This window comes from Dendrobates tinctorius, unplaced genomic scaffold, assembly GCF_039654945.1.
Source record: "Dendrobates tinctorius isolate UK_male_01 unplaced genomic scaffold, ASM3965494v1 ptg000324l, whole genome shotgun sequence".
NCBI lineage: Eukaryota > Metazoa > Chordata > Amphibia > Anura > Dendrobatidae > Dendrobates > Dendrobates tinctorius.
The window spans coordinates 25344-97432 of NW_027361991.1; the positions used below are offsets into that span (position 1 = coordinate 25344).

At 42.9% G+C, this 72089-nt stretch overlaps 1 protein-coding gene across 1 annotated transcript; it reads left to right on the forward strand.

Moving 5' to 3' along the window:
- The first annotated feature begins 20992 nt into the window (after positions 1–20992).
- On the forward strand, positions 20993–41545 carry LOC141074130 (uncharacterized). Its single transcript, XM_073561659.1, has 12 exons — positions 20993–21287; positions 23462–27346; positions 27690–27803; positions 28016–28128; positions 28597–28667; positions 28786–28910; positions 30021–30080; positions 31483–31651; positions 32920–33087; positions 37085–37173; positions 37332–37396; positions 40471–41545. Exons 1-12 carry the CDS (start codon positions 21230–21232, stop codon positions 40528–40530), a joined length of 4977 nt encoding a protein of 1658 aa, XP_073417760.1. The 5' UTR covers positions 20993–21229; the 3' UTR covers positions 40531–41545.
- The last annotated feature ends 30544 nt before the right edge of the window (positions 41546–72089 follow it).

The following is a 72089-nucleotide window of genomic DNA, read 5'->3' on the forward strand; positions in this document are numbered from 1 at the left end:
GCGCAGGCACCGGACCTCTCTGACCTTTCCCGACGCCTGCGCACTGCAGTATTCTGCTCTGCCCTCAACAGAGGGATACACCTAAATAAAATTGGAATGGTTGGTGATATCAACTTCCTGTTTGTGGCACATTAGTATATGGGAGGGGGGAAACTTTTCAAGATGGGTGGTGACCATGGCGGCCATTTTGAAGTCGGTCATTTTGGATCCAACTTTATTTTTTTCAATGGGAAGAAGGTCCTGTGACTCATCAACCATATTGAGAATTTCACAAGAAAAACAATGGTGTGCTTGGCTTTAACATAACTTTATTCTTTCATTAGTTATTTACAAGTTTATGACCACTTATAAAATGTGTTCAAAGCGCTGCCCATTGTGTTGGTTTGTCAATGCAACCCTCTTCTCCCACTCTTGACACACTGATAGCAACACCACAGAAGAAATGCTAGCACAGGCTTCCAGTATCTGTTGTTTCCGATGCTGCACATCTCATATCTTCACAGCATAGACAATTGCCTTCAGATTACCCCAAAGATAAAAGTCTAAGGGGGTCAGATCGGGAGACCTTGGTGACCATTCAACTTGCCCACGATGACCAATCCACTTTCCAGGAAACTGTTCATGTAGGAATGCTCGGACCTGACACCCATAATTCATGGTATGGTGTAGTATATGGGGTACAATGATAGTGGGGCCATTCTTCATCAATGGAAACCTCAATGCCACTGGATATCTGAAATTGCTACATGATGATGTGTTGCCCTCTTTACACCACCACATTATGGGTGTCATGTCCGAGCATACCATCAAGGAATCTGACCCCCTTAGACTAGCATTTTTTCTGCGGTTTGATGATAAGTTTGATGTGTCACATGACCCTCTTCCCATTGGAAAAAATAAAGTTGGATCCAAAATGGCCAAATTCAAAATGGCCGCCATGGTCACCACCCGTCTTGAAAAGTTTTCCCCCTCCCATATACTAATGTGCCACAAACAGGAAGTTGATATCACCAACTATTCCCATTTTATTTAGGTGTATCCATATAAAAGGCCCACACTGTATATGCTGGCTTTAATATGTATCTAGTCTGTGGCAATGACAAAACCATATGTAATCTACTTAAAAAAAAAGTGAACTTGATTTTTTTTTCGTTTCTGTAAAACCATTCAACATAGTTGAGGTCAAGGAAAAGACATTTAGTAAATATTTCCTTATGCTCCAGTAAATCTTCGTCATTTACAAGGCTACAGATAAGAAAGAGAGCAGATAAGATAGCGGCTGAGGACCGCCAATTACTGTGTGAGAGATTCAGTACGCGATTTTACAACTATTCTCTCTATGGTCCTTTTTGAGCAATATAATCCATGCAAACCTTCCAATGGTCTTCCTGAACTATACTCCACTAGGAACATTTTAGGTTGACCTTTTTCCATGCTATCAAGACTGCACCATTATTTGGTCGATTCTTACACTATACAGGAGAGAGAGTGGACCCTACTAACCATAAGAACTGACACTCTACAGGAGAGAGAGGACCCCACTGACCATAAGAGCTTACACTCTACAGGAGATATAGAGAGAGAGGATCCCGCTGACCATAAGAGCTTACACTCTACAGAAGAGAGAGAGGGCCCCACTGACCATAAGAGCTTACACTCTACAGGAGAGAGAAAAGGGCCCCACTGACCATAAGAGATTATACTCTACAGGAGAGAGGATTCTGCTGACCATAAGCGCTTACTCTACAGGAGAGAAGACCCCGCTGACCATAAGAGCTTACACTCTACAGGAGAGAGAGGATACTGCTGACCATAAGAGCTTACACTCTACAGGAGAGAGAGAGGACCCACTGAACAAAAGAGCTTACACTCTACAGGAGAGAGAGAGAGGACCCTGCTGACCATAAGAGCTTACACTGTACAGGAGATAGAGGACCCCACTGACCATAAGAGCTTACACTCTACAGGAGAGATAGAGGACCCCACTGACCATAAGAGCTTACACTCTACAGGAGAGATAGAGGACCCCACTGACCATAAGAGCTTACACTCTACAGGAGAGATAGAGAGAGAGGATCCAGCTGACCATAACAGCTTACACTCTACGAGAGAGAGGGCCCCACTGACCATGAGAGCTTACACTCTACAGGAGAGAGAGAACTCCACTGACCATAAGAGCTTACACTCTACAGGAGAGGACCCCGCTGACCATAAGAGTTTACACTCTACAGGAGAGTGAGGACCCCACTGACCATAAGAGCTTACACTCTACAGGAGAGATAGAGGACCCCACTGACCATAAGAGCTTACACTCTACAGGAGAGATAGAGAGAGAGGATCCAGCTGACCATAACAGCTTACACTCCCACTGACCATAAGAGCAAACACTCTACAGGAGAGGACCCCGCTGACTATAAGAGTTTACACTCTACAGGAGAGAGAGGACCCCACTGACCATAAGAGCTTACATTCTACAGGAGAGAGAGAGGACCCTGCTAACCACAAGAGCTTACACTCGATAGGAGAGAGAGGACCCACTGACCATAAGAGCTTACACTCTACAGGAGAGAGAGGACCCCACTGACCATAAGAGCTTACACTCTACAGGAGAGATAGAGGACCCCACTGACCATAAGAGCTTACACTCTACAGGAGAGATAGAGAGAGAGGATCCAGCTGACCATAACAGCTTACACTCTACAAGAGAGAGAGGGCCCCACTGACCATAAGAGCTTACACTCTACAGGAGAGGACCCCGCTGACCATAAGAGTTTACACTCTACAGGAGAGAGAGGACCCCACTGACCATAAGAGTTTACACTCTACAGGAGAGAGAGGACCCCACTGACCATAAGAGCTTACACTCTACAGGAGAGAGAGGACCCTACTGACCATAAGAGCTCACACTCTCCAGGAGAGAGAGCGTCCTGCTGACCACAAGAGCTTACACTCTACAGGAGATAGAGGACCCCACTGACCATAAGAGCTTAAACTCTACAGGAGAGAGAGGACCCTACTGACCATAAGAGCTTACACTCTACAGGAGAGAGAGAGAACCCACTGAACAAAAGAGCTTACACTCTACAGGAGAGAAAGGACCATGGTGACCATAAGAGCTTACACTCTACAGGAGAGAGAGATGACCTTGCTGACCATAAGAGCTTACACTCTACAGGAGAGAGAGGACCCCACTGACCATAAGAGCTTACATTCTACAGGAGAGAGAGAGGACCCTGCTAACCATAAGAGCTTACACTCGATAGGAGAGAGAGGACCCACTGACCATAAGAGCTTACACTCTACAGGAGAGAGAGGACCCCACTGACCATAAGAGCTTACACTCTACAGGAGAGATAGAGGACCCACTGAACAAAAGAGCTTACACTCTACAGGAGAGAGAGAGAGGACCCTGCTGACCATAAGAGCTTACACTCTACAGGAGATAGAGGACCCCACTGACCATAAGAGCTTACACTCTACAGGAGAGATAGAGGACCCCACTGACCATAAGAGCTTACACTCTACAGGAGAGATAGAGAGAGAGGATCCAGCTGACCATAACAGCTTACACTCTACGAGAGAGAGGGCCCCACTGACCATGAGAGCTTACACTCTACAGGAGAGAGAGAACTCCACTGACCATAAGAGCTTACACTCTACAGGAGAGGACCCCGCTGACCATAAGAGTTTACATTCTACAGGAGAGAGAGGACCCCACTGACCATAAGAGCTTACACTCTACAGGAGAGATAGAGGACCCCACTGACCATAAGAGCTTACACTCTACAGGAGAGATAGAGAGAGAGGATCCAGCTGACCATAACAGCTTACACTCTACAAGAGAGAGAGGGCCCCACTGACCATAAGAGCAAACACTCTACAGGAGAGGACCCCGCTGACCATAAGAGTTTACACTCTACAGGAGAGAGAGGACCCCACTGACCATAACAGCTTACACTCTACAGGAGAGATAGAGGACCCCACTGACCATAAGAGCTTACACTCTACAGGAGAGATAGAGAGAGAGGATCCAGCTGACCATAACAGCTTACACTCCCACTGACCATAAGAGCAAACACTCTACAGGAGAGGACCCCGCTGACTATAAGAGTTTACACTCTACAGGAGAGAGAGGACCCCACTGACCATAAGAGCTTACATTCTACAGGAGAGAGAGAGGACCCTGCTAACCATAAGAGCTTACACTCGATAGGAGAGAGAGGACCCACTGACCATAAGAGCTTACACTCTACAGGAGAGAGAGGACCCCACTGACCATAAGAGCTTACACTCTACAGGAGAGATAGAGGACCCCACTGACCATAAGAGCTTACACTCTACAGGAGAGATAGAGAGAGAGGATCCAGCTGACCATAACAGCTTACACTCTACAAGAGAGAGAGGGCCCCACTGACCATAAGAGCTTACACTCTACAGGAGAGGACCCCGCTGACCATAAGAGTTTACACTCTACAGGAGAGAGAGAGGACCCCACTGACCATAAGAGTTTACATTCTACAGGAGAGAGAGGACCCCACTGACCATAAGAGCTTACACTTTACAGGAGAGAGAGGACCCTACTGACCATAAGAGCTCACACTCTCCAGGAGAGAGAGCGTCCTGCTGACCACAAGAGCTTACACTCTACAGGAGATAGAGGACCCCACTGACCATAAGAGCTTAAACTCTACAGGAGAGAGAGGACCCTACTGACCATAAGAGCTTACACTCTACAGGAGAGAGAGAGGACCCACTGAACAAAAGAGCTTACACTCTACAGGAGAGAAAGGACCATGGTGACCATAAGAGCTTACACTCTACAGGAGAGAGAGATGACCTTGCTGACCATAAGAGCTTACACTCTACAGGAGAGAGAGGACCCCACTGACCATAAGAGCTTACATTCTACAGGAGAGAGAGAGGACCCTGCTAACCATAAGAGCTTACACTCGATAGGAGAGAGAGGACCCACTGACCATAAGAGCTTACACTCTACAGGAGAGAGAGGACCCCACTGACCATAAGAGCTTACACTCTACAGGAGAGATAGAGGACCCCACTGACCATAAGAGCTTACACTCTACAGGAGAGATAGAGAGAGAGGATCCAGCTGACCATAACAGCTTACACTCTACAAGAGAGAGAGGGCCCCACTGACCATAAGAGCTTACACTCTACAGGAGAGGACCCCGCTGACCATAAGAGTTTACACTCTACAGGAGAGAGAGGACCCCACTGACCATAAGAGTTTACACTCTACAGGAGAGAGAGGACCCCACTGACCATAAGAGCTTAAACTCTACAGGAGAGAGAGGACCCTACTGACCATAAGAGCTTACACTCTACAGGAGAGAGAGAGGACCCACTGACCAAAAGAGCTTACACTCTACAGGAGAGAAAGGACCATGGTGACCATAAGAGCTTACACTCTACAGGAGAGAGATATGACCCTGCTGATCATAAGAGCTTACATTCTACAGGAGAGAGAGGACCCCACTGACCATAAGAGCTTACATTCTACAGGAGAGAGGACCCTGCTAACCATAAGAGCTTACACTCGATAGGAGAGGATCCTGCTGACCATAAGAGCTTACACTCTACAGGAGAGAGAACCATGCTGACCATAAGAGCTTACACTCTACAGGAGAGAGAGAGGACTCCACTGACCATAAGAGCTTACATTCTACAGGAGAGAGAGGACCCTGCTAACCATAAGAGCTTACACTCTATAGGAGAGAGAGGATCCTGCTGACCATAAGAGCTTACACTCTACAGCGGAGAGAGGACCCCGCTGACTATAAGAGCTTACACTCTACTGGAGAGAGAGAGGACCCCGCTGACCATAAGAGCTTACACTCTACAGGTGAGCGATTGGACCCACTGACCATAAGAGCTTACACTCTACATGAGAGAAAGGATCCTGCTGACCATAAGAGCTTACACTCTACAGGAGAGAGGACCGCACTTACCATAAGAGCTTACATTCTACAGGAGAGAGAGGACCCCTCTGACCATAAGAGCTTACACTCTACAGGAGAGAGAGGACCCCTCTGACCATAAGAGCTTACACTCTACAGGAGAGAGAGGACCCCACTGACCATAAGAGCTTATACTCTACAGAACAGAAAGAGAGAGGACCCCACTGACCATAAAGTAAGAGCTTACACTCTACAGGAGAGATAGAGAGAAAGGATCAAGCTGACCATAACAGCTTACACTCTACAAGAGAGAGAGAGGGTCCCACTGACCGTGAGAGCTTACACTCTACAGGAGAGAGAGGACCTCGCTGACCATAAGAGCTTACACTCTACAGGAGATAGAGGACCTCGCTGACCATAAGAGTTTACACTCTAGAAGAGAGACTGGACCCCACTGACCATAAGAGCTTACACTCTACAGGAGAGAGAGGACCCAGCTGACCATAAGAGCTTAAACTCTACAGGAGAGAGAGAGGAACCTGCTGACCATAAGAGCTTAAACTCTACAGGAGAGAGATAACCCTGCTGACCATAAGAGCTTACGCTCAACAGGAGAGAGAGAGGACTGCACTGACCATAAGAGCTTACACTCTACAGGAGAGGCTCACCAAGTGACTCTGGAGTTGGAAAATGACTCTGCCGTACAAACTGTGACTGCGCTCCGCTGGGAACCACTAATCTGTGATGAAACCGCAAATTTCAGGAAATTTTACTCCAACTTGATCCTCCGCAGATTGATTCACAACAGATCAAATTCGGTACAAAAATTCCTCTAAAAGTTAGATAGCTTCAAATTCAAATTTTGGATAAATCTGATTTGCGCTAATCAAATAAAATATCATGATTGACTGTATGTGGCCTAGTCAGTGGCAGCGGCCAGTTGAAGACCCACAAGAAATAGAAAATGTAAGAGGAGCCAATCAGAGAGGATGTGGGAGCAGCTGTAGCTGGACATGGACCAGGAGGGCTGAGAGGAGATTTATGTAAATTTGCATCTCTCACCCAGAATTTAATGCACCTGCCAGAATTGAATTTCAGAAGCTTAGGTGAATTATACATATATGGCAGCTTAGGTATAAATGTCCTACTGTTTGGCAAATAAAATAATAGATTATCCATTAACATTCCGAGGAACTGAGTCGCGCAATCACATTTATGTGTCTTTTTTGGCATCTTTTCAGAAATAAATTATTCTCTTAGTACCATATGGTACTGTATATTTTTTTCCATAGATCTCCATTTTTTAGTTTAATTAGTTTTAAAAAATACATATCAGTGTGATGTTTTGTTACATTTTTTTCTTTAAAGCTTGTGGGATGTAATGGGTAATCTTGAGATGAATCAGTGAGTTAAATGAGAATAAAAATTCTGTAAGTACAAAAATATGAATTATAAACAAAAAATACAAAACCACAGAAGAAAAGTATTTCCCTTTACCTCACCCACCTTACAAATATATATATACTGTATATATATACAGTATATATACATATATATATATACAGTATATATATATATATACATATACATATATATATATATATAGCAAAAAGGTCATCATGGGGTCGTATCATAAATATGATATAAACTGACATAAATCAAAGTTGGGACTAAAAGCCCTAGAACACCAGAAAAAGAGAAAAGTGCAATAAACTCTTAGTTCGTCATTGTTTTTTACACTGATATGTAAAAGGTCCATGGCTGCAATAAAATTATAAATAGAAATATCTGTAAAAAACATGAACGTCAGAGTTACTTATAACCCGCAATAAAGAGTAAAGTAAGATCATAACATTGCCGTAGTATTATTCCTAGCTGAGCATATTTTCAGGCAAAACAAAGGACACTGACCGCTGTCCGGTAGCAATGAACACGGTGGGAGAAAAATGCCCCATGTGGTGCCAAACTACAGAACCTAAAAAAAAGATCATTATGTATAAAAAAAGATTATGTAATTAGTGATAACTAATTGAATTGGTCAGAGAGGTGATTATCCTTACTGTCTCCAATGATTAAAGGGAATGGTGTATTTTCATTGGTGGACGTGAGGATCATCTCAGTTAAGGAGTAAACCCTACCCGTCGCACATATTTGTCTGTCAATCTGCCCTACTAGTCAGATGCCCATTGGGCTGCCGGAACCATGTGCCGTCTGATATGTATAGACCAGGAACAGTCTGTCGCAGTCTACAGTGCTAGGTCTGCGTGTCCACCTCCAATAGGCGTATATGCTCGAAAATGATAAACAGCATAGCATATGTTCGTTCTGCTACCACCATTAGAGACTATGACCCCATCGGCTCATGCGCCCGAATCCTGTTTTGTTGAGGGGATTGACGTAAGCCCCAACGGGATCCACAAATAAGGGTGACGTGAAGGCACCTTAAGGTTGCAGACACTGTTAACTCTTGCAAAGACACAGAGCCATCAGCTCCATACTCTGCCACTGACTCAGGCAGGCTGCTTCCAACCTGTGGCCAAAGGTTGAGACCTCGCATGGGGCATCAGTAAGGGAAAGCAAGTTGAGGTATTAGTTTATTTTGTTCTTTGTCAGGCACATTAGGGGAATTATTACTATTTGGAGAATGACAGATGGAAGACGTGGTCATGGTAGTCTGGTTGGAATAAAAATGAAAAGAATAAGTGTAACAACGATCAGCAACGACACCAAGAAGTCATTGGAATTATCTGTACAATATGACATATATCACCTTCACAACTTCAGTGCATTAGTGTAAAACTGATAAGTACCATTATACTGTGACTCTGCGGTGATTATAGTGTTAGTTTAGTGGTTTTACTGAAAGATCAATATGGTAATATCATAGCGAGTGTATATACTGATAACATGAGGATATGGTCTGATGGTGTTTGCTTATTAGTCTTTGCATAGTTGTGCTTGGTAATGATCAGTATGGTGTCATTACTTGGTCACTATGTGGTGGTGTCGTGCTGATAGATTGGTGGCATAATGATTTACCTTTCGATAGTGATATTATTAGAGATATTTGTCTTGTAGTAAATTTTGACAATTTCTTGAGAAATGTGCTTGACTTTCAGTCAAGGTACATGCTTACTTCCAAGTCAGATCCTCTGGAGTTTTGAATGCTGTCTCACTGGGTCCTGCAAGCAGTAAGTAAATGTAAAGACCTGGTCTGGGGTCTGAATTGATTTTGGGTTCTTGTCTAGTTACCTAGATAGTTTTACGATCTGGTTTGAAGACAAAATTAATTTTCAAGACTTTTCATGGGATTTCGTTAACTGTGAGATCTGATCTAAGGTCTGAATTTATTAAACGGTCTGGTCAATGGATCAGATTGACTTTAATAGAGTATTCTGATGTTTGGAAGTTATCCCATGTCAATGGGATAGGCAATAACTTTCCAATCTCTGTGGGTCTGACTGCTGGGACTCAGACCACATCCTGAAGAGTCCCATGTAAATGGAGCGGTGATCATTCATGTGCACTGCCACGCCATTAATTCTTACGGGAATGCCAAAAAAGCCGAATCCTTTCCAGGCTGCAGTTATCCCGGTTGCTTTTGCTCCTTTTTCTACCACACTTTTTCCTTCCACTCCACTTTCCATTAATATGCTTGGATACAGCACTCTGTGATCAGCCAGAGTATGTCAATGACTGCCTTCTGGACATCTGTCAGGTCAGCAGTCTTCCCCGTGATTGTGGAGCCTACTTAAACAGACTAAAGGGGGTTTTACACATAGTGATATCGCTAGCAATATTGCTAAAGCGTCACCGATTTTGTGACGCAGCAGCGATATTGCTAGCGATATCGCTATGTGTGATACTTACCTCTGACCGCTCCCCCGCTGTCTGTCGCTGATCGCGCGAGATCGGCCGGGTCCATTTCTCGTCGGGCGCATCCTGCTGGTGCCGACGAGCGACGTGTGGATGCGGGCGGGAGGACATCAGCATCGCTGCATGTGAAAGGTAAGTAACGACCGCCGCTGCATCGCTACGTCGCTGTGAGATCTGCCTGATTGGCAGCTCACTAGCGACCATTTAGCGATGCACCAGCGATCCTCACCGGGTCGTATCGTGGTCGAACCGCTGGTGCATCGCTAAATGTAAAGGGGCCTTAAGGGACCTTTTTAAACGCTTAGGAAACCTTTGCAGGTGTTTTTTGTTAATACTTATTCTAATTTACTGAGATGACTTTTTGTGCTTCCATTAGCTGTAAGCCACAATCATCAACATTATCAGAAATAAACACGTGAAATAGATCACTCTGTGTGTAATGACTTTAGAGAATAAACGAGTTTCACTTTTTGTATTGAAGAACTGAAATAAATAAACTTTTTGATGATATTCAAATTTTGTGAGAAGCTCCTGTATTACCTATCCAGTGCATGAGTGATAACTCTCTTAGTCCAAAATACCCCTTTAATGATATATACTATATTTTAATAATAATAATAATAATATTTATTTTTATATAGTGCTAACATATTCCGCAGCGCTTTACAGTTTGCACACATTATCATCACTGTCCCCGATGGGGCTCACAATCTAAATTCCCTATCAGTACGTCTTTGGAATGAATGATTTTCATGTGATTTTTCGAAAATAAGCAGCTGCATTTCTCTAGTTCCATCATGAGGAAGCAGAGGTGGATAAGTTAGGAAGCTGATTCTAATAGTTAATGAAAGATGGTTTATTGCAGTACTGTTATATACCACAGATAACATATCAGTGGATAATCAGTAGTTTAATAGCACACTTAGCTCCGTAACGTCTTCCTTAATGAAATAATCCATAGAGTAATCAGTAGTGTCTGCTCAGTCTGATTGCTCAGACCCCTTGAGTGTCTTTCTCCTTCCTTGTTGGTTTAGACTTTCACCCCTAAAGCTGACACTCTCATTTACCGCATCGGAGCATGATCGTGCCATCACCTTGCGTCTTCATGTGTTGAAATCTTTACGTCAAAAAGTGATTGTCGAATTAATCATTCCTGACTCACGTTGTTTTCACATTTTTTTAGCTTTTTATTATGACTGTGACATTGGCAAGCAGAATAGCACATTTTCTCCACACTCATGTGGACCTTGAAGTAGCCTTCCACCCGGCCACTGAAAGATGACTATACATTTGTAATATAAAATTATCCTACTGCTTTACCTCTGTTTGCATCTTATTGCCTCCTGTCCTTGAAACCAATGTTCCAGTCTCCAGCATCCAAAATGGGGAGCCCAATGTGGAGATCCATGGGATTTCTAGACCATGGCTCCACTGCCTTTCCTGTGTTGTGGAGGCATGGCACAATGATACCGGTGCCCTCTATGCCACTGTAGGGCCATGTTGGATGCAGGAATGATGGAACTCCAATCTCAGTGGCATCAAACCATCTAGACAGAGAATACATGATAACTTTCTAGTCATTTTCAGTGCCAAGGCAAAGGTTTGCTTGATTCTTTAGAGGTTAGAATTCTACAGTCTCCTTGCTGTTAATGGATCCTGCTATTTTCAGTACAATTCAACTTGTTTCTGACAACTGCCATACATGTATGGTGCATGCCAGGTTCCTCTGTTTCATACATGGCAGATGCTGACTGTGTTACACAGACACCATCTGCATCTTACAGAAGCTTTTAGAGCTGAGCTTCATCCGGTGCTGTTGACCTCTTAAATTTCATTGTCAGTCTTTTAAAGAGGCATAGCCAAGGGCGAAAACCTTCTTGTACCCCCAGCTTCATGCCCCGCAAAACAAAATGGCATCTAGGAGCCGGCTGAAGACTTTTATGCATGCCAGGATGGTACGCTTGTGACTTAACTTCATGGGAGAGCATTATTTTCTCCACATACTGCTTCACATTTTTATTAACCTCTTTACTCCCAAGGGTGGTTTTCACGTTAATGACCGGGCCCATTTTTACAATTCTGACCACCGTCCCTTTAAAAGGTAATAACTCTGGAACGCTTTAACGGATCTTGGTGATTCTGAGAATGTTTTCTTGTAACATATTGTACTTCACTATAGTGGTAAAATTTCTTTGATATAACTTGCGTTTATTTGTGTAAAAAATGAAAATTTGGCAAAAATTTGGAATATGTTGTAATTTTCAAACTTTTAATTCTTATGCCCTTAAAACAGAGAAATATATCACACAAGATAGTTAAAAAATAACATTTCCCACATGTCTACTTTACACCAGCACAATTTTGGACACAACATTTTTTTTGTTAGGAAGTTATAAGGGTTAAACGTTGACCAGCGATTTCTCATTTTTACAACAAAATGTAAAAAAACATTTTTTTAGGGACCACCTCACATTTGAAGTCACTTTGAGGGGTCTATATGGCAGCAAATACCCAAAAGTGACACCATTCTAAAAACTGAACCCCTCAAGCTGGTCAAATTCACATTCAAGAAGTTTATAAATCCTTCAGGTGTTTCACAAGAGCAGAAGCAACGTAGAAGGAAAAAAAATGAAAATTTCACTTTTTAGTCACAAAAATGATCTTTTAGCAACAAGTTTTTTATTTTCCCAAGGGTAAAAGGAGAAAGTGGACCCCAAAAGTTGTTTTCAATTTGTCCTGAGTACATTGATACCCCATATGTGGGTGGACCACTGTTTGGGTGCACGGCAGAGCTTAGAAGGGAAGAAGCGCCGTTTGACTTTTTCAACCTAAAATTGGCTGGAATTAAGATCGGACGCCATGTCGCATTTGATGAGCCTCTGATGTGCCTAAACAGTGGAAACCCACACAAGTTACCCCATTTTGGAAACTAGACCCCCTAAGGAACTTATCTAGATGTGTGGTGAGCACTTTGAACCACCAAGGGCTTCACAGACGTTTATAACGAACGGGCGTGAAAATAAAAAATCATATTTTTTCAACAAACATGAAAGTTTAGTCCCCAATTTTTTATTTCCCCAAGGGTAACAGGAGAAATTGGACCCTAAACGTTGTTGTCCAATTTGTCCTGAGTATGTGGATACCCCATATGTGGGGGGACCACTGTTTGGGCCCACGGCAGGGCTCGGAAGGGAAGGAGCGCTGTTTGACTTTTTCAACATAAAATTGTCTGGAATTGAGATCGGACGCTATGTCACGTTTGACGAGCTAGTGATGTGCCTAATCAGTGGAAACTCCCACAACTGACCCCATTTTGGAAACTAGACCCCCTAAGAAACTTATCTAGATGTGTGATGAGCACTTTGAACCCCCAAGTGTTTCACTAAAGTTTATAACGCCCGGGCGTGAAAATAACAAATAATTTTTTTCCCACAAACATGATTTTTTAGTCCCCAATTTTTTATTTTTCCAAGGGTAACAGGAGAAATTGGACCCCAAAAGTTGTTGTAAAATTAGCCCTGAGTACGCTGATACCCCATATGTGGGAGAAAACTACTGTTTGGACACACATCGGGGCTCATAAGGGAATTAGTGACGTTTTGGAATGCAGACTTTGATGGAATGGTCTGCGGTTGTCATGTTCCGTTTGCAGAGCCCCTGATGTGCATTAAACAGTAAAAAAAAATCACAAGTGACATTATTTTGGAAACTAGACCCCCAAGGAACTTATCTAGATGTGCCCCCATTCTGGAACTAATCTACAGTTTCCTGTAAAGTAAATTAGTAGTGCATGGAGGTGTGAAACAATTTGAACTAATCCTTCAAACACAGGCCAGGTTTTTCAGGGCAGGTGTCGCATTGATAAATGGTGTCCTTGCATATTCCCCTTTTGCAATACACTTGGCACCTTTTTTGCGACTTACCTTTTTTTCCAGTTTGCGGGACCTCCCCCAGGAAATGCTGACCTGGTACGATACGAGCACCTTCAGTTCCAGAAGTAAAGGGGCCCTCTCTTTCCGGAGTGCCAAACCTCAGGGCCTTAACCACTACCTCCTGGAACTGAAGGTACGATATATTGGTGTTGGGTGCACATCGTGACAGCAGGAAAGCGTTGAGCATTGACATTTGTATGATGTGCACGGCCAGCTTTTTCTACCACACCTTGGCCTTTCTATACGGATGGAGGAGTTGATCTACAAATTGTCATCCATATCAGTCTCAAGCTAGAAGCACTGCAGAAGTGGCTCGTTGAAGCAGCAACAGGCTCTGCTGAAACTAATTTATTTAGGTGACAAACTGCACACCACCGCAGAGTTGATGATGGGTAAGCAGACCAAACAGAGCTGTGGCTGTCATCGCTAACCTACAATCAGGCATAGTTGTGTGATAATGGGCAAAACCTGGTGGCAGCTCTGAACATTGGCAAGCACACACATATACCATTCCTTGCCCCCTAGGCTCAACTTAGTGCTTCTGTGGTTTCTGAAAACAAACCCAGATTTGCCTGAGATACTTGAGAAGGTACAGTATGCTGTGCTGTGCCAACCCGTCTCCGAAAGTTGGCTACAACTGCTGCTGGCTTGTCTGGCAGTGTTGCAGCAGCTCTGACAAGTGCTAGCTTGATGACTGTGACCACCCTCTGGAACGTCACATTACATAGGTTGGCAAGGCTTTGTGAGCAGTATAATGTAGTAATTGAATACCAGCTATAACACTTGATTCGGCTGCCCCACTCACCCAGAGCAAAACTCGAACAATCAACAGGCAGCCCTGGCTGACCAGCCTGACCAAAGAATGGAGACAGGTTTCCAGGGCCGCTGAACAGAGATGGAAGAGAACCCATTCTACTGAGCACTTCAGCACATACAAGCAGTCCCTTGCCAGCTTTAAGTCCACGCTCTCTGCTGCAAAACAAAACTTACTTCGCATCTCTCATATCCTCCCTGTCTCACAACCCTAAACAGCTCTTCAACACTTTAAATTCTCTACTCTGTCCCACAGCACCTCCTCCCCCTCCTCTCATTTCTGCTGACGACTTTGCCTCCTTCTTTAAGCAGAAGATTGACATGATCAGACAAAACTTTGGCCAGCAGCCCCCAATGCCCTCTTAGCCGCTCAGCCCTGTTCTGCAAAAGCCAGCTTCTCCATCATGACAGAAGATCAGCTCTCCACCCTTCTGTCAAGATCACACCTCACCACTTGTGCCCTCGACCCACTCCTGTCTCACCTCATCACTAACTTGGCAACAGTCTTCATCCCATCTCTAACACACCTTTTCAACCTTTCACTTACAAATGGTGTCTTTCCCTCATCCTTCAAACATGCCTCAATCACACCCATCCTCAAAAAGCCCTCCCTTGACCCATCCTCTGTGTCTAACTATCACCCGATATCTCTTCTCCCTTATGCCTCAAAACTACTGGAACTGCATGTATATCTTGAACTGTCCTCCCACTTCTCCTCCTGTTCCCTCGTTGACCGGTTACAATCTGGCTTCCAACTGCATCACTCAAAAGAAACTGCCCTAACTAACGTCATTAATGACTTACTAACCGCCAAGAGCAAGCGACACTACTCTGTCCTCCTTCTCCTGGACCTGTCCTCTGCCTTCGACACCATAGACCATTCCCTCCTGCTACAGACTCTCTCATCTCTTGGCATCACAGACTTGGCCCTATCCTGGATCTCATCATACCTAACAGACCGAACATTTAGTGTCTCCCTCTCACACACCACCTTCTCACCTCGCCCCCTGTCGGTGTTCCTCAAGGCTCTGTCCTAGGACCCCTACTATTCTCCATCTATACCTTTGGCTTGGGACAGCTCATAGAATCCCATGGTTTGCAGTATCACCTCTATGCCGATGACACGCAGATCTACCTATCTGGACCCAACCTCGCCTCCTTACTGACTGAAACCCCACAATGTCTGTCTGCTATCTCAGCCTTCTTCTCTGCTCGCTTTCTCAAACTGAACATGGACAAAACAGAGTTCATCATCTTTCCCCCATCTCACTCTACCCCTCCACCAGACCTATCCATCAATGTCAATGGCTGCTCTCTTTCCCCAGTCCTGCACGCTCGGTGCCTTGGGGTGATCCTCGACTCTGCGCTCTCTTTCAAACCAGATATCCAAGCCCTCGTCTGCTCCTGCCGCCTCAAACTCAAAAATATTTCCCGGATCGGCTCATTCCTCAACTATGAAAACACAAAAACACTAGTGCATGCTCTTATCATCTCCTGCCTTGACTACTGCAACCCCCTACTCTCTGGCCTCCCTTCTAGCACTCTGGTACCGCTCCAGTCCTTCCTACACTCTGCTGCCTGACTAATCCACCTGTCTCCCTGCTATTCCCCAGCCTCCCCCCTATGCCAGGCCCTTCACTGGCTTCCTATTACCCAGAGGCTCCAATTCAAAACCCTAACCATGACATACAAAGCCATCCACAACCTGTCTCCTCCATACATCTGTGACATGGTCTCTAGGTACCTACCCGCACGCAAACTTCAATCATCTCAAGATCTCCTTCTCTACTCCCCCTTATCTCTTCTTCCCACAACCGCATACAAGACTTCTCCCGTGCTTCCCCCATACTCTTGAACTCTCTGCTGCAACACATCAGACTCTCACCATCAACGGAAACCTTCAAGAAGAACCTGAAGACCCACCTGTTCCAAAAAGTCTACTGCCTGCAATGATCCTTGGTCTACTGAACCACCGCATGACCTGCTCTACCCTCTCCTACTGTATCCTCACCCATCCCTGTAGACTGTGAGCCCTCGCGGGCAGGGTCCCCTCTCCTTATGTACTTGTGCGTCCAATGTCTTACACATGTTTATTATACTTGTCTATATTTCCCCTTTTCACATGTAAAGTGCCATGGAATAAGTGGGGCTATATAAATGCATAATAATAATAACATGCCCATCGGGATTCCAGTCAGCCTCCGTACATAACAACCGACGAGTGGGCATGGATGTGTGACATCTGTGAGGTTCTCCAAAACTTTGAGGAATCAACCAAGATGATGAGCAGCGATGATGCCATAATCAGCACAACCATGTCATTTGTGTGGCTACTGAAACACTTGCTGCTCCCAATTAAAGAGGAAGGTTTGCATGCAGACCAGGTGGAGATGGAGGAAAAAAGTATACAGGGTGACACTACACAGCCCAGTCTCATCTCATTTTCTCAGCGCGAAATGGTTGATAATGAGGAGGAAGCTGAGGAGGAAGAGGAGGAGGAACAGGATATGGTTGCCTATGCTTCAGAGGGTACTATCCACACCAACTTCAATCCATCTGTACAGCATGGATGGGCTGAAGAGGAGGAGGAGATAGAGAAAGAGTAGGAGATGGAGAGTTTTCCTCCTGGAGGGGACAGGGAGTTATTGCCTGTTGGGAGTCTGGCACACATGACTGACTTTATTTTCTGCTGCCTTTCCTCTGACCCTTGCAATATATGCATTTTGGCCAGCACTGATTACTGGTTGTTCACCCTTCTCGATCCATGCTACAAGGAGAATAATAATAATAATCTTTATTTATATAGAGCCAACATATTCCGCAGCACTTTACAGTTTAACAATTTCATCTCTCCTTTCTGCGGTGTAGAGGGCTATTAAAATGGTGAAATACCAGAATGCCCTAGTTAAACAATTAGTGAAAAAATTTCCATCTGACAACACTGGCAGTAGAGACCATGTCACACTGCTCCACCATACTTATCCCGCCATGGTGTCCAGGGGTGTCTATTGGACCGGGAGCGCACTGCTCAGTGTCCTCACTTCCGATCTCGCGGCCAGCTTCGGGATCACGTCACATGCACACGCGCACTAGGCAACTGAGGCCACAGCCGCGCGTGCCTCTGGTCCCTTATGCCGTAGTAGGGTCCTGACCCGGAAGCTTTGCGGTACGTACCGGGTATATCAGGCAGCCTCTTCCTGTAGGAGGCACCTGATTATCACTTGTGCATCCCTGTGATTTAGGCCCCTGTATGTTCTCTGTCTCTCCGTACCTTCCAATTCCCTGCTCCCTGTGTGTACCCGGCGTTACCATACTCCTTGTTACCTAACTCGCTCCGTTCTTGTGTTCCCTCTAGTGCCCGTCTACTCCAGTCCTCGCCAGCCTCCAGCTCCCTCCCCTTACTTCTTCTGAGTGGTCTGCTTGGTCCTTCCTGTCCATTCCATTTTGGATCATGTACCCTGCCTCACTCCGGTCTCATCCTCTCTCCCCAGGACACCTAACCCTGTTCTGCCTCGTGTCTCCTACGGGCCGTCCCTTGGTACCAGCCGTCGCGGTGATAGTCTCCCCTGGGCCTGCCCCTGATGCTCTCTGTATAGGGGGCGGTCCTCACTAGGCTAGCTCATCCAGGGGAGAAGTTCGTCACCACGACCCAGTGGGTTCACTCTAGGAGTTTTGCTAGTTGTCACAGACCATAGATACTTGGGCAACAAAGGAGGAGAGATGAAAGAGACCCACACCAGGTCCATCAGAGGCAGGTGAACACTATAAAAGGTGTGGTACAGTCTCGTTAGGCCCTCCAAGTGCCCAAGCCCTGATGCTTTGGGTAGTCTTACCAGGAGGGAAAAGTTTTGGAAGATGGTGAAGGAGTACCTAGCTGACTGTACCAGCATCCTCCGTGATTCCTCTGTGTCATACAACTATTGGGTCTCCAAGATAGACAAGTGACATGAATTGTCTATATGCCTTGAAGGTGCTGGTCTGCCCTGCCACTAGCTTTTTGTCAGAGCGGGTTTTTAGTGCGCTGGGGGCAAAATAACTGATAGGTGCATCTGCCTGTCAACTGAAAATGCTGACAGGCTGGCTCTTATCAAAATGATCAAAGCTTGGATTGGCCCAGACTTCTCAACCCCACAGAAAAACAGCAGAAGAACATAAAACCAATCCAAATGTTTCTTTTGTTAGATTTATTCTTATAGACCCCTTCTCTGCCAAAAAAGGGTGTATGATTTGTGGCTTCTTTTTTTAGTCTTGACCATATCAACAGGGTCATCAGGCTGCCCGCATTCAAAATCTTTATAGGGTCAACAGGTGGTCCTCAGTTAAAATCTTCATAGGGTCATCAGGTGGACCTCACTCAAAATCTTTATAGGATCACGCGGAGGCCCTCTCTCAAAATCTTTATAGTGTCATCAGGCGGTCCTCACTCAAAAAGGTGCAAATTTTTGAGGGTCATTATGCATCATGCTCTCCAAATTTTTAGAGGGTCCTTATGCGTCACTAGTTCAGAATTGTTGCCTTCCGGGGTGTATTTCAGTCCCTCTTTCTAATTTTTGGTAGCCCTTGCACTTAGTGCATAGACTCTATGAGTCTAGGTGTCCCACTACCTAATAATCTGAACAGACCGTGTATGAGATCCTCCTTTATGTCTAATACAGGGTCTATCAGAGTCTCTACATAGACTAAGCAGGATGTGTCTGACCATGTCACAAACGCCACATGCCCAGATAAGGTATTAAAATGTTAAAATTACATTTACCGGTGACTACCAGTGAGTATAGTTTTATTTCCCTCTCTGCTTCGTCATCTAGTGTAGTTATAGACGACGGTGAAATACGGTGAGAGATGGCCCGGCTATGAAGGTGTGGAGAAGGCGTACTTTTTTTCCCTCTTTCTATTTTGTCTTTTATACAGGAAAGAATATTATCCAACATTTTTCCTGTAAAATCCATTTCATCTTCGGTTTTGCATGTTTATAGTCAGTTGGGAAAAGTGGAATAATACTCTGACACCATTGTTCCCATCAACGACCCGGGAGTCAGAGATGTGTCCAGGGGTCTTCCCCATGCTGTTCCAATTCCATTTGAGCACTGTTCCCTTTCATATCAGTGCTTTTCCTGTTTGGATCTTCAAGAAAAATGCTTGCGTTTCCCATTGACTTCCATTAAATTCGTTATTCGAGATGAGCCCGTCCGAGCGTCCGACGGGCGCAATTTGAGTAACGGGTACTCAAGCATTTTAGTGTTTGATCATCAAGAGTAAGTAATAGTGTGTAAATATAATTCACCATAAAATCTATTCCTATTTCTTCCTCTCAAACTGAATTAAAGCTAACTACTAGCTACTAATAAATGCAAAGTTTAAGTTTTTTTCACAATTTTATCACACTTTGAATCTATTTTTTTTCTGTTTTCCAGTACTTTGTTTGGTAAAATGAATGGTATCATTCAAAGCTAAACCTGTCCTGCAAAAAAAACCAACTTAAGGGTATATTGGATTGTCTCTCCTGGATACTATTGTAACAACCCTTCAGCTATAAAATTCATTGGGTCTGTACAAGTGAAAATAAATATAGAATTCCTGCATTCACTGAAAGCAAATAATTAATATCTGTAATTTTATGTAATAATTGCCAAATTTGTTTTGGTTCATATCTGCAACCTGTGACCCCGAGCAGAGCCTGATGACTCGCCGTTATCGTTCTCTGGGATATAGTTGAGGACTGTTTTGCTATGGTTGAATGTTTTTTTTTTCTATTTTGTTTTTTATTATAGAGTCACAAATTGCACTTGGTTCATGGTCTGTTGATGTTTTGCTGTAAGAAACAATCATGGTTTTAATATAACATAATAAAAAGGAGCCATAAAAAAGATGTCACTTGTGAACCCCCCTTCTAATAGCAACATAATTCTGTATCTACTAAAAATTCTTATTCTTTTTTACTATTTTTAAAAAAAATTAAGGATATGATGGGTAAGTTAGAAAATAAATAAGTAAATTAAAAACAAGGAAATCCAACAAATTAAATAGAAGAAAAAAAATGTACGAAATAAAATAAATTCAATTACCGTTTGTCGGTCAATCGTGTAATTGTCCGGATTATAGGGGGCAACAAAGAACTGTTCGCACCCAAGATCCAACGGGTGGATCTGAGATATGACTCCCCGGGCTGTGATCTTTGATAAATTGGTGGAAGTGGTGGGACTCTGAATAGGCTTGGACTGGCCCACAGGAGAACAGGAGAATCCTCTGGTGGGCCGCTGTGCAGGAGTGGGTCATCATTGTGATTGAGGATAATGTCACATTTTTGTAAGTAATGCAATGTAATTTAATAAGTTCAAGTAGAAATTCAATTCTGCTACATCAATGGGAATAGTCAGAGGAGTTTAGTAGTTCTAGTTATCAGCCTTGTCACTGTTTATTGAAGCTGTACTTTGTCCCTTATTAACTGCCTGTTGTGCTCATCGATCACGTAAGTGGCAAGTGTGGCGTTCCGTAAAGCATGTGCTTTTACTGTCTGCTAGCATCAGTGCTCAGGCTCTTCCCTCTGTTCTGACGTCACAGTCTACAGTATAAATCCCGGAGTATGTCGTGGGTTATAATAATTCCTACAGGAGAGAGTAGATACCTCACAAGCTCTCACTCCATTGGCATACCCATACAAGAGATTTCTACAAGACCGGAATCTTGGGAATGATGGGGATCCTGCGTAGGTCCACCGTCCTGATATTGACGTCATTGCTTGTGATCGGTGAGTCTTATTTCTTGCTGTATTACTTTATATTGCTGTATATTTCTAGAAAAGGGATCCAAAAATGTAGTATTTTTGGAAATTTTAGGACCCGTTATGGTTGTAGGAGATCCACAATTTGGAAAGCATTGCAATAGACTCTGTTACCATTCAGCCCACCTGGGCTTAGGACCATGATAGAGATGTAGCCGGGCTGGACTTGACATTGATGTTTTTTCTTCTGCGCTGAGATGAAATTATACATTTTGATGCTACTTTGAGATGCAGATGATATTTGAGTTAAAAAAAATATCTAAACGGCATTAATCATATCCAAGGGGTATTATGAAAAACGTAAAGAAAGGTCAAATTCAAAGAGGTCCTATATTCAGGACCACCATGAAAAAATTGACCTTTGTAGCATATCGGTCATCAGATGCTCTCTTTAGGACTTTTATGTTTTGGTTGTGATTGTTTTATTATAATGGGATTTTTTTTTACATCAAACTTTGACTCTAAATTCTGGAAATAATTAGCAGATGTAACAAAGTCACGTTAGTTATTTGGGGCAATGTGGTATCAGGAGTTTTGCATCCAACTGCAAGTAAAGTTATTGAGCTGATTTTATGAACATGAACCTGGGGCTATATGCACACAGTACAGATTCTCCCGCGGATTTTTCCATGCAGACCTTGCTGAATCTGCAGGTAAAATGACCTGCATTTTACCTGCGGATTTCCTGCAGTTTTTGTGCGGTTTTCCCCTGTGGTTTTCCACCTGCGGATTGCTAGAATGGAGCAGGTGGAAAGCTGCAGAAAAACCGCACAAAAGAAGAGACATGCTGCAGTTTTCAATCTGCAGCAAATCTGCACGGGGAAAAACCGCACAATGTGCTCAGCGGATTTTGATTTCCCTACACTATAATGGTACTGTACATCACTTGCAGTTCCACTGCAGATCCACAGCAGAATCTGCACCGTGCGCACATAGCCTTATGGTAGTAAAAATGTAGGATCTGGTTCATTATTGAATTTGAAACTTTTTCGAGTTTTTTTTCACACATTCTCTATATGCACGTTATTCCTCTTTTAATTTGCACATTTTTCAAATCAGTTTTACATGTGTTCAACCGCTATTTAATTTTATGTTTACCTTTGGGGTAAGGTTTGGGATTTCCAGATATTTTGGGCATATTCATCAATTGTGACTTTTTACACTTCAATCTCCCCCTCCGGAGTGATTTTATGTATGCCTGAAATTTTTGCACAAAGTTTGTCAAATTTTATCCGAACAGGTGACTTTTTGTGCTAAAAACTTGCAAAATAGGTTATAGGCAAAAAAGGCGCTTTTTTATTCACATGCCGCGTGCGCCATTTTGAGTAATTTGGCACAAAACATACCACAAGACAGAAAGAGGAAAATGACTTCAAAACTCACCTAATGATGAATTGATCCTTTTATGTTTTAATTCCTTACAATTTAATGATCTTAGCTTGATGTCACTTAATGTGAACACTCCGTTTTCCATTCGTAGGCGTCCAGCAGGTACATAGTTTAGGCTCTTAGATGAGAAATGGATTCACTGGTATTTTCATTGCTCTGTTCTAATCACATGAACATCAGTCTGGAATCATCAGATTAGCCAGCCACAACTCCTCTGAGAGCAAGATTAGATGTCTCCATTCACAGGTGTCCTATAGGTTCACATTATTGGTATTCATTAACACCAAAGCTGTGATTAAATGTATTTTTTTAAGAGTCCCTAAAGTTTAACACAGATGAAAACTGCCTATGTAGCACCCTATAGTTTGTTCTGTAGGACTTTCATTTGGACAGAGGTACATATGGCCTCAGGAATCCAATGCAAGTTTTGTATCCTCCCTACACTCCCCCTTCATTATGTTCAATTGATATTATTGGCCTCTAATATGGGATCTATGTCAGAAACCCCTATAAGTACGGCTCGTCTTTTGAACAATGTGGTAACAGAAATTTTAAGTTTCCTTCAAGCTTACTAAATATTACAAAATTTCCAGAAAATTAATACAGTAAAAACATTGCCCTCCACTGGTCATTAAAAGATACTGAATTATAGCTTTGTATTAGGGTAGCAGAAGTTGTGCAATTTTAGTATGAGTTTGAAGACATGTGGATGTCGGTGGGGTAAATGATGTGTGCAATTTATTTTCTTTCAGAAATGATGCAAAATACTTTTGGAAGTACAACAGTACTATCCAGTAAAGCCGCATCAGAATCACTTTCCAGTGAGTCCTCTTCAACTGCAGGGTCGACAATCACTGAATCATCTGCATCATCAGTATCTGCCACCAGTGAGTCCTTTCAAACTGAAGGGTCCACAATCACTGAATCATCTGCATCATCAGTATCATGCATCAGTGAGTCCTCTCCAACTGCAGGGTCCACAATCACTGAATCATCTGCATCATCAGTATCTGCCATCAGCGAGTCCTCTCAAACTGAAGGGTCTACAATCACTGAATCATCCGCATCATCAGTTTCTGCCACCAGTGAATCCTCTCAAACTGAAGGGTCCACAATCACTGAAACATCTGCATCATCAGTATCATGCATCAGTGAGTCCTCTCCAACTGCAGGGTCCACAATCACTGAATCATCCGCATCATCGGTATCTGCCATCAGCGAGTCCTCTCAAACTGAAGTGTCCACAATCACTGAATCATCCGCATCATCAGTATCTGCCACCAGTGAGTCTTCTCAAACTGAAGGGTCCACAATCACTGAAACATCTGCATCATCAGTAACTCCCACCAGTGAGTCCTCTTCAACTGCAGGGTCCACAATCACTGAATCATCTGCATCATCAGTATCATGCATCAGTGAGTCCTCTCCAACTGCAGGGTCCACAATCACTGAATCATCCGCATCATCGGTATCTGCCATCAGCGAGTCCTCTCATACTGAAGGGTCCACAATCACTGAATCATCCGCATCATCAGTAACTCCCACCAGTGAGTCCTCTTCAACTGCAGGGTCCACAATCACTGAATCATCTGCATCATCAGTATATGCCACCAGTGAGTCCGCTCAAACTGAAGGGTCCACAATCACTGAATCATCTGCATCATCAGTATCATGCATCATTGAGTCCTCTCCAACTGCAGGGTCCACAATCACTGAATCATCTGCATCATCAGTATCTGCCATCAGCGAGTTCTCTCAAACTGAAGGGTCCACAATCACTGAATCATCCGCATCATCAGTTTCTGCCACCAGTGAGTCCTCTTCAACTGCAGGGTCCACAATCACTGAATCATCTGCATCATCAGTATATGTCACCAGTGAGTCCTCTCAAACTGAAGGGTCCACAATCACTGAAACATCTGCATCATCAGTATCATGCATTAGTGAGTCCTCTCCAACTGCAGGGTCCACAATCACTGAATCATCCGCATCATCAGTATCTGCCATCAGCGAGTCCTCTCAAACTGAAGGGTCCACAATCACTGAATCATCCGCATCATCAGTAACTCCCACCAGTGAGTCCTCTTCAACTGCAGGGTCCACAATCACTGAATCATCTGCATCATCAGTATCATGCATCAGTGAGTCCTCTCCAACTGCAGGGTCCTCAATCACTGAATCATCCGCATCATCGGTATCTGCCATCAGCGAGTCCTCTCAAACTGCAGGGTCTACAATCACTGAATCATCTGCATCATCAGTTTCTGCCACCAGTGAGTCCTCTCCAACTGCAGGGTCGACAATCACTGAATCATCTGCATCATCAGTATCTGCCACCAGTGAGTCCTCTTCAACTGCAGGATCCACAATCACTGAATCATCTGCATCATCAGTATCTGCCACCAGTGAGTCCTCTTCAACTGTAGGGTCCACAGTCACTGAATCATCTGCATCATCAGTATCTGCCACCAGTGAGTCCTCTTCAACTGCAGGGTCCACAATCACTGAATCATCTGCATCATCAGTATCTGCCACCAGTGAGTCCTCTTCAACTGCAGGATCCACAATCACTGAATCATCTGCATCATCAGTATCTGCCACCAGTGAGTCCTCTTCAACTGCAGGGTCGACAATCACTGAATCATCTGCATCATCAGTGTCTGCCACCAGTGAGTCCTCTTCAACTGCAGGGTCCACAATCACTGAATCATCTGCATCATCAGTTTCTGCCACCAGTGAGCCCTCAACTGCAGGGTCCACAATCACTGAATCATCTGCATCATCAGTATCTGCCACCAGTGAGTCCTCTTCAACTGCAGGGTCCACAATCACTGAATTATCTGCATTATCAGTATCTGCCACCAGTGAGTCCTCTTCAACTGCAGGGTCCACAATCACTGAATCATCTGTATCTGCCACCAGTGAATCCTCTTCAACTGCAGGGTCTACAATCACTGAATCATCTGCATCATCAGTTTCTGCCACCAGTGAGTACTCTTCAACTGCAGGGTCCACAATCACTGAATCATCTGCATCATCAGTATCTGCCACCAGTGAGTCCTCTCCAACTGCAGGGCCAACAATCACTGAATCATCTGCATCATCCGTTTCTGCCACCAGTGAGTCCTCTTCAACTGCAGGGTCCACAATCACTGAATCATCTGCATCATCAGTATCTGCCACCAGTGAGTCCTCTTCAACTGCAGGGTCCACAATCACTGAATCATCTGCATCATCAGTATCTGCCACCAGTGAGTCCTCTCCAACTGCAGGGTCCACACTCACTGGATCATCTGTATCATCAGTATCTGTCACCAGTGAGTCCTCTCCAACTGCAGGTTCCACAATCACTGAATCATCCGCATCATCAGTATCTGCCACCAGTGAGTCCTCTCCAACTGCAGGGTCCACAATCACTGGATCATCTGCATCAGCAGTATCTGCCACCAGTGAGTCCTCTCAAACTGCTACAATAGGGTCCACAGTCACTGGATCATCCACATCAGCAGTATCAGCCATCAGTGAGTCCTCTTCAACTGCAAGGTCCACAATCACTGAATCATCTGCATCATCAGTAACAGCCACCAGTGAGTCCTCTCCAACTGCAGGGTCCACAATCAGTGGATCATCCGCATCAATAATTTCAAGCACCAGTGAGTCCTCTCAAACTGCAGGGACCACAATCACTGGATCATCCGCATCATCAGTATCAGCCACAAATGAGTCCTCTCCAACTGCAGGGTCCACAATCACTGAATCATCCGCATCATCAGTATCTGCCATCAGCGAGTCCTCTCAAACTGAAGGGTCCACAATCACTGAATCATCCGCATCATCAGTATCTGCCACCAGTGAGTCCTCTCCAACTGCAGGGTCCACAATCACTGGATCATCTGCATCAGCAGTATCTGCCACCAGTGAGTCCTCTCAAACTGCTACAATAGGGTCCACAGTCACTGGATCATCCACATCAGCAGTATCAGCCATCAGTGAGTCCTCTTCAACTGCAAGGTCCACAATCACTGAATCATCTGCATCATCAGTAACAGCCACCAGTGAGTCCTCTCCAACTGCAGGGTCCACAATCAGTGGATCATCCGCATCAATAATTTCAAGCACCAGTGAGTCCTCTCAAACTGCAGGGACCACAATCACTGGATCATCCGCATCATCAGTATCAGCCACAAGTGAGTCCTCTCCAACTGCAGGGTCCACAATCACTGAATCATCTGCATCAACAGTATCTGCCACCAGCGAGTCCTCTCCAACTGCAGGGTCCACAATCAGTGGATCATACGCATCATTAGTATCAGCCACAAGTGAGTCCTCTCCAACTGCAGGGTCCACAATCACTGGATCATCCGCATCAGCAGGATCTGGCACAAGTGAGTCCTCTCCAATTGCAGGGTCTACAATCACTGAATCATCTGCATCATCAGTATCTGCCACCAGTGAGTCCTCTCTAACTGCAGGATCCACAATCACTAAATCATCCGCATCAGCAATTCCTGGTACCAGTCAGACTTCTCCTACTGCAGGGACTATAATTACTGGAATAACCACATCAGCAGTGCCAGATACCAGTGGTAATACAACATCCACTACAAACATTACTTTGACAACTACTAGAAAGCCAGGTAAATCAAAATTATATTTTCTCATCTGTCTTATGTTTGAATCAAAATTATACAAATATTCTAGATAGCACTTTCTGGAATTAAGCACATTCAGGAAAACCTTTTTGAGCTGACCATTCGAAATTGCATTAAATGTGGTTTGTGAAAGTATAATGGGTCAAGTATGAAGTTGCCATCACTAGCAATCTGTTCTACATAAAGGTCTGGTCTTCTCAAAGAAGTGTAGATCTTTTACTTTCTTCAAAAAAATCTAAAGATGGTTGAAAACAAGTAGAATACTCACTGAATCTCTGTCCTAGCCATAATACTTCTAATATAATTTAATAATTTTTAATATTTCTAGGTGCTGTCACCCCAAACTGTCAGAATGATGGGTACTATGATGGGAATAAGTGCATTTGTAGATCAAATTTCTATGGGAGTTTCTGTGAATTCATCTTGATTGAAATCATACCAGGTATTTATTTTAATGCTTTCTACGTATTTCAACTGATGAAACAAACCTACATATATACATCCACTATAGATATGGGGAGTATAAATGTTTATGTTTAGCCACATTGCTTTTTTTTTATAGCATTTGTACTTTTCCCTTTACCATTTTCAGGAGGATAAATATTTCACAACTGACTTTGTAGACAGTTAATAACTGTATTTATTTTTTCACAGTTGTTAGAGCCGAAGTTAATGTTACCGTTACTGTGGAAGAGGACTTTAAAGAGGAGCTAAGAGATCCAAACTCAAAAGAATACACCAATTTTGTAATCCGATTCGAACAGCAGGTGAGCTGATAAAACTTTCCAAAGGTTCTCTCATAAAAATCTGTCTTTACATTGGCAATTTTCGAGAAACAATGCCCAATGGCTTTCTTAAGACTCAACAGCAGTCCATGTTTCATTCTTCGAAGTGTTGGAAACCATTCCAACAAGCTGCTTTGAGAACGCGTTGATATTCCCCTTACAGCATACAATGATAACTTTTTTCCCATCACGTATTTGTGAAATTTATCCAAAAGTTCATCACGTTGACCAGTTTTGTTTCATAATATTATAAATTAGTCTTCTTTATCTTTGGGTAGACCAACCTCTATAAAAATCCATTGTTTTGTGAAATTTTGGAGTGGTCATCTCTAAGATTTTTATTTATATTTTTCCTCTCTGTCATAGTGATGCTCCTCGAACGATTTGACCAAGATATACAACTATTTTTCCTATTTGTCTTAATGTATTTTTTTGACTATTTTATTATAGATGGCACGACTGTACAATGAGACTCCAAATCACAAAGGAATCTATCTAGGTGTGGAAATCATCAATATAATGTAAGTATTCGGCAGATAGATTTGGTCAACTTGAATATTTGAAAGCCACGTGAGGAGTTATTAAAGCACTGAGCTTATGCATGAAACAAGTCATTGTATCTTTATTTTCTAATCCCAGGAAAGGAAGTATCATTGTAGAACACATCCTATTGCTGAAAATTTCCGCCGATGAATACAATGAAATTGTTGATGAGGTGAAAACACTTTTAAATCACACAACCTGCACATCTGACACAAAATCTGGTAAGGATCTTATTGTATATTAGGCATAAGTCAAGCAACGTTGTCTAAGGCCTACCTAACTCCTTTGCTCTTTGTTGATACTGTCCAAAAGGGTGAAAAAGGTCTGTCAGTAGCTAGGTGTCTTCGAACGGATAACACCTGAGTGTTCATATATATCAGGCAAATATCAAATAAACCTTGCTACTAGGGTTTCTCACTTGATATCAGAAGTTGCTAACAAGAAGGCAAGAATTGAACATAGTCAACATTTTGTTGAGATGAATCTCCACAATTGTAGTCTGGCACCTAAATATTAGATTCTTCTTATTGAAAAATAAGGGTGTTCATGAAGGAGATAGTAATAGCTGCTCGCCAATACCTATCTTAAAGGAATTTTCAACTTTTCAGAATTATTTTTTTACTTAAATCCATGTATTTGGAACAAAATACATGCACTTTTGCTGTTACACTTATTTACTAGGTTTTTTTTATTAAAAGAGGTTGTCTGATTCAAATCAATAAGTCTACAGTCCTTCTGTTTGAATCAAGACTTATGAGTCACCCCAGAGCATACACTGTGTGATGCGGGGATTCGCTGGTTTCTGACCTGGGACGTGAGGATACGTAAGAATTAAACATACTCACGACCAGGGGACATGACCTCCCTCCATATACTTGTCTTGAGTTAGACCACGCTTCATCTAGGTGATGTGGCCAACCAGTGGACATGGCCAACTAGAGTCTATGGAAGCAAGGCCGTGCCCATTGACCGGGAGTATGAATATTGCATACATACTCTCCGGGCCCGGGTGAGAAAATGGTGAATCCTTTCAGTGCGCCGGGGGAATTCATAAGTCTGCAGTCACACAGAGTGACTGCAGACTTATTGATTTGGGCTGGACAACACCTATAAGAAGGGATAATATTTAGACATTACTTTCCATATATGTCCCTGATAATCCCCCCTTTTTTCCCCGACTGATTCTCACTCTGAGTGCAATTGTTTCAAATTTTACACAATCTATTAAATTATCATCTTTTCGATAATGAAAGGAAGACATTTGTATTTGTTGGTAAGAAGAAAAGAGCATCAGAGCCAAATGCTGATACTTTGTCTTCTCTGTCATGCAGAACCTTTATGTTTCATACCAAATTCAGCAAAAGTTGAACCTGTTCCACTCGATTTCAAAGGTAAGACTAAAATAAGGAGAAAATTAAAGTATATGAGAAATGTTGAAGCTTGTATAACCAGTAGATAATAGAGTCTCTGACCACGAAAGTGACAACCCTAACAAATTGGAATTCCATCATTTGTCTCTATGATTTTTTGCCACCAAACCACAGTGTCTTGGTTTTATCTGTTTATCCATTCTCATGAAAAATAAATCCAATAGTCTATGTCCTGAAATGATGGCATAAGAATTTAGGGAAGACTATCCACTTGTTAACTCTGCATTATTATTTTGTATCTTACATATCTATATAAAAAAGTATGAGGGAAGAGTATAGCGTATTCAGTAAACAATAAAGTCACTGACCAAAATGTTAACAAAAGAGATAAACAAATTTCTTCAACTAGAATTGAATTCTCAAATCTAAAAGAAAAATCAGATTCTCTGGAAAATGATTTTTTTTTGCAATTCACGTAGTGAAAAATTAGCAAATAGGGGCCATCATGTCGCCAAATTTTCTGAACAGTAGATGGCCAGCACAATAGTAGAAAAAAATAAATAACCACTAATCACCACTCACATGTTCCGAACCCTTCATGGCCCCATGTGTGGTTCTTCGATCTTATTCTTTTAGTCTTCCTTTTGGACTAACATCTTCTTTGACCTGCTTCACTCTACACTGGGCCTTCCGGCACCTATGAGTCCTCAGACATCATATTGCATTGCATGTATCGAAGCACATGTCATGTTATCACAATAAGCAAGGCCCATGAATCTGACTTAGCCTCAGGCTTTGCAAGATGTAACACTGTGACGTCACAACATTTGCTGCAATCGTATGGTACACAGGGACTTAAGAGCCCAAGTGAGAATGAAGCAGACTGAAGATCTAAAAAAAAAAGTTACGTAGGACCGGAGAGTGAGCAGCAGGAGTGGCGAGACAGATAATCAGTGAAGTGAGTAATTATATTATTTTTTTTCACATCCCATGTATATTTTGTGCTGGGATGTTTCACTCATTTAGCATCAAATATCTTTGATGCAAATTGAATTTCTCCTTCAAATTCGAAGGATCTGCCAAATTTGAATCTTGGGAATTTGACTCATCTCTCTATTTAACAAGTTTTCTAACATGGCATTCCAGTATTTTTGTCTAAAATGTTTCCATTGTCAGGAGATAAGTTCCAAATTTTTGTTAATTTTTATTAAAAATTTATAGTTTTTTCTTCCCAAATGTCTATGTAATAAGCCAAGTAATGTGGTGACATCAAACATTGATGAAGACCATCCAAATATTCAACTGTACATTTATATTTCTTAGGACTCATTTTCCATTTCTCAGGTTACAGTAGAGTCTATGTTGAATAAATATACAAATAGACACATGTGTTAAACACTTTTTATTGTTTTAATTCTTCCAGAAATCTGCTCGAAATCACTCAACATCCCACAGGACATTCAACAATATTATAGTCCGGTCAATGTCTCAGGAACGACAACTTGTGTCTCTAGATGTAGTTTCAATAGCAAAGATCCAATTAACTGTAACACAGGACAATGTTCTGTCACAAAGCAAGGACCAAATTGCTAGTAAGTGAATTACCTTTGTTCTTCTCTATAAGCAAAATCTAAACATGGTCATAGTGGAACCGTACGGTGATAATTTGGTGAATTTTCCCAACGATTAGTTTTCTTAATAAAGTTTTTCCAATTGGTTAATATATCAGATAAAAATAAATTCTTCTGTGTTACGAATCATCACTATAATCATAGTGTTTGATAAATATAAAAAATGTCCAGCATTTGTTCCACCAAAAGATGAATGTCCCAATACGGGACATTTTAAAGGCATATGTCCAATAGTGACCAAATCTTTGTGTTTGTGGTCAATACAAATTGATTCTCAAAAATTTTACAACTTAATAACCCCTGGCATCTTCAGTAATGAATGGACCAAATTGTGGTACATGTGAAGGACTAAAAAAAAAATACGTGTTGTCTTCCAAAAAGAGAGCAGCCATAGTTTTCTAATTCTACATCACTGTATTAAAAACGCCTTAAAAAATTATTATTATTATGCATTTATATTGCGCCATTTATTCCATGGTGCTTTACATGTCAAATGGGAATTATAGACAAGTGTAATATACTGTATACAAGAATAATAAACATGTGTAAGACAAGGGACGCACAAGTACATAAGGAGAGGGGACCCTGCCAGCGAGGGCTCACAGTCTACAGGGATGGGTGAGGATACAGTAGGAGGGGGTAGAGCAGGTCGTGTGGTGGTTCAGTAGACCGAGGATCATTGCAGGCTGTAGGCTTGTCGGAACAGGTGGGTCTTCAGATTCTTCTTGAAGGTTTCCATTGTTGGTGAGAGTCTGATGTGTTGCGGCAGGGAGTTCCAGAGTATGGGGGAAGCACGGGAGAAGTCTTGTATGCGGTTGTGGGAAGGAGAGATAAGAGGGGAGTAGAGAAGGAGATCTTGAGATGATCGAAGGTTGCGTGCGGGTAGGTACCTAGAGACCATGTCACAGATGTATGGAGGAGACAGGTTGTGGATTGCTTTGTATGTCATGGTTAGGGTTTTGAATTGGATCCTCTGGGCGATAGGAAGCCAGTGAAGGGCCTGGCATAGGGGGGAGGCTGGGGAGTAGCGGGGAGACAGGTGGATTAGTTGGGGAGAAGAGTGTAGGATGGACTGGAGCGGTGCCAGAGTGCTAGAGGGGAGGCCAGAGAGTAGAAGGTTGCAGTAGTCGAGGCGGGAGATGATAAGTGCGTGCACTAGTGTTATTTTATGCTTTCTGTATTTGTGTTAGTTTTCCTATTTCTTTAACTAATTTCATTGTTTATTTTAGCTGTGAGACTTCGCCCAATTACTGGTACTCAGGAGACCGCTGTCAGACGGCCATCAGTAAACCGGGAGTGTATGCTGGAGTGTCTGTTGGGTTATTTGTGTTGCTCGTCATTATCATTGCTCTATCTGTCATCTTATACCGACGTCGGAGACCATCGAACAAAGAAAAGTGAGTGTTTCTATTATACCAGGTAGATTAAGAAAAGCTTCTAAGAAAAGTTGGACTGTAGACTTTTTCTAGACAAAATATTAACCTTGACCTGAAATTTCAGAAAAAAATTAAGAAACTAGTCATATGTAGAGGTGAAAGTATCAGTCCTATTTATGGATTTTTTTTTTCTTGTGGAAACAAATAATTGGTCTTGAATCTTGAGTCACTAAAGTTTCCATTTATTACATAGTTTTTTGTTCACCTAGGTATTGGGGGAGATGTTAGCACAAAGTACTGATCGTAATTATTGATGAGCGCAAGTGCTCGTTACTCGAGTTATTAGTATCATTATTATAGCGACATTTATTCCATGGCGCTTTACATATGAGGAGGGGTGTACATAATAATAAACAAGTATAATAATCTTAAACAATACAAGTCACGACTGGTACAGGAGGAGAGAGGATCCTGCCTGCAAAGGCTCACATTCTACAAGGAATGGGTGAGGAGACAGTAGGTGAGGGTAGAGCTGTCCGTGTAGGGGTTTGGTGGTTACTGCAGGTTGTAGGCTTGTCGGAAGAGGTGGGTCTTCAGGTTCCTTTTGAAGGTTTCCACGGTAGGAGAGAATCTGATGTGTTGTGGTAGAGCAGGGGGGATGCGCAGGAGAAGTCTTGTATGCGATTGTGGGAAGAGGAGATAAGAGGGGAGTAGAGAAGGAGATCTTGTGAGGATCGGAGGTTGCGAGCAGGTAAGTACCGGGAGACGAGGTCACAGATGTTTGGAGGAGACAGGTGTTGGATGGTTGTGTATACTGAGTATTGCAAGTTCTTGAGTGACATGTTCAAGTCCCCATGCCCGCTTGTTATGTGGCTGTTAAACAAACACAAAACATGCAGGGTTTGCTCGTGTGTGTCAAGCAATTCCCATGGCTACCTAACAGCCGCACAACCTGCGGCCAATGAGAATCGAGCATGTCACTCGAGCACCCACAATACTCGGTGATTACCCGAGCACCCTAGGCAAACTCGGGTAATGAGTATTTGAGGCTGATCACTGATCATAATGCTCTGAAAGACAAAAATCCCTCTTGTATGAAATAAAAAGTATTAAGATTACTACTAGTAATAAATCCATTCAAGTGCCAAACGCATGACACAAAAAGACACCTTAACATTTTTTTTTTAAATTATGACTTTCACAAAGCTGAGAATCGCAAAGTAAAATAAAAGTAAATAAATGTTGGAATTTTTTTTTTTCATGTATAAAATGGATGTGAAAATTTAAGCAACATGTAAAAATTAATGGATTTTTCATCTAAAATCAAAATTAATAAATTAGTGAAAAATGTAAATGAACAAACAACTTCAGTTTTTTAGAACGTGATAGAACTTATTTTTTGTATATAAACAGCGTTTTTTTTGCCCTAAAAATGGAGTGAGCGACATGATTGAGCTGCAGTTTTCTACAAAGCCTCAAGGGGGCAACGCATTTCATATTAGTTGCTTTCAATCTTAAACTATAAGGGAGACTTACTGGCTGCGTTAACAATTTCCTGAGAGATCACCTTTATTCTTTTATGGCCCATTGACTCACAAACTCTAGTAATCACTCAGCGTACACGTCAAGTTCAACGCTGGTGTCATTTATAGCAAAGGTGATCCTTCCCCTTGACTCAACATTTTGCAATGTCCCAGAGTAAGTTGCTCTTGTGCCAACTTTCATCAATGATAGCACAGTCATTTATTTCAGTATCACATATGGTGAATATTCGACATTGGGGCGGTCTACTTAGTGCAACCAAGTGAAGTAGAGTTAATACTAATTCATAGCATGCATCATGAAATATCACCTGAAATAATCTGATTTAAATCTTTCCCGATTTTCTTCAACCCCTTTCTGACTGCTCAAATATTTGAGCCCACACACCTTGGCAGACGGATGTGGCTCTCATGAATTCCATTCGGTAGGCCATACGCTGAGTTTCATAGGAGACCATCATTTTAGCCAATAAAATGAATCCATACTGTAAAAGCTAAAAAGACAAGAAAATTAGAAATACCAGTGCTCTGTTTGTCTATTGTCATCACAAATCCTTCCACCCCCCCAAAAAATGCGCTAAGAAATATTATATGGAACCCAAAAATGGCACCAAAAATATCAAATCGCCACGCAAAAAAAAAAATTAAAAGCCTTCACAAAGCTCCAACAGAAAAATGTAATGAAAACATTATGGGTCTTAGAAAACTATTTTGTTATTTCTCTTTTTAGTATCACTACTGTCATGATTACTGCACAATAGAAAAATAATAGCGGAACTGCAAGGATTTGTTTTACATAGTTTTACCAGACATGGAGGTTTTTGTTTTTTTTTGCCCTTTTCTACTCTATAATATGATTAAATAAAAGGTGTAATTCAAAGTTATAACTCAGTTTGAAAAAACACAAGCCCTCAAACAGTTAAGTCTGGAGAAAAATAAAAAATAAAAGTTATGACACTTGGAACAAGGGAAGGTAAAAAATGAAAGAGGAATTCTAATACCGCCTTCAATTATAATTAAGATGAAAAACATGCAGAATTATTTTTTGGCCCACTAACAAAAGTAAAGCAGTAATAATAACGTTAGTAACAGTAATAAGGCTAGTTTCACATTTGCGTTTAAGGCCACAGCGGCGGCCTGCGCACGGCCACCGCTAAGCCCTGCCCCCTGCCGTGCCTCCGCCAGTAGCTCTACCTACGGGCGCATGATGCTGCATGCATCCTGCGTCCCCTATCTTTAGCAATGGGGACGCAGGCCATGCGCAGGTATGAGTTTGGCGGCGCATGCGTCCTTTTGATGCTGCGCCGACCAGCGCCAAACGCAACAGGTTGCAATTTTGTGCGCTCGGCGCAGTGTCAAAAGGACGCATGCGCCGTCAAACGCATACTGCGCATGGCCTGCGTCCCAGTGCTAAAGATAGGGGACGCAGGACGCATGCAGCGTCATGCGCCCGTAGGCGGAGCTACTGGCAGAGGCACGGCAGGGGGCGGGGCTTAGCGGCGGCCGTGCGCAGGCCGCCGCTGCGGCCTTAAACGCAAATGTGAAACTAGCCTTAGAGCGGTGGTAATAACCGCAGCAAAAATAATAATTATAGTAGCAATATAATAATAGTAAAATGTATATTAGTAGTGATTCTAGTAAAGTAATGGTAATGGACTCTATAGAAGTAAGAACTAGTGTTGACTGAATTTTTCAAAATTCGGTTCTGATTATGATTGGCGCCGAATATTGTTTTTGCAATATATTCGCCGAACGTCATTGGAGTCAATGGGAGTAGAAATGAAGGAAAATGTTCGGAACTGATCATCAAACGTAAACTCGGCACAAATATGGGAAAAATATGGTGGATTTGGCGATCATCTTCCGAACATATTCTCTCATCTCTAGTAGTAACTAAACAAAAAAATAATGTCAGAGGTATTAGTAGTCGAACTGTGATAGCATTCTGTCTTACTCTAGATAGCATTAAAATTGGCAGTAAATATAACAGTACTTGTAAAATTGGTAAAAGTTGTAGCCTTGATGATACTTTAATTGTAACACTTGTAGTAGGGATAAGTGAACGTGCTCGAAAACGATGTTATCCGGCATGTTTGTGTGCCAACCGAGTGTCTTCGGCGTGCTCAAAAATCTGTTTGAGTCCCCGCGGCTGCATGTTTCGGGGATGTTAAACAGCCGCAACACATGCAGGGATTGCTTAACAAACAAGCGGGGACTCGATCATATTTTTCGAGCATGACAAAGACACTCAGTTGGCATACGCGCGTAATCGGATAACGCCTTATTGGAGCACGTCCGCTCATCACTAACTTTTAGGATTAGTATTAATACCGGTGGTTTTAGTAACAGAACTGCAATAGAACAGGGAGACAAAGTAATTCTAGTAGTGAGAGTGAGAGTAGTAGAGATATTGGTAGCAGTGATACTGTATACTATTTGTACAAGTTGTACTTAACTTCTTCTTGCTGTTTTGACAGGTTAATAGATGACAATCGGTGGTATGAGGAGGGATGGGAGGAGGAAAACCTTGGTTCTGCTGCTTCATACTCTAACGACAGTGCCAGTGGTGAGTTATACTATAATAGTTTTTCTTCCGAGTGGCAACAAAAAACCACCAGTGCAAGTTAGGGTATAAAGTTACAGAGATGAGGGCACAGTAAGGGCTTTGGTTGAGCTAAATGTGACACTTTCAATTAATTGTTTTTTTATATTTGTTTGACTCAGATTCCGCAGTTCCCGTGAGCTCAATCTTCCATCCAAACCTGGAGAAAGTAAATACCAGCGTGAAGGTAAGATATTAAAGGATATTTGTTAATGACAAAGTCAGTTTAAGGGTGAATTCATATGATCTCTCTTCCGTACAAAAAAAAGCAGAAAATAGCGGACAGGTATCTTCTTCAGACCCGTAGCTTAGAATTCCCAAACTGTTATGCTAAATCTACTATTTGACACTAACAATACAGATATCTTCTTATATTTTGGGCTACAACTGCATCTCTGTATCCTGTATCTGGAATTCTGATTGAAACATATTTCACCTTTTCCTCTTGGCTAGAAGTATCTCAAGATCGGTGTCATGAGATGACCAAGAAAGAAAATATATATACCGTATATACGGTATATATATATATACTGCTCAAAAAATAAGGGGAACACTAGACACTCTTACTTAGCCAACACATGGATATTAGTGACCTCCCTATCATTTCTACCTGTTGTTTATTCTATTGGCACAACAGCAGTAGAAATTGATTCACAATCAGTGTTGATTTCACAGAAGTATCACTGACTTTGGGGTTACATTTTGTTGTTTAAGTGTTCCCTTTACTTTTTTGAGCAGTATATATATATATATATATATATATATATATATATATATTACTCTGTCGACCATTGTAACATAAACGTTTTTTTCAAAACTGGTCATCTCATATTACTCTGCTTGAGACAAACCAGAAGTAAAGGAAGTGGAGGATACAACTGTATATATATAACGTTAGCAACTACTATACATGTGTCTGCAAATGGAAGTTCTGGTTTGGCTTTATATCCCCAGTCATGTTGTAAGGGCCGATATTGACTATTGCTATTTCTTAAAGGTGGCACTAAAGCCTTGGAGATCTTCTTCTATGAAGAAGCTATTTGCATATTAAAATTCCCAAGAGAACATTACATGGCCAATAAGTCTTTTTCACCCTCTTGGTGCTCTCTACAAGTACAAACTTTACCCTATACACTCTCTGACAGAAGTTATGTCTCTTATCCATGTTATGAAAATAAAAGCTTATAACCTGACGTTAAATTCTTCCATTGGTTGTATAAATTATTCTTTTGAAAGCTGGAACCCTCCGAAATGTGGTTTAGGTTAAGAAAATAAATTGGCATCAATTAAATATTGATCATTTAATGGACACAGAATGGTCAGATTTTGGCAAGACAAAAGTTTTGTCACCCACAGAAAGTAATGTGATATTCAAACAAATAATTAGCTTAAAATACAAATATATGTTGCATAACATTGGTGAATGAAGTTGTGGTGCTATTAGAGTCCTATTTAATATTTTGTGTGACTTCCATGAGCTTGAAGGACTGCATCCATGCGGTTCAACAATGATTCATGCAATTTATTAATGAGAGTTCATCTGGATTCTTTGGTTTTGTCTTCCAAGCTTCCTCTTTCATCCTACCCCAAACATGCTCAATGATGTTCATGTCTGGTGACTGGGCTGGCCAGCCCTTGAGCACCTTGATCTTTTTTCCCTGGAATATAAGAGGTAGCTAATACTTCTTGATATTTTAGGCTATTGATATTGCCTTCCACCTTGCAAATGTTTCGCACACCCCCATACTGAATGTAACCCCAGACCATGATCTTTCCACAACCAAAATTAACTGCTTTCTGGGTGTATTTTGGATCCATACGGGCTCCAGTAGGTCTCCTGTAGTATTTGCGGCAGCTGTGGTGTAATTCATCAGAGAACTCCACCTTCTGCCACTTTTCCAGCGTCCATCTGTTTAGCAGGCTGTGTGACTTTGCAAATGCCACACGGTTTTTTATTTGCCTTTTGTTTACTGTTGGCCTCTGGGCACTGATTCGTCCATGGAGGCCATTTCGAGACAGAATCCTACAAACTGTTCTAGTTGACACAGGGACTTGAGGTGACCAGGCCTGTTGGAGCTCTGCTGCAGTGGAAGAGGGGCTTGCTTTGGATTTTCTAACCAACAAACGTTCTTCCTAAGCAGTCATCTTGCAGGATCTGCCGGACCTGGGCTTGTCAAACAAATCTCCAGTCTCTTCGAATCTTTTTTTAATTCTTTGCACTTGACGCTGAGACACATTAAAGGTGCCAGCCACCTCTGCAGTGGATTTGGTCTTCAGCCTCTTGATAATCCAGGCTTTGGTCGCAGGGTGGATTTTTGTCATGCTGTCAGAGCTCAAGTTGCAGCTCAAGTGAAGGTCTGGGGTGCTGGATTTCTTTTTATGCACACCCACTAATTAACTGATCATTTACTGAACAGAGGTGAAGATGTAAACTAAGATTGGGTGCATTATATGACCAGGCGACAAAACTATTGTCTTGCCAAAATCTGACCATTCTGTGTCCATTAAATGATCAATATTTCTGCATTGATGCCAATTTATTTTCTTAACCTAAACCACATTTCAGAGGGTTTCAGCTTTCAAAAGAATAATTTATACAACCAATGGATGAATTTAACGTCAGGTTATAAGCTTTTATTTACATAACATGGATAAGCGACATAACTTCTGTCAGGGAGTGTAGAACTCTGTAAAAAACTACTAATTTAGCCAATTTAGTGTGAAATGATTTCTAAGTGGGTACCACCATACAGTATATCAAAATGTTTTCTATACACAATGGGTCTACAAACCCTTTCTACTGTATTAATACTAATCTAGCCAGCCTCAAAACATGTTTATGAAATGAGGCTCTGGTTTGTCTGTATGTCCTAAATCAAGTAGCAAAGCTCTTTAAAGGGTTGATATTGACTTCTATGACTGTTACTTATAATAGGTGGCACTATAATCCCTACTCTCTTCCTGTGAGAACAAGAAGAAAAAGATAGTAAGATTGTCAGACAAAGAGCAAAAAGTACAAAATGGCACAATTAAAAGATCATAGAGACAGATACATTGTTAATCAACATTATTCCAACCCCAATTAGAAATACAATTTATTAGTAACATGTACAAACTTTCTACTTTTGCAATAAAGCAATGAAATAAGAACAAATACATATGCATTGTTCATTCAACGTGTAATAGCTTAGGAAAAATGACAAAAGTTTCATGTTTAGCTTTGGTCCAAGCTTAAGCTGATATTACATTGTTTTGTTTCAGGTGACTGTACCAAGACCTAACGTTGTGCTAAGCGGAAACAATTATGAGAGAACCACTTGAAGACCTCAAGACATTATAATAAGATCTTGTCGTTCTGCCAATTGAACTAAAATATGTATTAGGGCATCACAAAATGTCTCAAAAACACATTGCAGGACTTGGTTCCAAATGTAGATGGACTGGATGTTCCGCTGTCCTTCAAAGACAAGAATCTTCTTCATTTTTCGACTGTACAACAAGAGTTTTCTTCATATTTCAGCTTAATGATTGTTGTATGGTTGGAGTTCTGGAAACATACATTATTTTATCCAATGAATCCTGGATTTTTGTTTTTCAAAAATTGTATTAATACAAGTTAGGTCATTAAAAGTCTCAGGTTCCTCAGGTCCCTACCTAAGGGCTCATGTGTAAAGATTCGGAGTTAAGTATAAGAAGAAAGTGTAAAAATGATCGTGTCATAGCTTTTTTTGGGCACTTTTGTTTCTACTCAATCTTAAAGCCATGAAAAAAACAAAGAATAATCGTTGTTGTATCATAAAGGACACAAACCTCAGGGTCAACTTTTATTGACTCCCTGCCAAATGGGCGACTTGTTCCTGTTCTCCTCTATCCCTTGCCATATCTATACCGGTTATAAGAGGTTGAACTAGTCAACATTATCATGAGATGAGATAGGTTCATATTGAATAAAAAGACGTTTTTACATAATCTTCATATCAACATACAAGCCTTAACCATTAGTACAATCCGTGCAAAACGAGAAAAATTCTTCTCAAATGTGAATCTCTTCAGTATTTAAGCAACTCAAGAACAAAAATGGTAATTGTGACAAAAACGTATTAAAAAAATATATGAAATCTCTACGGAAAAACATTTTACCAGTTTAAAGCACTTTTATCTTCTATGCTATGATCATTTGTATTTGTATATAAAAGATATTGCGTAACATATTTAACAATGCTATTTTATATTTATTTTGCTATGTAATAAGATGTATTATATATACGGTATATATATATACTTGTATTATTGAATATATTATATGAGCTCATTGCATCCTAATAAATTCTTATGAATTAAAGTTTTAAGACTAGTTATTTTGTCTTTTTTCCCCAGAGATGAGGTTTTTTTCTCAAATACTGTTCCTATTTCAACTTGAGCAAAGTTTAGAAATTGTGTCTAAACTGTGCTGTCATATAGCTTTCAATTAGAGATGAGCAAATATGTTTGGAAAACGTTCGCTAATCTCAATTTAGGCACAAACGTATCACATTTGGATCAGTGTTCGCTTTCACAAGCATTTTACTCAAAGTCGGGAAAATTTGGTCACAGATCGGTAAATAGTGATGAGCGGGTTTTTCCCGAGCATGCTTGGGTGTCCTCCGAGTATTTTGGAGTGCTCGGAAATTTAGTTTCTGTCGACACAGCTGCATGATTTATGGCTTCTGGACAGCCTGAATACATGTGAGGAATGCCTGTTTGTTAGGGAATCCCCACATGTATTCAGGCTGTCCAGCAGCCGCAATCAAGCAGCAGCTTTGACAGAAACTAAATCTCCGAGCACGCCAAAGTACTCGGAGGACACCCGAGCAGTGAGTATACTCGCTCATCACTATCGGTAAACCATCGCGTTCCCACTAATACTTTTTATTACTTTGGCTAGGATAGTGCTGCTGACTGATGAGCAGGGGGAGGGGGATGGGGAGACATGTTTGATTAGAGGAGAGGGTGTGAAGAGGTTATAGAAGCAGAACTCTGTAAAGGAATACATGGATTTCGTCCACGCTGCCCAAATGATGAAATTCCAGAAGGTTAATAAAGTTTGACAGTGGTTTATTCTACGCGTTTCAAGGTTTTTTGCAACCTCTTCTTCAGGAAATACCTCTTCTTCAGGTATTTCCTGAAGAAGAGGTTGCAAAAAAACCTTGAAACGCGTAGAATAAACCACTGTCAAACTTTATTAACCTTCTGGAATTTCATCATTTGGGCAGCGCGGACGAAATCCACGTATTCCTTTACAGAGTTCTGTTTCAGATAGTCGGTGACCGACTTGTGGATCTGCAGCAGCCCTTATCTATACATGCTTTGAATACCTACTACCAGATGACCAGTTTTCTGTCAAACCGCTTACTTTATTTGTGGGATAAGACCCTATATTGCGCTTGTGTCTCCCTCTTTCCTCACAATACTAGAGGTTATAGAAGCGGCACACTATTTTTTTCCCCTTAAATTTCAGGGCACAGAAACCATTCACAACATCATGACACTAGGCCAAAGTTACCATTCCCTTGTCATATAAACAGCAGACATCTTCTTTTGCTGATGCAATTGTCGCAGTGTCACAGTGCAGAAAGGTCGCTTCTACGCTATTGCTGATGCTGAAAGTGAACTTGTCAGTTAGCTAGATAGGATCCTGTCCTGTGTGAAATCGATCTTCCAGCATCAAACCAGATTGTGCAAAAACTGTGTGGCAGGCTCCACAGGGCCTATTTGTTACTTAAAATCATTTGTGTTTCAGAGACAAATCAGAAGGCCAGATTTCCACTTAAAAATTGGTAGGCCAAATATTGTGGTGCAGTCTGGAGAACCAATCAGCTACTCCAAATCATTTGTGATAAAACTGTTTTATTGGCAAATCAGAAGGTCAGATTTCCACTTAAAAATCTCTAGGACTAATATTAGGGTGCAGCCATGAAGCCCAATTAGCTACTCAAATCATGTATGTTAAAACTGTGTTTTAGTGGCAAATCAGAAGACCAAATATCTTTTTAAAAATTGTTAAGACTAATATTGGGTTGCAGCCACAAGGCCCAATTAGCTACTCCAAATTGTTTGTGATAAAACTGTTTCAGTGGCAAATCAGAAGACCATATTTCTATTTACAAATCATTAGGTATAACAGTATTGTTCAGGTACACTATCAAAGAAAATAAATAGTGATTGTTCATTTAATGACAGGTGGCTGACAGCTGTGGGTCTAAGGTTGTGAAGCAGCAGTTTACAAGAGGGGAAGGTTACTTACAACATGAATGGTGGAAGGGGAAATAGGCATGGTGTTAATGAAAGCTCAACTTAACAAACACTATCTCATCTTATCCAAAGACCAGTGACAGCATCTGTTACTGGACGATCTACTGGACTCCTTTTCTTTGGCATCCGCATAGCAGTACACCTTGTAGATGAGGCTCATAAAGAGCATGTGCTACAGTGGATGGAAAGCGCTGCAACAAGTGGCCTCTCCTCTTCCTCCACCTTAACATCAGACACAGTACAATTCTCAGAAGTGGCACCCCAATCAAATTTGTTTCCTCCCATCAAAAATTTCCAAATGCCCAACTAAATGTGAGGAACCACAGATGGGCCACTCTGCAGAGCTGTTCATACATTCTATTCCATAGTCATCATAGGTCTGCTCTGAAGAATCACAAAATCCAGAGGAGGAAAGCATGTGCACCGACGTCAAAAATTTTTTCATGTTGGATCCGAGGCTAGACAAATAGGGTCTGAGCAGAATCCAGTCCCTCGTCACCAGATGTTAATCACCAAGGGTGGAAGTGATCCAGATGAGGCTCAAATACCAGAGGCGCACATAGATTGTACTGTGGTGTAAGGGCAGGAAGAGGAGGAGGGTGACTTTCAGAGTGAGGAGTGTGAGAACATAGAGGATGACGATGAGTTTGTAGATGGAGAGAAGGAAGATGAGGAGGTTACATTGCGGCTTCCCACACAGACATGAAGTGATGCAACCACAACAAGCACTGCCTCCTCAGCACCAACTCTGGCTGTGTCCAGCACTGGTCGAGAGTGGGCAGTTCACAGTGGTGGCAAGGGTTGCCTAGCCTGGACATTTTTTGAGACCGCAAAGGATGACCCAACACAAGTTATCTGTCAAACGCGCTAAAACTGCAATGACCTGAAAAGAGCTGGGACCACAGTCTCAAATATTAATAGTAGTAACACTACGGTGTCATGGATTAAAAAAAAAGCACGGCACACCAGGTCCACCTGCTCACACCAGCACATGTCTAGGCCCGTTGAAGTTCACCAATGACAATTTGGATGATCCAGATGAGGCATTAGAGAAGGTCATGTGGTCAGATGAGACAAAAATAAAACTTTTTGTTATCAACCCACTCGCCGTATTTGGAGGAAGAAAGATGAGTACAACCCCAAAAACACAGTCACAACCGTGAAGAATGGTGGGGGAAACATCATACTTTGGGGTGCTTTTTGAAAAGGGGACAGGATGACTCCACTGTACTGAAGGGAGGATGGATGGGGTCATATATAACAAGATTTTGGCCAACAACCTCCTTCCCTCAAAAGAGCATTGAAGATGACTCATGGATGGATCTTCCAGCATAACAATGACCTGAAAGATACAGCCAGTGCAATTAAGGAATGGCTCCACAAGAAGCACTTCAAGGTTCTGGAGAACCGTAACCAGTCTTTAGACCTGAACCCAATAGAAAATCTTTGGAGAGAGCTGAAACTCCTTGTTGCCCAGCGACAGCCTGAAAGATCTGGAGAAGATCTGCATGGCGGAGTGTGCCGAAATCCCTTCAGCAATGTGTGCAATCTTGATCAAGAACTACAGGAAACGTCTGACTTATGTAATTGCAAACAAAGGTTTCTGTGGCAAATATTAAATTCTGTTTTTCGACTCTATCAAATACTTATTTCATGCAATAAAATGCAAACTAATTATGTAAAAATTATACATTGTGATTTTCTGGATTTTTTAAAGACTTTGCAGGTGTGTAGGCAGGAAAGCTTGCTAAATTGGCAGTGTGTCAAATATTTTCCCCACTGTGTGTGTGTGTGTAAATATATATATATACTAGCTGAAGAGCCCGGCACTGCCCGGGCATAGTAACTAACTGTGGTTAGTTATAGAAAATTATAATTATCCTCCATCCCATAGTCCCGTGCCCATATACCCATCATAGATATCCACTTTCCCATAGGCCCGTGCCCATATACCCATCATACATATCCTCCATCCCATAGTCGAGTGCCCATATACCCATCACACATCCTCCATCCCATAGTCCCATGCCCATATACCCATCATACATATTCTCCATCCCATAGTCCCATGCCCATATACCCATCACATATTCGCCATCCCATAGTCGAGTGCCCATATACCCATCACACATCCTTCATCTCATAGTCCCATGCCCATATACCCATCATACATATCCTCCATCCCATAGTCCCGTGCCCATATACCCATCATACATATCCGCCATCTCATAGTCCCGTGCCCATATACCCATCATACATATCCTCCATCCCATAGTCCAGTGCCCATATACACATCACACATCCTCCATCCCATAGTCCCGTGCCCATATACATATCCGCCATCCCATAGTTCCGTGCCCATATACCCATCAAACATATGCTCCATCCCATAGTCCAGTGCCCATATACCCATCGCACATCCTCCATCCCATAGTCCCGTGCCTATATACATATCCGCCATCCCATAGTCCCATGCCCATATACCCATCATACATATTCTCCATCCCATAGTCCCATGCCCATATACCCATCACATATTCGCCATCCCATAGTCCAGTGCCCATATACCCATCATACATATCCTCCATCCCATAGTCCCGTGCCCATATACCCATCATACATATCCGCCATCTCATAGTCCCGTGCCCATATACCCATCATACATATCCTCCATCCCATAGTCCAGTACCCATATACCCATCACACATCCTCCATCCCATAGTCCAGTGCCCATATACCCATCGCACATCCTCCATCCCATAGTCCCGTGCCCATATACCTATCCGCCATCCCATAGTCCCGTGCCCATATACCCGTCATACATATCCTCCATCCCATAGTCCAGTGCCCATATACCCATCACACATCCTCCATCCCATAGTCCCGTGCCCATATACATATCCGCCATCCCATAGTCCCGTGCCCATATACCCATCATACATATCCTCCATCCCATAGTCCGGTGCCCATATACTCATCACACATCCTCCATTCCATAGTCAACCATTATGACATCATAATGAGCGGCGGCAGGGCTTGCAACCTTTGATGACATCAGCGTCGCCATGGCAACCATTGTGACATCATAATGAGGGGCGGGGCTTGATACGCACACACTGCTTCCCCAGTATGCAAATAAGGGCATTGTGACATCACAATGAGGGGCGGGACTTGACGCGCGCACACTTTTTCCCCCAGTATGTAGATAGGGGCAAAATTGTTTGGTGAATTGGAACGCGCGGGGTTAAAATTTCACCTTACAACATAGCTTAGGACGCTCTCGGGGTCCAGACGTGTGACTGTGCCAAATTTTGTGGCTGTAGCTGCGACGGTGCGGATGCCTATCCCGGACATACAAACATACACACACACACATACACACATACATACACACTTTGAGCTTTATATATTAGATGTATACAGTATATATATATATATATATATATCATTGGCATCTGACTGTCTATTTGAAGTGCATACAATCTCTGTCTGGTACGCTTTATATCTACTCAGCTTTCCTTGGCATCTGACTGTCTATATGGAGTGCATACAATCTCTGTCTGGTACGCTTTATATCTACTCAGCTTTCCTCACAGACTTTTCTTATCTCTGCTACTAGCATTCACTCGGTATGTTTCAACTAACCCCTGCTTTACCCCAATGCTATTTATGACCTTGTTTACACTGCCTGGATCATATACATCTGGCTCATTCTTAATTATTTGACCAAGATGAGCACAGACCACTCCTCCCTGCTTCACACCTGAATGCACTTTCTAGCAAATATGTTGCAAACCCTAAGTCTGCCAAGACATCAGTCTGCAGTGTGTATTATATGTGTGTATCATACAAGTGTCAAGATTCAGAATTAATCCAGAATTGAGCCATAAGGGAACTGAAGGTAACTGGATACAATCACTGTAACCAATGTTTCTTTTTGTTTTCATTCTGTCCCTATAATCCTTCAATTTCTGCTAACCCCCCTAATGCCTACACCTAGTAAGGAACTGTTCATCTCTTCTTCAATCCTCCACATCCATCTCACCTCCTCTTCAGAACTGTTCCTTAACAAACAATTCTGTCTCCAAACACAGACAGCCCCCTCATGCTCTTTCCTGCTCCTACCTGCTAACACTTTCTCTGCTCCTCCTCACTGCCGCTGATATTGTTCCATATCCTGGTCCTCCTCACCACATTCCCACAGTCATTTCTACCTCCCTTTACACTCTATCACAACTTTCCGTAACCTCTCTAACCTTATAACCATTTACCCGGCCCCCCGCTTCCTCAGTCCCACTAACAGGAGCTCTATGGAAAGCTCGCTCTGTCTGCAACAAACTTTCCTACATCAATGACCTCTTCACTACTAACAAATTTTCCTTCCTCGCCATCACCGAAATAAGGCTCACCCCCTCTGACACAGCCTCTCCTGCTGCACTTTCGTATGATGGATTCCACCTTTCCCACACACCCCGCCCCAGCAGCAAGCATTGTGGAGGAGTTGGTTTTCTCCTGTCAGATAACTGCTCCTTCACCCCAATCCCATTGCCACCCTCAGTTACCCTCCCTTCCTTTGAGGTGCACTCTGAGCGTATATACTCCCCCTCCAACCTCCTACTGTCTGTCATTTACCGCCCTCCAGGGCCAGCCACCATTTTCTTCAACATTTCCTTTCTGCTGACATCCCCTCTATCATCTTGGGCAACTTCAACATCCACATTGATACTTCCCTCACAGCTGCCACTAAACTTCTGTCTCTCACTTCCTGCTTTGTCCTCAATGTCAATGCCTGATGAAGAGACCTGAGTAGTCTCGAAAGCTTGCAATTTGTTACCATCTTTTCAGCTAGCCATTAAAAGGTATCAACCAAATAGCAATAAAAATTTATATAGCCATAAGGTGTAAGTGCAAATCCAAAGCCACTAATATAAGAGGGCTATAACATAAGGAGTCAAAGACATGATATATAAAGTGCAAAGTGGAATGCTTCACTGCCCTTCATAATAAGCTGACTAAATAAAGTCTAGGATCCAGAAGTAAACAGCTATATATAGGAGTGAAAAATACTTACAAAATGAAAATAGCAGCTGCTAGGAGAAACGCTGTCTATGCCGCCCCAACGCACATTTTGTCAAGACTTCCTCAGGAGGCATGTGTTGGGAAGACTTGGTGAAGTCTGCCCACTAATGTAAAAAGATTCCCAATTGGAGCACTAGTGTGCAAGCGCCGTATTACCAGGCATGACCAAGATATCACGGCGCATGTGCCGCAGCCTGGACATCCGACCGGATCCTCAGACAAGCGGCGGTGGAACGCAAACTGCCCACGGCCGTCATAGAGATGGCGCATGTGCAGTGTGATCCTGTTGCTGTCAGTCTGGAGATCCGACGTCAGGAAAGGCAGCACAAGCACTCTGTAGTGAAACCTCCACCAGGGGGAGCTGGTGAGGGAAGAGAGGTTATACACTAAGAGCAGCAACCCTGAGCAACAGCACAGGTGCCACAGGTAACGAGAGAGAATAGTCAGACGAACCGAGTCAGAAACTAACAGGAGCAGACGTACCAGAAGGAGCAGCAATACACGTAGTCAAAATACCAAAGCCGAGAGTCAAAGCCAGAACATGAGCACGGGGTCCAAAACGTGAGACAAAATACGTGGTCGGGGTGCAAGCCAGGGAGTCAGATGCCAGAGAGGGAACGTAACAGCAGAGACGAATACCAAGAGACGGGGTCAGAAATCAGTCCGGGTCATACACGAGAATATCAGTCAAAGGCAGGAGGATCACCAGGGTACAAGGGTCAGCGGCTCTAAACTGCAAGCTTGAGCTATCACCAACACTGGCCAGCAGGCTGCGAGGGACTGAAACAGCCCAGCCAGCCCCAGAACGAGGCCGGGGAGACCAACCCCCGCATGACCAGCCCGGAGCGAAGACAGCAGAAGACAAACTCCGGACTGGACCATGACAGTACCCCCCTCTCAATGGGGGGCCACTGGACCCCCAGGCTTCCCTGGATGACGAGCGTGAAAGGCCCGGACCAACCGATCCGCATGGACCGAACGCGCCGGCACCCATGACCGATCCTCAGGACCGTATCCTTTCCAATGGACCAAGTACTGAAGTGAACAACGGAGCATACGAGAATCCACCACCTGTTCCACCTCGTACTCGGTCTGCCCATCTACCCTAACAGGCGGCGGGTGCGAGGGAGACTCGTCAGAGGAAGGCACCGACAGCTTCAGAAGCGCTTTATGGAACACATTAGGAATCCGTAATGACGGAGGCAACCGCAGGCGAAAGACCACAGGATTAATCACCTCTAAAATCTCATACGGACCAATAAACTTGGGACCCAACTTAGCAGAGGGAATTCTCAGCCTTATGTTTTTGGTGGATAACCATACCTTATCCCCCACCTGATAAGTCGGCCCCACCGAGCGTCGTTTATCTGCAAAAAACTTATATTTGCCCTGAGCCTCCCCAATGTTTCTCTGAACTTCCCTCCAAACCTCCTCCAACCGCAAAAAGGCTGAATCAGCCCCTGGACACTCCGAATCTAGTCTGGAGAATTCACCAAAATGAGGGTGAAACCCATAGTTGCAGAAGAAAGGAGAAGTACCAGTAGACTGATTGACACGATTATTGAAGGCGAATTCCGCCATAGGTATCATAGAGCACCAATCATCCTGTCTGGATGTGACAAGACACCTCAGGATCTGCTCTAAAGACTGATTGGTCCTTTCAGTCTGACCATTGGTCTCGGGATGGTAGGCCGATGAAAAGGTCAGACTGATGCCCAGCCTTTTACAAAAAGCTCTCCAGAATTTTGACACGAATTGCACCCCTCTATCAGACACCACACTGACAGGCACACCATGCAACTGAATCACATGCTCAATGAATAGCTTAGATAGATTCTCAGCATTAGGAAGGCCCGTTAAGGGTACAAAATGTGCTTGTTTACTGAACCTATCCACAACTACCCAGATCACGGTTTTGCCATTAGAGGGTGGGAGATCGGTGATAAAATCCATGGACAGGTGGCACCAATTCCCCGGCCGGCCGGTTGTGGGAGACTTTAGCACGGGCACAAGTTTCACAGGAGGACACAAAACCAGTGACGTCAGAAGTCAACGAGGGCCACCAGAACAGCCTAGTGATGGCTTTACGAGTGGCCGAGATTCCAGGATGTCCACTCAGAGCTGAGTCGTGGAACTCCCGAAGCCCCCTTAACCGATACTGGACAGGCACAAAGAGCTTATTTTCGGGTATGGACGGGGGGGCAAGAGATTGGGCCTCACGAATCTCCTGCTCCAATCTCTGGGACACCAAAGCCACCACCACCCCGCGCTGAAGAATGGAGGAAGGAGGCTCCGGAGGCGATACCGGATCTAGGCTGCGAGACAAGGCATCCGCCTTCACATTCTTGGAACCTGGTCTGAAAGTGACGGAAAACTGAAATCGGGAAAAAAAAAGTGACCACCTTGCCTGTCTCGGAGTCAGACGTTTGGCGGATTCGATGTAAGACAGATTCTTATGATCTGTAATGACAGTGATACGATGGACAGCCCCCTCCAAAAAATGCCTCCATTCTTCAAAAGCCAATTTAATGGCCAACAACTCTCGGTTACCCACATCATAATTCCTTTCAGCAGAGGAAATTTTTTTAGAAAAGAAGGCACAGGGTCTTAAGTTAGTTAATGTGGTGGGCCCCTGGGACAACACAGCCCCCACTCCCACCTCAGAGGCATCCACTTCTACGATGAATGGTTTAGACAAGTCAGGTTGCACCAGTACCGGAGCAGTCATGAAACGTTCTTTTAACAAAGAAAACGCCGCCACAGCTGGAGCTGACCAGTTTTTAAGATCCGCTCCCTTTTGGGTGAGATCAGTGAGGGGTTTGACCACTTGAGAGAACCCCTTGATGAATTTTCTGTAATAATTGGCAAAACCCAGAAATCGCTGAAGACCCTTGAGATCTCTGGGTTGCACCCAATCCACAATGGCCTGTACCTTCCTAGGGTCCATACGAAACCCCTCAGCAGACAGGATGACCCCTAGAAAGGACACTTCTTGAATTAAAAATGAACACTTCTCCAATTTGGCAAAGAGTGAGTTCTCCCTGAGCCTCTGGAGAACCGCATGAAGATGACCCATATGACTTTGTCTATCAGAAGAATATATAAGTATATCGTCAAGATAAACAACTACAAAACGTCCAATAAAATCAGAAAAAACATGGCTAATGAAATTCTGGAATACCGCTGGTGCGGTAGTCAAACCGAAGGGCATAACCAAATTTTCAAACAGACCCTCAGAAGTGAGAAACGCAGTTTTCCATTCATCCCCCTTCCGCATACGGATGAGATTGTATGCTCCCCTGAGGTCCAACTTAGAGAACCACCTGGCCCCCGACAATTGATTGTACAAATCAGGTATCAGTGGGAGAGGGTAGGCGTTTCTTATGGTTATTTTATTCAGTTCTCGAAAATCGAGGCATGGGCGTAAACCACCATCCTTTTTTACAAAAAAGAACCCCGCTGCCACGGGATAGACAGATGGCCGTATATGCCCTTTACGGAGGCTCTCAGAGATATACTCCTTCATAGCAGCCCGCTCAGGACCGGAGAGATTGTACAGCCGGGCTTTGGGCAATTTGGCACCTGGAACAAGATCCACGGCACAATCGAATGGGCGGTGTGGTGGTAGAACCTCAGCCTCCTTTTCGGAGAACACATCCTTAAAACCCTTTAGGTACTCCGGAATACCCTCCAGGTTGACGGATGACATAGACACAGTAGCAAGACAATTTTCAGAACACCCAGGTCCCCATTTAACAATATCCCGGGACCTCCAGTCAATAACTGGGTTAAGCCGTTGCAACCAGGGAAACCCTAACACCAGGCCAGCAGGGAGGTTATCCAAAACAAAGCATGACATGCGCTCCTGGTGTAGGGCCCCCACCCTGAGGGTAAATTCTTTAGAACTGAAATGGAGACCATCCTTAGTGAGAGGTGTAGAATCAATAGCCACAATTTTAAAGGGAGTTCCCAACCTAACTGTCCCTAATCTACAGCGAGCCACCAGCTTAGAGTCAATCAGGTTCAGGGATGACCCACAGTCTACAAAAGCCGAAGTATGGAAAAAGCCGTTCTCAACACCAAGTTCCACCTTTAGCAGTACTCTTGAAAAGGAAGAAAAAGGTACCTGAGAGTCTGGGTGACCTCCACGATTATCACCCAGACTCAGCCGCTTGTTAGTCGGAGGACAGGAGGGGCAGTCTTTTCTCCAATGTCCGGGATCTCCGCAGTAAAAACACAATTTTCCATCACGTCGCCGTCTCCTCTCTTTCTCCTGGGGGTTGGTGGCTCCCACCTCCATAGGTTCAGATGGAAGAAAAACATCAGGGTTAGCAGGGAAAAACGGAACCCCTCTCTGAGTAACACCTCTCTCTCGCAGTCTCCGATCCATACGGATAGCCTGAGTCATAGCCTCCTCCAATGAGCTGGGAGGTGGATGGAGAGCCAGAGCGTCCTTCAAGCAATCCAACAGTCCCTTCCTGAACAGACATCTCAGTGCAGAGTCGTCCCAGGACACCTCAGTGGACCATCGACGGAATTCAGAGCTGTACCATTCGGCTGAGTGCTTCCCTTGCCCCAGACCCAAAATAGTGTCCTCTGCCACCCTAACACGGTCCGGTTCGTCATAGATAAGTCCTAGGGCCTCAAAGAACCTATCTACCGACATCCGTTCGGGGGCAGCAGGGGGCAATGAAAAAGCCCAGGATTGGGGACCCTCCCTAAGTAAGGAGATAACAATCCCCACCCGCTGAGTCTCATCCCCAGACGATCGGGGTCTAAGAGAAAACCATAATTTACAACTCTCCTTGAATATATGAAATTTATCTTTTTCTCCAGAAAATGTGTCAGGAAGTTTAACTGAGGGTTCAGGAGAGTGCAAAATAACATCTACAGAGTCACCTGGTGGACAAACAATATGAGAGGTGTTTCCCTGCATGGTCTTAATAGTCTCAGTCAGTTCTTTCTGTAAGTGGGTCTGAGACATGACAAGAGACTGATGTTTCACAGAAAAGTCCTGCGCCATCTGCGTCAAACTGGACACTTGATCTGCCAAGTTATGCAGCAGATCCATGGCCAAAGAAAAAAAAATGCAAAATCCCGTTTAAATGTGAGGTTAGTGATAATGTAGTGAAACCTCCATCAGGGGGAGCTGGTGAGGGAAGAGAGGTTATACACTAAGAGCAGCAACCCTGAGCAACAGCACAGGTGCCACAGGTAACGAGAGAGAATAGTCAGACGAACCGAGTCAGAAACTAACAGGAGCAGACGTACCAGAAGGAGCAGCAATACACGTAGTCAAAATACCAAAGTCGAGAGTCAAAGCCAGAACATGAGCACGGGGTCCAAAACGTGAGACAAAATACGTGGTCGGGGTGCAAGCCAGGGAGTCAGATGCCAGAGAGGGAACGTAACAGCAGAGACGAATACCAAGAGACGGGGTCAGAAATCAGTCCGGGTCATACACGAGAATATCAGTCAAAGGCAGGAGGATCACTAGGGTACAAGGGTCAGCGGCTCTAAACTGCAAGCTTGAGCTATCACCAACACTGGCCAGCAGGCTGCGAGGGACTGAAACAGCCCAGCCAGCCCCAGAACGAGGCCGGGGAGACCAACCCCCGCATGACCAGCCCGGAGCGAAGACAGCAGAAGACAAACTCCGGACTGGACCATGACACACTCCATGGTCAGGAGCTGATTGCAAAAAAATAGAAAAAGAGTGAAAACCCTATTAAGTGTTAAAAGGAGAGTGAAGCTTTGCACATCGCTACATTCCAAAGTATACTACAGTGTAATGAAAAATAAACAGTATAATTACATAAGTAAAAAGATATATAGCAGCTGTACCTGTGAGACACAATATTATGTAAAAATACAAAAAAGGGACAACTTGTGTGACATTTATATATACAAAATACATGTAAAAATTGTGCACCTATATGTAAGTGAATTGAGCATAGACGCAGAAAAAATTTTTTTTCTACAATGAAACGCCATTCTTGAAAATAATGACTAAAGTCCAAAAAGTGATAACTTATACTCGATCTTCAATAAATACCCTTTTTCCATTTGAAGAGGTGGTCCTCCAACCTTCATTCTTCACCAAAGCCATATTTCAACCTGGCAACCAAGAAAACCTCAGCATTGTGTAAAGATATAGGCCAACTAGATTTTCTGCTGCTATATATATTTATTACGGAGGTTTTTGTTATTTTTTTAAGTGGCTGTAATATGGTGATAACATGTCCCTGGTTATTTGGTACTCTGTAGTCCTGATGTTATTTATTGGCATTGTACATTAATAAAATCTATTATTATAAGGATTATACTCTTGGTGGTGATATTTTCACATACCTTTGCTTGTTGTTGTTTAGCTATCAGTTTCATACAGTAACATTCGTAGAAAAATGTAAGGAAAATAACTCAGGTAGGCATTTGAGTGAAAGCAAGTGCAGGCATGACTGTCTGGGAGCCCTACTTACACAGGCAACCCACCAGATGGAGACCCAACTTGGAGTCTCCACATTTCAATTAGCTAATTGGGCCTCGTGGCTGCACTCCGATATTAGGCCTAACTATTTTTAAGTGGAAATATGACCTTCTGATTTGTTAGGGAAACACAGTGTTAGCACAAACGATTTGGAGCAGCTGATGGGGCGTCCGGAGATTGACACACAGCTTTTGCACAATCTAGTTCGATGCTGAAAGATCGATTTCACACAGGACAGGATCCTATCTAGCTTACTCACAAGTTTACTTGCAGCACTATCAGGAGCGGCTTCTCGGCACTGTGACGCTGAGAAAATGGCGCCAACAAAGCAAGATGTCCACTTTTATATGACCAGGGACATGTGACTTCAGCAGCCAATCACAGAAGACCTTGTGTCATGACATTGTGGACGGTTTCTGCACCCTGATTGGCTGCCAGAATCAACAGGGGAAAAGAAAAAGAGTGCGCCGCTTTTCTAACCTCTCCACACACCCTTCCCTTATCAAACACGTCCTCCTCACTCATCAATCAGCACCACTATCCTAGCCAAAGTAATAACAAAAGCATTAGTGGGAACGCGATGATTTACCAAACTGTGACCAAATTTTGCTGACTTTGAATAAAAATACTTGTGAAAGAGAGCACCAATCCAAATGTTCTACGTTCTTGCCGAATTTGAAATTGGCAAACGTTTTCCGAAAAAGTTTGCTCATCTCTGCTTAGTAGAACTTTAAAAACTAACTTATATTTAGAAAAATCACCATTCAGGGGCTGCACAGTCGTTCATTAAATAGAAAGGGCCGGTCCAGATTGTTGATTGGCACTCTTAAGCTATTACACGTCTACATATTATCCCATACTCATTGCCTTGTTATATATTAGCTACAGTGATGGTTTTGTGCCAACGTTTCACTTCACTGGTAAAGCTCAGTGTCATCCCCGTTAGATTTTTAAACTTTGCCCACTTTTAAGGGCCGTCTAATTTACCATGTTTATTGTTGCATTTATTGCAAGGCTCAGTGTAGTCACAGGAGTTTATTTGTATTGCGATTATGTGCGTCAAAGATTTGACCTTCAATCTTGAAGTCGCAATAAAAGTAGAAGACTAATATTGAAGGAAAATGAAAGAAGATGCTGACATTCCTAGGAATGCATGAAGAACATGTCACGTTCTTACTCGGTTGTCTGGTGAATTTTGGATACAAAAGTATTTTGGAGCAGTGAATGTCACACAGAATGTTGGGCGGCTCTAGTTTACCGGTGCCACAATGTTGAGAGGGCAAAACAATGATGATCAGCTCTCGAAAGTTGACTGGTAATTCTTTATTAAGGGTAAAAAATTTTTTTTTAAATCAACATGAAAATAATACTTCTGGATTAAAAACGATTTTTTTTGTCATTCAAATAGAGTTGCCAACCATCAAAAAGTTTCTGGACAGTCCCGTGAAAATAGAGAACTTTCTAACCTTGTTTGTTAAAGAAATTTGTTACATCCATGTTTTATTTTTTAAGCTGGAATGACTTGTACACATTTTTATGACTGTTATTATCATCATTTTACAGTTCACAGTGAATGCAGCTGATATCTTCATATCAGAATTATTGGCGGCAGACACGGAGCACTTATACTCAAAATGATTTATTATGGTCATCTAATGTGTTCGTAAAAAAAGTCATCCGTCCATGATTTTTTTGAGAAGCTGTCCAGAAAAAATAAACAATCAAGTTGACAATCCTATACTCAAGTCATAGAATGTTTTCAAGACAATATAATTAAAAAAAATCCTTCTAAAAAATTCAAAGGGTCATACCAAAGAAACTAGAAAACAGTGATCATTCTTGTAACAAGCATTTGATCCAAGACCCAAAGTCCTATGTTCAATTGCTTATTGTGTCGTTGTTGTCATGTCCATATATCTTTTATCCACACAGATTGGAGTCTACCTGGTAAAAGTTAGAGTTCTTTTAGAGCTCAAAATATTAGTTTTGGAAGGCTTCTCCCAATCTTCGTCTCATAAAGATCAATATGATAAACATTGGATGGAAAATCATTAAAGCCCACAGCGTTCATCGCGGATTCATCTAATAATTTGCATGTTTGTCTTTGTGGAGCATTCATGTAATATCTACGCACCTAAAGAAAGATGTAAATGAAATTCCTGATTCCTTCACTCCAATGTGGCCTCCTACCCAGAAATATGCAATTTGTATAAAGAAAGCACTTTGACACTGTCATCTTTGTAGCCAACCACCTAATTAGTGGTAACAACTCATGACAGATCTCTATGCTATTTATGAGACCAAGCACGTTGGCTGACTGGTTGAATAAGATGGCAGCCAAGCACATCACGTACCTTGTGTCTTATTTAAACAGGATAATTTGGCCCAAGACCTGGAGCCAGATGCTCAAGTGAACTGATCTTAAAACAAAGAACATATTACGTTTTTAAACTTCTACTTACTAAAGAACATTTTTTTAGAGCTATTAAACAAATAATAATAGAGGTTTAGTCCCTCCAGCACTATTTAAAAAGTATCCAAAATATCAGCAGGATCGTAATAATAGTAAATGGATCTTTCCATGAACGTTTCACTCAATAGGAAATAAATAGAAAATTGAAAAATTTGTTAGACAAAGTGCACTCATTTATGAGAACAATATAGAGAATATTTGATAATCACCAGTTTGATCATGTGAGTTACAATATTAACATTTATTAGAGCACGTACAGAGTGTTGACTGCAGGACATACAACCAATTGTCACGCTGTGATGGTTTTCGGCAAGGAAGGGAGGACCTCAAACTTTCCCTGGAACTGGGAACCTAACTTTCCTTGTCCCAGGGGTGCTCTTGAAGGTAGAGAGGCCTGAGTCTCTGACCTTACTATGCTCCTGTTAAACCCTGATCTGTCCCTTAACCCATCCCATGAGACCTGGGAAAGAAATGCAAGGTAAACAAAACACAATGGCAAAACAGGGATAATAGAAAGTAATAAAAATGCAAACACTCACCAAATGGAGAGAGGTATATAGGGAAGGATAGGAATGTACCAGCCAAGCAGGAATAGGGCAATGAGCAAAGCATACACACAAAAACAGCATTCAACAATCTCCAGTAACAATAATGTTCTCCAATACAGCACAGCATATCCAAGGAGCTAGGAAACAAAGCTTTCACTGGTAAGGCAAAAAAGGTCTAGCCAGGTTTTACAAGGAGAGGTAATGACCAGATCAGAAGCAGCTGAAAAGGAGCTGCAAGTTTCTGACCAGTGTAGAAAGGGTCGGTAACCTATTCAACACCAAAGGAAACCAAATCCATTTAATGTGGGACACATGCTAATTATGCAAATTGTCTCTTCAGAGAGGAAGAGGACTAGAACTCTAGTGCCACCTATTGGAGGTAGCAATCCTAAAAGTCAATGTAGACCCTTTAACGAGCCTAGTTACATGACTTAGGATAAAGGGTTAACATTGACGTTAAAGGGTCAACATTGACTTTTAGGATTGCTACCTCCAATAGGTGGCACTAGAGTTCTAGTCCTCTTCCTCTCTGAAGAGACAATTTGCATAATTAGCATATTTCCCAGAGGAGCATTGCGGCTTTAAGTCTCCTCACCTCGACATGCTTAGCATGTCATTCTCCGCAAGGAGAAATGATACTTCTTGGATGTGGGACACAAACACACTAGCTAAATGGAAGATCTGCGATTCACAATACTTTTTGATCTTTGAACCCTAGATCTTTCAGGAGGACGTGACACACTCATGAAACCAATATACCAACAAACCAACAAATTTTCAGGGAATTCAATTTTGCCTGTTCTGCTCATCTCCAGCTGGCAACTATTGTGCTTCATTTTCCTGTTTCTCTACATATATATATACTGTATATGGTTGCATATTTTACTTAGCATAAAGGGCACACTTTACGGAACAATAAAAGGTCCAAAGAGCTGCCAAATCTCCAGTGAAAGAATGATTTCCATTGTATGGGTGGTCTCAAATTGAGGACACAAATGAAGACAATGGTAAAGCAGAAACCCATTAACTTCCTGCTTCTTCAATTACTCTGGAAGGCCAGTTTAAGCCTATGGCTGAAGGACATAACTAGGGATGGGCAGGCAGGGCATGTGCCCCAGGTGCAGAGAGCAGGGAGGCGCCTGGGAGCAGGAGAGGGAGAGATCAAATAGCAACTTCAATCACATCACTGCAGAACTGCTGAGCCCCAGACATTGAAAAGAAAAGGAAAAAGCCCAAGATGTCTGTATGTTACATTCTTCATTCTTTAAAGATGAGTGGGCAAAGTTGGCAAAGATGGGCAAAGTTGTTAAGGTGCTTTTAAATAGGCTATCCCATGAACAAAGTACATTTTAATCAAAAAAATCTTGGAATACAAATAAATTTCATAATTAAATGTGTAGAAAAATGTTCCTGTCATGAGAAAAATATGTTAATTATAATGTACTTTGTGAGACAACTACTCAATGAAATGGTCTTTTGGAGGGACAATTGTTCTGTCCATTAGCCCCGAATCATCTAACAATTTTCAAGTCTGGATCCACTGAGTATTTATGTTATGTCTATGAGTGTTAAGCGGTGTAACATCAAACTTCCAACTCTTGTGCCCACATCTTGACGAGCCATACGATATATTATGCTATTGTTTTGTGCAGACAATCCAGAGCCCTAGTTGAAATTGCTACCTCTGGAATCACTACAGCTGCACCATTTATATTTGTATGTTCACTTGTGTCATCAGACATGCTCAGATGCACTGATCAAAAGATTGTACGTAGAGATGAGCAAGCACTAAAATGCTCGGATGCTCGTTACGCGAACCAAGCAATTCCTAATGCTCGGATCCTCGTTTCGAGGAACGAGTATAATGGGAGTCAAAGCTAACTCTGAGTATTTTTCCGGCAGACCCTACAAAGAGGTCTGGGGAGCAGTGAAAATGTTGAAATGTATGGGAAAAGTGGTGAATGGAAGGAGAACAGCACGGGGAAGACCCCTGGAAGCATCTCTGACTCCCAGATCGCTACTGAGGACAATGAGGTCACACTTTTAATCCACTTTAAGAACTGACAAAAAAACATTCAAAATTGGCAAGAAATTGGAGTTTACATTAAAAAATTAAGAAACATTTTTTCCTGTCTAATAAGGCCTCTTTCACACATAAGGTTTTCGCCGTCAGGCGCGATCCGGCGCTTTTGACAGAAACCGGATCCGGCGAAATGCAATGCCGGATCCGGTTTCCCCCCCATTGACTTGCATTTGCGCCGGATCGCGCCGGATGGCCATGCGTTTCATCCGGTTTTCGCCGGATTCGGCAATGTGTCGCGATCCGGCGTCTGGAAAAAACGGCTACTGTAACGTTTTTTGTCTCCGGTGTAAAAGCCGGACACGCCGGATCCGGCGCGTCCGGCTTTTTCACACAATGAAAGTCTATGAGCGCCGCAATGCGCCCGGTGGCCGGATCCGGTTTTTTTGGTCTGAGCATGCTCAGTAGCTCTGCCCACAAGACATATATAAAAGCAAGACAGTGGGACCCACAGCCACACCCAACATGCCACCCAAGAAAGCAACCAAGCGCAGCAGGAGAAGGCAGGAGACCACTGCAGCACCATCAGCACCACCACCACCCCAAATGGAGCAGCAAATGGAACATGCTGAGGAGGGGAGGCCAGCAGCAGATGAGAGACGGTAATTATCAAATCCCCCATTCCTCCAAACTAGGGCTATTGAATATCAAGATATTCATTGGCCCTTTGTTTCTCTTTATTCAACAGCCGCCCAATAGATGCAGCAGCAGCAGCAGCAATGGCAGCAGGTGGAACACCACCCACAGGCATGGAGTGTGGCCACCAGGAAGACAGCACATCATCTTCTGGGAGCCCTCCCTCGCATCGTCAGCGTTTGACGGTAAGTTTTTATTTCCAAAATCCATCATCTCTGTAATATATGTCTATTCATTGCCTTTTATTTCAAAACAGGATTCACAAGATGAAGAGGAGCTCCCAGAAGAAGAAGGAAGGGGTGGACAGACGCTTGGAGTGGGCTCACAATTGGTAAGTTTTTTGCATCAAACGCAGAAACACAACATCACACTACACACAACACATAGAAAACAATGTTCTGCAGACCACACACAGCAAACAAATGCCACCATCCAAAGACATAACATTTTTTGTTTTTTTCTCTAGTCTTCCCAATCTGGTGCTCGGCCAAGAGGTCCTCGCAGTGCCTCCCAGGGTCGTCGGCGACAGCAACGCGGCAGTCACCAGCGTGTAAGTATAAATATTTTTGCTTTGTTTTTTTGCACTTTTTATTTCATTTCTTTTGTGTAGGCTAATTATGTTATTTTTGTCTTTTTCTTTAACAGCCTTCACAGCGTGCTCCCGACTCTGACGGTGAGGATGGAGGACTCGATGTGGACCACCTCATCGATCTCGTCAGAGAAAGGGAGCCGCTCTGGAATATGGCTGACCACCGCCACGCTGACCTTATCGTTACCTGACGACTCTGGGAGGAAATCTGTTCGCTCCTTGTGGGCCGCTGGGAGGACCTCGATGTTCGGGCCCAGATTAAAGAGCGTAAGTATATACAGTACCGGTTGCTTGATGTAAACCAGTGTTTCCCGAACTCCAGTCCTCGTGTTCCCCACGGATCATGTGTTCAGGATTTCTATTTACTATGGAAATCCTGAAAACATGACCCCTGGGGACCATGAGGACTGGAGTTTGTGAAACACTGATGTTGTATACTAACCACTCCTTTCTCGTTTCAGGGAACAGAATTGTGAATCGGTGGCGGTCTGTGAGGGATCGTTTCAAGAAGGAGTTCAATAAAGAGATGCGGGCCCCGAGTGGATCTGGAGGACGCAGGAGCAAGTACAAGTACGCACAAGCCCTGTCGTTCCTCCGGGAAACAATGGTCACTAGAAGGTAAATATTACACACCACATGTGAAAAAAAATGTTAGATGTAACTTTTTTTTTCAGCCAGGGCCATACCATGTCAGTATTTTAATTGTTTTTTTTTCTCTTTATTCCACAGCACGGTGAGCAGCACTCGGGAGCCTGCACGATTGGACCCTTCTGAGGCGATCCCTGAGGAGACCGGCACCGAGGGACACTTCGACCGCCCCGGTACATCTGCACCTTCCCAGCCTTCCCACACATTCGACCCATCTGTCCCATCCACCAGCACAGGAGCATCGTGGCCGCCTACATTACATGAAGCTGCTGGTGAGGAGATCGCTTTCCCTTTACCCCACCCTTCTGCCCCTGCCACCTCTAGTACACCTGCGGGTACTGGGCGGCAGCGGCAGAGGGGTCAGGAAAAGAGTTATGCGCCAGAGTTCTTGCATCTGAATGCATCTTTCCAGAACTGTCTAAAAGTCTTGTCAGAGCAAATCTCCGCAGGCTTTCAGCAGATCAACTCCAGCATTCTGGAGGTGAAGACACTTCTGCAAACCATGCATTCAGAAGCAAGATCTTCGCCAAACCACACCTTTTTCAGGTCTGTTGTGGAGTGCATGGCAACACTATCTCCTACCCAGCAGATGCATGTAATGCATTCGTGCCACGGTGCTCTACAGCAGGTTACCTCCCAACCTCCACCTCCCACCACTGTAGTTCCTCCACCTGCACCCCCTCCAGCCACTTTCCATCCTCCCCCTCCTATTACATCTGCACCCCCTCCAGCCACTTTCCATCCTCCCCCTCCTATTACATCTGCACCCCCTCCAACCACTTTCCATCCTCCCCCTCCTATTACATACCAGCAACCTCACCAGTACCAGCAACCTTCCCAGTACCAGCAACCTCCCCAGTACCAGACATCTCCCCACTTCCAGCAACCTGCCCCGTACCAAACTCCTTCCCCGTACCAAACTCCTTCCCCGTACCAAACTCCTTCCCCATACAACTTTCCATCAACATCATCTGCTCCTACAGTCCCTGCCCAACCCTCCACTCCACCGCCCACCACCTCTTCTGCCTCCCACATGTCCACCCATTCTGTATCTTTTTCCACACCATCACCTCTAACTGTTCCTTCCCCACCACGATCCCAGTCCTCTCTCCACACTCCCATTGTCGAAGTGTCCCGCAGCCCCTCCAGCAGTATTTCCACCCCACACTACACCGAGTTATAATGTATTTTTTGTAATAAAAATGCCCATTTGGTTGGTTTCAAACCTTTATTAAAAAAGTTTTTTTAACTTTAAAAACAGTTTACACAAAAAAAAAAATTTTAAATAAAAGTTAAATTATTGTTTACACTGGTTGTCTGTCATTTCTTTCTGCGGCGAAATATGTTTAAAAAAAAGGTTAAATACAGGGTATTTAAAAGGTAAAAAGGTATTCAAAACCAGGTATATAACTGTGGGTAAATTTTAGCTTTTTGCCACAGTTGTGTTCCTGGTTGTGTTTGAAGCAAAGTATTTCACCTAAAAAGTTGTGTTTATTGTTGGTGATTTCCTAACAATGTACACAACTTTTGTTAAAAGGTGAAATACTTTGCATAAAACACAACCAGGTACACACCTGTGGCCTAAAGCTAAAAATAGTAAGACCATGACAAGATAGCCAACTTTGGTTGGCAAAGGTATATACTGTTGGTCCAGAAGGTACACAAGTTTAGGGCACAAATCTTTCACACTCTGTCATCCTGCCAGTGTACTCTGCCTTGAGGTGACATAAAGTATAGTGCAAAATTGTCCCTCATTACTGAAACCGTCACAGAACTTCTAGTGGTAATATTTCCAATGACAACATCCATCTTCGCCAGTAACTTGCTCTTCTCTCCAACCTGCACTTTCTCCTCTACAACCTGTCAAAGAAGGGCTGTAGGAACACGCTATATATAGTTTTCCAGTAGCCAATCCCGTTCGGAAGGCCACAAGGGTCAATTTTAAAAACCGGATCCGGCGTAATCCGTCGAAAAACGGATAGAAAAACGGATGAACCGGATGAGACGGATCCGGTTTTGTCTGTCAAGAACAAGACGGATCCGGCAGAAAACCGGATCCGGCATATCAGGTTTTACAAAACATTTGCCGGATCCGGCATTCCGGCACGACGCCGGATCGCGCCTGACGCCGAAAACCTGATGTGTGAAAGTAGCCTAACCTTTCTATTGTATAAAGCAATTTTTAAAAAGGATTAAAAAAAAAAATACTTCAAGTAAACCAAAACTTAAATTTTTAGCTAAAACTTCTAAAATTCAGTGTAATTTTTAAAGGAAGCTAGAACAGCCAAAAATGTGATGTAAGAGGGACTAAGATAAACCCCGTATTAATAATAGGAAACTGACGGCACATCAAGAACTGGTTTGAACAAGTGCATACCAAAAAACAGCTTCACAATGAGGAAATGGTTGCACTCAATCGCATTAAGGCATGTCAATGTGAAATACATGAACTGTGAATAGCATAATGGCTTTTGAAATTTAGGAAAAACACATGAGATGCTTAGCACAAAATCTGGCCAAAAAATGGGAGCCCATTCACCAACGTCAAGGTACCTATTATCGAATAGGTCCCTGATAGTGGTGAGCGAGTATACTCGTTGTTCAGGTTTCCCCGAGCTTGCTCGGGTGGTCTTCGAGTATTTTGCGTGCTTGGAGATTTAGTTTTCGTCATCTCAGCTGCATGATTTGCGACTGCTAGACAGGCTGAATACGTGTGGAATGCCAATTAGGGAATTCCCACATATATTCAGCTTGTCTAGCAGCCACAAATCATGCAGCTGAGATGACGAAAACTAAATCTCTAAACACGCCAAAATACTAAAATACTCGGAGATCACCTGAGCATGCTCGGGGAGACGCGAGCCACAATACTACTCGCCCATCACTAGTCCCTAACCTAACTGCCTAGTGTGAACACTTACCTCTGGCTAATAACTTGGTAAAGCCTATATTTATAGGAAGGTCGGTCCCAAATGGGATTGGATGTACTTAAAACCACAGCATGATGAAGGGCGGAGTGCTCAGTCAGAAAGCTAGCATACAAATAACAGAAAACTGGAGGCACATCAAGAACTAGTCTGAACAAGTGCACACCAAAAAACAGCTTACACATCAAAAAAAGGAAATGGCTGCACTCATAAAGTACTTAGACATAAAGTAGGGTCTCATACACATTCTGTTTAAATTCATGTAACAGTACTCCTAGACTCACAAAGGCTATGCACTAAGTGCAAATCTTGCCAATCAGGGTCATCCATACACAATTAACCCCTTCACCCCCAAGGGTGGTTTGCACGTTCATGACCGGGCCAATTTTTACAATTCTGACCACTGTGCCTTTATGAGGTCATAACTCTCGAACGCTTCCATGGATCCCGGTGATTCTGACATTGTTTTCTCGTGACATATTGTACTTCATGTTAGTGGTAAAATTTCATTCAAATAACTTGCGTTTATTTGTGAGAAAAACGGAAATTTGGCGAACATTTTGAAAATTTCGCAATTTTCCAACTTTGAATTTTTATGCCCTTAAATCACAGAGATACGGCACACAAAAAACTTGATAACTAACATTTCCCACATGTTTACTTTACATCAGCACAATTTTGGAACCAAAATTTTTTTTTGTTAGGAAGTTATAAGGGTTAAAAGTTGACCAGCGATTTCTCATTTTTACACCACCATTTTATTTTTAGGACCACATCACATTTGAAGCCACTTTGAGGGGTCTATATGATAGAAAATACACAAAAGTGACACCATTCTAAAAACTGCACCCCTTAAGGTGCTCAAAACCACATTCAAGAAGTTTATTAACCCTTTAGGTGCGTCACAGGAATTTTTTTGAATATTTAAAAAAAAATGAACATCTAACTTTTTTTCATAAAAAAAATACTTCAGGTTCAATTTTTTTTATTTTACCAAGGGTAACAGGAGAAATTGAACTGCAAAAGTTATTGTGCAATTTGTCCTGAGTACGCAGATACCTGATATGTGGGGGGGAACGACTGTTTCGGCGCATGGCAGAGCTCAGAATGGAAGGAGCGCCGTTTGACTTTTTCAATGCAAAATTGGCTGGAATTCAGATTGGACGCCATGTCACGTTTGGAGAGTCCCTGATGTACCTAAACAGTGGAAACCCCCTACAAGTGACCCCATTTTGGAAACTAGACCCCCCAAGGAACTTATCTAGATATGTGGTGAGAACTTTGAACCCACAAGGGCTTTACAGAAGTTTATAACGTACAGCGGTACAATTAAAAAATCATATTTTTTCCACAAAAATGATCTTTTCACCCCAATTTTTATTTTCCCAAGGGTAACAGGACCCTAAAAGTTATTGTGCAATTTGTCCTGAGTACGCTGATACCCCACATGTGGGGGTAAACCACTATTTGGGCGCATGGCAGAGCTCGGAAGGGAAGCAGCGCCATTTGACGTTTTTGGCTGGAATTGAGATCGGACACCATGTCGCGTTTGGAAAACCCCTGATGTATCAAAACAGTGGAAACCCCCCACAAACGACACCATTTTGGAAACTAGACCCCCTAAGGAACTTATCTAGATGTGTGGTGAGAACTTTGAACCCCCATGGGCTTCACAGAAGTTTATAACATAAAGCCATACAATTAAAAAATCATATTTTTTCAACAAAAATGATCTTTTCACCCTCAATTCTTATTTTTCCAAGGGTAACAGGACCCTAAAAGTTATTGTGCAATTTGTCCTGAGTACGCTGATACCCCACATGTGGGGGTAAACCACTATTTGGGCGCATGGCAGAGCTCGGAAGGGAAGCAGCGCCATTTGACGTTTTTGGCTGGAATTGAGATCGGACACCATGTCGCGTTTGGAAAACCCCTGATGTACCAAAACAGTGGAAACCCCCCACAAGTGACACCATTTTGGAAACTAGACACCCTAAGGAACTTATCTAGATGTGTGGTGAGAACTTTGAACCCCCATGGGCTTCACAGAAGTTTATAACATAAAGCCATACAATTAAAAAATCATATTTTTTCCACAAAAATGATCTTTTCACCCTCAATTCTTATTTTTCCAAGGGTAACAGGACCCTAAAAGTTATTGTGCAATTTGTCCTGAGTACGCTGATACCCCACATGTGGGGGGTAAACCACTATTTGGGGGCATGGCAGAGCTCGGAAGGGAAGCAGCGCCATTTGACGTTTTTGGCTGGAATTGAGATCGGACACCATGTCGCGTTTGGAAAACTCCTGATGTACCAAAACAGTGGAACCCCCCACAAATGACACCATTTTGGAAACTAGACCCCCTAAGGAACTTATCTAGATGTGTGGTGAGCACTTTGACCCCCCCAGTGCTTCACAGAAGTTTACAACGCCCGGGCGTGAAAATAAAAAATTCATATTTTTTCCACAAACATGATCTTTTAGTCACCATTTTTTTATTTTCCCAAGGGTACCAGGAGAAATTGGACCCCAAAAGTTGTTGTCCAATTTGTCCTGAGTATGCTGATACCCCATATGTGGGAGAAAACTACTGTATGGGCACACGTCGGGGCTCGGAAGGGAAGTAGTGACGTTTTGGAATGCAGACTTTGATGGAATGGTCTGCGGGTGTCATGTTGCCTTTGGAGAGCCCCTAATGTACCTAAACAGTGGAAACCCCCCACAAATGACACCATTTTGTAAACTAGACCCCCCAAGGAACTTATCTAGATGTGTGGTGAGCACTTTGACCCCCCCAGTGCTTCACAGAAGTTTACAACACCCGGGCGTGAAAATAAAAAATTCGTATTTTTTCCACAAACATGATCTTTTAGTCACCATTTTTTTATTTTCCCAAGGGTACCAGGATAAATTGGACCCCAAAAGTTGTTTTCCAATTTGTCCTGAGTACGCTGCTACCCCATATGTGGGAGAAAACTACTGTATGGGCACACGTCAGGGCTCGGAAGGGAAGTAGTGATGTTTTGGAATGCAGACTTTGATGGAATGGTCTGCGGGTGTCATGTTGCCTTTGGAGAGCCCCTAATGTACCTAAACAGTGGAAACCCCCCACAAATGACACCATTTTGTAAACTAGACCCCCCCAAGGAACTTATCTAGATGTGTGGTGAGCACTTTGACCCCCCCAGTGCTTCACAGAAGTTTACAACGCCCGGGCGTGAAAATAAAAAATTCGTATTTTTTCCACAAACATGATCTTTTAGTCACCATTTTTTTATTTTCCCAAGGGTACCAGGAGAAATTGGACCCCAAAAGTTGTTGTCCAATTTGTCCTGAGTACGCTGACACCCCATATGTGGGAGAAAACTACTGTATGGACACACGTCGGGGCTCGGAAGGGAAGCAGTGACGTTTTGGAATGCAGACTTTGATGGAATGGTCTGCGGGTGTCATGTGCGTTTGGAGAGCCCCTGATGTACCTAAACTATTGAAACTCCCCACAAGTGACCCCATTTTGGACACTAGACCCCCCACGGAACTTATCTAGATGTGTGGTGAGCACTTTGAACCCCCAAGTGCTTCACAGAAGTTTATAACACTCGGACGTGAAAATAAAAAAATCATTTTTTTCCACAAAAATGATATTTTTGCCCCCAATTTTTTATTTTCCTAAGGGTAACAGGAGAAATTGGACCCCAAAAATTGTTTTGCAATTTGTCCTGAGTAGGCTGATACCCTACATGAGGGGGTAAAACACTGTTTGGGCGCATAGCAGAGCTTGGAAGGGAAGGAGCACCATTTGACTTTTTCAACTCAGAATTGGCTGGAATTGAGATCAGACGCCATGTTGCATTTGGAGAGCCCCTGATGTGCCCAAACAGTGGAAACCCCCAATTCTAACTCCAACCCGAACCCCAACACACCCCTAACCCTAGCCCTAACCCTAGCCCTAACCCTAGCCCTAGCCCTAACCCTAATCCTAGCCCTAACCCTAACCCTAGCCCTAACCCTAGCCCTAACCCTAACCCTAACCCAACCCTACCCCAACACACCCCTAGCCCTAACCCTAGCCCTAACCCTAATGGAAAAATGGAAATAAATACATTTTTTTTATTTTAATATTTTTCCCTAACTAAGGGGGTGATAACGGGGGGTTTGATTTACTATTTATGGCGGTTTTTATGTTTGGCGGCTGTCGCACGCTAAAAGACGCTTTTTATTGTAAAAATAGTTTTTGCATCACCACATATTGAGAGCTATAATTTTTCCGTATTTTGACCCACCGAGTCATGTGAGGTCTTATTTTTTGCGGGACCAGTTGACGTTTTTATTGGTACCATTTTCGGGCACGTGAAATTTTTTGATCGCTTTTTATTCCAATTTTTGGGACGCAGAATGAACAAAAACCAGCGTTTCATGAATTTCTTTTGGGGAGGGTGCGTTTACACCGTTCCGCGTGCGGTAAAATTGATAAAGCGGTTTTATTCTTCGGGTCAGTACGGTTACAGCGATACCTCATTTAGGTCGTTTTTTTATGTTTTTGTCGGTTTTATGCAATGAAAACTATTTTATATAAAAAATAATTATTTTTGCATCGCTTTATTCTGCGAGTTATAACTTTTTTATTTTTTCGATGATGATGCTGTGTGGCAGCTTGTTTTTTGCGGGACAAGATGACGTTTTCAGCGGTACCATGGATATTTATATGCGTCTTTTTGATCGCGCGTTATTGCACTTTTTGTTTGGCGGTATGATAATAAATCATTATTTTTTGCTTCGTTTTTTATTTTTATTTTTTAAGGGGTTCGCTAAAGGGGTTAACTAATGGGACAGTTTTATAGGGCAGGTCGTTACGGACGCGGCGATACCTAATATGTGTACATTTATTGTTTTTTTTTATTATTATTTTAAAAAAATGAATTTATTGGGGAATATTTTTTTTTTTTTTTTACTAATTTATTTGGCGATTTTTTTTTAATTTATTTTTACACTTTTTTTTTAATTTTTTTTTACTTTATTACATAGTCCCAGGTGGGACATCACTGTCCTGTGACAGATCGCTGATCTGTCACATCACAGATCACTGTGACAGATCAGCAATCTGTCACAGGCAGTGCACAAGGCTTCCTCATGCCTGCGCTTTGCAGGCACTGAGGAAGCCAGCTTCCCCAGGCCCCCGAAGGCCCCCGTCGCCATCTTGGATTCGGGGGCCTGGAGGATAGGAGTCCCCCGCAGCAGCGCTGCACATTGCGCTGCCGTGGGGGGCTCAGGGAAGCACGGAGGGAGCCCCCTCCCTGCCGATGCTTCCCTTTAACTCCCGGTACACCGCGATCGCGTTTGATCGCGGTGTGCAAGGGGTTAACGTGTCGGGGGCGGTCCGTGACCGCCCCTGACACATTGTGCCGGGTGTCAGCTGTGATAATCAGCTGACACCCGGCCGCGATCAGCGGCGCTCACCACGTGGGCGCCGCTGATCGCGGTAGACGTACTATCCCGTCCCCGGTCATACGGGCCCGGGTACCGTGGACGGGATAGTACGTCTCATGTCAGGAAGGGGTTAAAGACAGCTACTGTAGTGCTTCATTCAAATATTGTGAGCAAAGTATAGTTGTGGAACTCCTACCCTCATAAAACCTCTGTGTCATGATCCAGACCTGAGTTTCTTTTCTGCAGCTGTTGAGAGAGCTATTTAGGGAGGGCTAAATTAACCCTTCACGGTTGATCCAGTGATTTCCAAATTAATCCACAGAGTGATGCTAGCAACTGGGAATGACCAGACGGAGACGGGGGTCTCTGTATGGGAGGATCGAGGCAGATCACTAAGCCCCTTTATTTTAGTCGCATCTTTTATAATCTTTTGCTTAATTATGCAAAGTTCTCAACTACCAATAGCATCATTTCACTTTATAAGCCAATAATATTGCAAGAAAACCGGAAACTACATATATGTCCGTATCCAAACAGCATAGAAAGTAGTATACTGGCATATTCTTCAGAGTTCTACACCCCCGGTTCACTTATCTTGCACCTGATGGGAACAGTCTCGTTTCATCCTAATTACAAAAATTTATCTTACAGCAACAAAAATGGAGAAACGAAACCTTCAGAGAGTGGAGAAAATGAAACTTCAGCTCTGATTTTAGTTTTAACCCTTCACACTGTCTTCTCTCTGGACTGGTCATGCGTGGGTTAATCTCCTCTGCTTTGCTTTGGAGCTGGCAGGGCTATTTCAGTCCTCTGAAGCCTGCAGGCCAGTGTCAGCTATAGATAAATGAATTACTACTGCGCTTAGAGTCACTGGTATCTATTGTCTTACTCAAATGGATTTGAAGAGAAAAAAAAAAATCAAAGTCCAGAGCACAATAAAAGAACCAGGTTTGAGCAGAGAGCAACAATAAGTAACACTAAAAAAGTCATATATATCCCTGGCAGGCTGGGTGGGAAAACACACTGAACTAGGTGCCTGAACTTCACACTATGCTCGTCAGCACAGGTCCTGTGCTGACGAGCATAGTGTGAAGTTCAGGCACCTAGTTCAATGTGTTTTCCCACTCAGCCTGCCATTAGAGCGACTGCTGCCACCGGCCGGGGTAACATCGCTAACAGGATTACTGCAGTTCTTAAGCAAGATGCATTTAATCAGCAACCCACCGGAGGAGTGTTATTACTTACAGAAAGACTTTTGGGATCTCCAAACACAGAATCAGCGATCACTTGTGAGACTGAGCCCGCTCTCCCCCTCTGTGGCTGTTAACCCCTACTGCTTTACAAGGTAATCTTGGTTTCTTGCACTACAATTGGCATTAGCATCCAAAGGGATATATATGACTTTGTTAGTGTTACTTATTGTTGTTCTCTGCCCAAGCCTGGTTCTTTTATTGTGCTCTAGACTTTGATTTTTTTTTTGCTTTTTTTTATTTTTTTTTCTCTTCAAATCCATTTGCGTAAAGGTACTGTCACACTTAGCGATGTACCAGTGATCCCGACTAGCGATATGACGCGGTCAGGATCGCTGGTACATCGCTAAGTGGTCGCTAGTGAGCTGCCACACAGGCAGATCTCACCAGCGACATCGCTGGGGACGGGGGTCGCTACTTACCTGTCAGACCAGGCGATCCT

Coding starts and splice junctions, on each gene's coding strand:
- LOC141074130 (XM_073561659.1), top strand. CDS start 21,230: ATGATGGGGATCCTGCGTAGGTCCACCGTCCTGATATTGACGTCATTG. Junction 30,081..31,482: donor TGTTCCACTCGATTTCAAAG/GTAAGACTAAAA, acceptor TAATTCTTCCAG/AAATCTGCTCGAAATCACTC. Junction 37,397..40,470: donor AAGTAAATACCAGCGTGAAG/GTAAGATATTAA, acceptor GTTTTGTTTCAG/GTGACTGTACCAAGACCTAA.